Source organism: Papaver somniferum, chromosome 6 (assembly GCF_003573695.1).
Source record: "Papaver somniferum cultivar HN1 chromosome 6, ASM357369v1, whole genome shotgun sequence".
In the NCBI taxonomy this organism is placed as follows: domain Eukaryota; kingdom Viridiplantae; phylum Streptophyta; class Magnoliopsida; order Ranunculales; family Papaveraceae; genus Papaver; species Papaver somniferum.
In genome coordinates this window covers 11372393-11444481 of record NC_039363.1, presented here as the reverse complement: position 1 = coordinate 11444481, position 72089 = coordinate 11372393, and the positions used below count along the sequence as shown (strand labels likewise).

The 72089-nt window shown below is 37.7% G+C and overlaps 3 protein-coding genes across 5 annotated transcripts; 1 reads left to right on the top strand and 2 right to left on the bottom strand.

Moving 5' to 3' along the window:
- Nucleotides 1-42617: 42617 nt before the first annotated feature.
- Nucleotides 42618-46758, top strand: LOC113286918. Of its 3 annotated transcripts, none has more exons than XM_026535564.1 (8): nucleotides 42618-42777; nucleotides 44698-44885; nucleotides 44972-45347; nucleotides 45419-45544; nucleotides 45693-45827; nucleotides 45919-46119; nucleotides 46210-46337; nucleotides 46419-46758. In XM_026535564.1, the coding sequence occupies exons 2-8, from the start codon at nucleotides 44707-44709 to the stop codon at nucleotides 46741-46743; spliced, it is 1470 nt and encodes a 489-aa protein (XP_026391349.1). In that variant the 5' UTR covers nucleotides 42618-42777; nucleotides 44698-44706; the 3' UTR covers nucleotides 46744-46758. The 3 variants fall into 3 exon arrangements, with proteins under 3 accessions (XP_026391349.1, XP_026391347.1, XP_026391346.1); XM_026535562.1 differs by having other exon boundaries at nucleotides 45419-45598; nucleotides 46425-46758; XM_026535561.1 differs by having other exon boundaries at nucleotides 45419-45598.
- A 52-nt stretch (nucleotides 46759-46810) lies between these two features.
- Nucleotides 46811-49229, bottom strand: LOC113286917 (L-ascorbate oxidase-like). Its single transcript, XM_026535560.1, has 5 exons — nucleotides 48859-49229; nucleotides 48542-48634; nucleotides 48249-48461; nucleotides 47978-48160; nucleotides 46811-47883 (listed from the first exon to the last, which is right to left on the bottom strand). The coding sequence occupies exons 1-5, from the start codon at nucleotides 49150-49152 to the stop codon at nucleotides 46924-46926; spliced, it is 1743 nt and encodes a 580-aa protein (XP_026391345.1). The 5' UTR covers nucleotides 49153-49229; the 3' UTR covers nucleotides 46811-46923.
- Nucleotides 49230-67270: 18041 nt separating this feature from the next.
- LOC113285430 (cytochrome P450 71A1-like) lies at nucleotides 67271-69044 on the bottom strand. Its single transcript, XM_026534314.1, has 2 exons — nucleotides 68080-69044; nucleotides 67271-67987 (listed from the first exon to the last, which is right to left on the bottom strand). Exons 1-2 carry the CDS (start codon nucleotides 68272-68274, stop codon nucleotides 67589-67591), a joined length of 594 nt encoding a protein of 197 aa, XP_026390099.1. The 5' UTR covers nucleotides 68275-69044; the 3' UTR covers nucleotides 67271-67588.
- Between the last annotated feature and the right edge of the window lie 3045 nt (nucleotides 69045-72089).

Genomic DNA, 72089 nt, shown 5'->3' with positions numbered 1-72089 from the left:
TGTTTTTCAAGAATAAGACCATTGTATGAACTTTATTAATTTTTCCTTGTATGATAAGGTTTAATTATTTAAAAAAATATTTTCTTACTACCAGAAGGGGTTATAATTGTTAAACTGAAGCAACCAATATAAAAATTATAATTATTTACTAGTAATAACTTATTATTGAGGTGACAACAATGGATTATCCGACCCGCCTAACTCGAAGGTGACATTGGTCAACCGATTACGTTGAATAATATATTAGACTTTCATTCTGATTAGGTGATTATAAGAACCTTTGTTTTCTATTATCATATGACTTAACTATGAGAAAATTATTCTAAAAACACTATAAAATTTAATTGCTTTTTTGTTTGTTGTTTATGATCTTTTCTATTAGGTTTCGCATTAGGTGTTAATTGGGATAACACTGCATTATGAAAGTAAAGTTATCTAAAGTTAGATGATTATCAAATATAATTTATATTTTTTATTCATTAGGTTCTCGAATTTGAAGTTAAATGATGATCAAATTAGCTAAATATCATAATATCTGACAAATTTAAAAAACTTATGATGTTTTAGGGCAAAGAAGATTTGTTAATAAATACAGATGATGATACAAACATATTTAACTTCGACTTTGGATTGCCGGAGTCCGAAAATTACAATTATCCAATGAACATGTGAGTTAAACGTCTTGAGGAAATAGATGGTCGCGAAGTTCAAAATTTACTCAAATTTGTACTAATAGTTTAAATTTTGAACAAATTATCCAGTTTTGAGATCGATGACGCCGACTGTGTAATAAATACTCAAAATTATGAGCATTTGTATTTGGATTCTTTAATGCCGGAACGAAGATCAGTAAACACATCATCACCAACATCACGGCTATCAGATGAGCAGGGACAAATAATTTTGCACAGTCCCAATATTAACTTCGATTTTCCTGAAATTTCTATGGTACGTGCATACAAAAGACTGGAGTTTGTAATATGTAGGTGACATTGATTTTGGAATATTATTATATTTGCAATTTATAGAACCATGACTAACGATGTCAAAATATTTTCGCTTTGAAAATTCCTCAGGTCAACCTTAATGATGGTCAAGAGTTGACTTCCTTTTCTCGCATGGAAAGAGACCAAACAGTTTCCGATCACCATCAGGATCAAGAAGAACAAATTCCTGATTTAGAACCATTGGGTTCACATAGGTAAAATATACCACTGAAAAAGATGAAGATGTTTGTTATTTTAGTTTTAGTCAAAAAGAAATAATGTTTCCATTGTCTTGTAGCATTATACTGTGTAATGACTTAAATAATTATTATTTTTTTCTTTATTTATGAGTATGCGCTAATTAATGATTTTTTTCTCCTTAATAGTGATGAAGAATTTCTTATAAATATGACGGATGAAGAAATTCAAAATATAACATCCGAGTTAGAAGAAATTGAAAGGGCCGTTGGAGTTGATTCAAATTCCTGTGGTTTTTTCTCATCATCACCGTTGTCAGTGTCGCCGATTTTTCAGCATCCGACAAGGAAAACGATGTGCCTCGAAACTCCTTTAATTGTGTGTTCTTTAATCGATATTATATTTATTTTAATTAAATTTTATCTAGCAATTCTAATTCAAATATCTGGTTAATAAATTATAATATGCCACTTGGTTTTGATTGACTACTTTCAGCAGCCAGAAATTATTGAGTTAACGGACGAGTTAGAAGATACTAATCTAACTGCAAATAGAAATAGAGTGCCGACGTCAAATGTAAGTGGTGTAGATGAACATGCCTGTCCATGGGTTGATCCAAGTACCCATGTGGCATTTATTGAGCGAAGTTATCAATCCGATAACTCTGAACAGTCAGTTCGTCCAAATTATAGCCACCACAACCAACACCAACCACAACAACAATTCCCCAAGGGTCCAAGATAAAGGATATTTTTGTGTGATCTAATGTTTGCTTAAATTTTAACTAAATGTTACTCAAATATATTCTTTCGATTTAATTTTTAATATAGGTTTCAACCCTTGATAAAGATAAGTGAAAACAAGAAATATACATTTGTTCCCAAAATAAAAGATCTAAAGGGCTTGCCCGAACACATGAGGTATGTAAATTTAACGGATGAGTACTAAAATCTAAAGTAACTCATACTCATACATATATATATATATATATATATATATATATATATATATATATATATATATATATATATATATATATATATATATATATATATATATGTAGACTCTTTTTTTTTGGAATTGGAGTTAATTTGGAATATTTAAGTGAAGCAACCAAATATAAATTTATGTGCCTATATATGTTGGGCAAAGGAGTATGAATTTTTTTTCCCAATATATGCATGTAGCTCGGAAGTAAATTATTTGTGTTCACAAGATCCATGGTTAAAAAGAGATAAGTACAAACGATCGTATTTTCGACCCGCAAGCATACCATTGGTTGGTCGCCAGTCGACCCAAAAAGTCCAAGACTCGCTTGGCTTTAACCAGGTACGGACCTTAATTCTTTTGAAGCCAATATGAAAAAAAGAAGAGGACTCTTATTGTTACGAAATTTGTTCAAATAGGACGCAAAACATTTTCATTATTCTTAGTCATTTTTTTAATGTTAACTAACTAATTAAGTATATGGAATACAAGAGATATACAAGAGATTTTTAAAAGTAATATATCCGGATATACTAAAATCCCAAAGCCAATTTATCCTGCCAATGCTACTATTTATTTTAAGGTAATTTTTTGTGCCTTAATCCAATTAAGCATTTCATTTCATTTTAAATTTTATAATAAAAGTAAGTTTAATTTCTGTTAAAATATGATCATTATTAAGGGATCGGAAGGCCAGTCGTTAACGAGCAATAGTCATGACATTTCGAATTCGAAAGAAAACACAGTGTACGATCTGATACGATTTTTTTAATTTTAACTTCATTTTAGCGATATACAAATGATTTAATATTTGATTAAATTTTTTTATTTTAATATACAAGAATAACTCTAAAAATATTGGGGTCTAAGACCCTAAATATGAAGGTCTAGGATTATTTATCGACCCATATTTGAGAATGTTAGAATTAAAAATGACTTCAAGTAAGTCCCATTTACTTTTCCAAAAGTTAATTTTAAAATATGGGTTAATTTTCATTACCAAGTATTTGTATGACGGGACCAACAAATTATTTTAAAATTGATTTTTTTTTAATTTGCAGAAAAAAAAGGCCGAAGATGACGAGGGAAAAAATCATGACCACCAATTGAGTTATAAAACTAAAAAACAAATCCGGACGTTTTACAGCCATTAGAATAATATCTGAATCAGAAAATATCTCTTTAGGCAAAGCCAAGTAGAAAATGGTTTCCAAAAACTATATTACATTTTTAGATCGGCATATGTCGCGGCTTCTCAATAGTAGTTTTGTAAGCCATTTCGAAAGACTTAAACATTTCAAACAAGCTGGAATCCATGTCTCCATTATTATTCATTATCGACGACATTCTATTAAGAAAAAAAAGTCAGAATAGATGAAGTCCAAATTGGTATACAAAGTTATCCTGTATTAATATGATTGAGTGCAATAAAAATACAAATACAAATTAAAGACAAAGATCGAATGCCGATCAAGGCAGTTGTTCAAAAAAAGAAAGAAAATGTACACAGAGCGCGGAAAAAACGTACTTAGGAAATGGTAATCTAGGTGATGATAAGGGAGTGTCCTTTTTTTAGATAAAGCGGAACAAACATCGACCAATCGACATAATCATAATGTGGCATTAGGAGCAACTTTTCTTTCCATGTTGTTGCTTCATTTATCTTTGTCCACAAAGTTTTTTCACCATTCGGCAAAACCTTTCTTAACTTTCTTCTGTTAAAAGAATATTACAATAACAAAATATAGCGCCCAATATTTTGGGCTATTGAGTTTTTTTTATCTGAGGCCATAAGTATTTATGTTAAAAACCTAGTTCTATATCTATCACATAAATACTATTTTGGTAAAGAAATAACAACAAGAATAAAAATACTTTTGTTACAGGGCCTACGGCTCATGGATGTGCGGTCCATCTAGTTACCTAGAGTTTACCTTGACATGTATATAAAGGAAATTGTATTCATGTAACCTTATTATCCTGATCAATAGAAAATTTTCTCTGCCTCTTCCTTTCCCCCCATTATTCTACTGAAACACGTTATCATGCACGAAGCAACCACATAGCTAGATTGAATCAGTCGATTTTTTTTTCTACATGGATGATTTTGATCAACGCAGTTATGCAATTCTCGTCAAGATAATGTTACAATTACTAGAATCAAATCAGCAAAGTTGGAACTACTTTTTTTCTTATATATTTTTTTTTCTTTTCGCTGTTTTTGATTTTGGCATATACATTGGGTATATGAAATATGCAGCGAAAATTGATTTAACCAGAAATTAGGGATTATTTTGATTTATTGTTTGCAATATGGAATTGTTTTGATTATTATTTTTATTTTCGTAGGTAGGTACTAATCAAAATAATTAGAATTACTTTGATTATTTTAGTACTGCATACGTAGGTACTAATCAGGAGTTGCTTTAATTTTTTTTTTCAATAGGAAAGAAGTTACAATACATTAAGAACTTAAACTAAATTTTACATAACGGGAGTATTTCATGAGATTTCCAAACTCGTGAGCGGAGACTCGATCCGCTGACCTCCTACTTGAGAGTCAGGCTCCTGGCCAACTGGGCTAACCCCTGATGGTTAATTTACATAACGGACTTTGATTAATTTAATCGTTTGTATTTTGGTAATTTGCTTGCGGATCTAGAGAATCTATGAAAAATAAAAATTTGTTCGTCTTCCAGAGATGTTTGTTCGCCTGGAGAGAAGCCGTTCCAAACCGGTCCCGTTCCATCCATTCCGAACCGGTTCATCCCAATCCGTTCTGGTTCATACCAATCCAGTCTGGTTCATCACAATCCGGTCCGGTTCATCACAATCCGGTACGATCTGTCCTGTTCTTACCTGTTCCAGCTGTGTTTCTGTTCATCCCAATCCAGTCCGGTTCATCCGAATTTGGTCCGGTTTGTCCTGTTCTTACCAGTTCCATCTTTTTTTCTGTTCTGGTATTGGGGCGTGCGCAACTAAGATTGTTACGGTTTCTTGTATATGCAGCGGAACCAAAGGTATGTTGCTTTGAATATTTGTTGGAATTATGTATTTGTTTTTAGAACATGGTTAGTTCTGTTTTTTTTGTCGTAGAATAAGTCCATATCATATAACGATCAACTTAAATTATAAATGTTGATCTCGTTCATTAAGAATTTTGGTTAATGTTATTTTGTTCTCTTGAATATGGTATTGGATATAGTTTAATGATGTGTTTTGTTTAATTGGTTGTACCAACTCGATTCCAACATTTGAAGTTTAGAAGGACTTGAGCACCATTATTGTGTACATGATATTTTATCCCCAAATTTGAATGTTCTGTAGGATGTAATCCACTTGCTCGACTATTAAAGAGTCGGTAGTTTCAAAAGATATATTATAAATAAAATCACATGTATTCCAATTTTTGTGGAAGAACTCACAAAAGGTGATATGAGTCAGAAATTTTCCATTTCTATACTTCATCCATGATACTAACGAACCATTATATGTTGACGTATGACAACAAGAGAACTATCTTTGGGCATAACAGGCTTGGTATGTGCGCTGGAATCGATCAAATTGGGCTGGATAATCCAGAAAAAGGAAATAGAGTTTGAGTTTTGCACGGAAACTTTGTGGAATTATTTTAGGAATTCCAGGGAGACTAAAGGCGTGATATTGTTTCCTAAGGTGATATTCTATCTTAGGAAGAGTTTCGGATGATTTGGAAGTCTTAGAAACGCTTAAGGAAATCGGCAGAGAAGATTATTGTCGTGGCTTGCACGAAAAGAAAAAGAGAGAATTAATCGCTATTTTTAGGTTTCTGAGCAGTATAAAAGGTGTGTTCGAGTCCCAGGGAAGAGGACGAAGTGATTGGAACAGTCTGCAGAGGAGTTTGTAACACCACAGAGCTGAAGAGATCGAGTTGCAGGAAAACCCGCGTTTCTGCTGCTGCTGCTGAAGAACAAAGGTTGCAAATAAGAACATCGTCTCAAATTTGTAATGCTGCTACAATGACTTCTTTGTAACAGTCGTCCATCATTTTGCAACGCCATTACACCGTTGCAAACAATCAGTTTTATAATTTTTCATTCTTTTAATCAACTTTTGGGCTATGAACAAATATTTTGAGCAAGTGATCAATATGAGGAGCTATACCCCATTGCTGAGGCGAAGGAGGAAGCCATTTTTCCAATTATTATGTGGTAAATTCTATTTAATTTAATTTTTGTAATTCTTTTATGATTATTTGCACTGAACTGAAATCGAATATATGATTCTGATTAAGTGGTTGTGTTCTCAATTGATGGGTCATGCTTAGGTTAAGTCTTTTGATGGTCCATGCTTTCGATTTACAACTATGGTTTTGAGAATATACTTGTCTAGGCAAAAATATTAGAATCACTTTAAACGTAAAGAGTTGCATAAATATTTACTAGATTAAATCACATAAAAATTGGAGATTGGTGGAATCCTGAGTCTCAGTGCTTTTTATAATCTTGAATACGATTTCTTTTTAAGTTTTCTATTTTAATTTGAGTCTAAAATCGAGTCTACACAATCCGAGTTGAACGAACTTTACTACCACTTAAAAACTACATCACCATCCCAAGAGCGTAATGGAGTTTTGGTAAATTTTGAAATTCACTGGAGAGGTTAGATACTCGTTCTTTTGGAGTCAGAACCTTATTACACATTTGATAGACACATTTTTGTGTCTGAATTGTCCTCAGTGTCTCTATTGCTAGTGATTGTTTTTGTACTTATTATGGTGTTTTTATGTTTGTGTAGGTGTTTTTGGAGAAATACACTTGTGTGGAAAAAGTTGCTCAAAAAGTGCTATTTGGACCCCTGGATGACAATTGCTATACGGACCCCCATTTTTGCTAAGTGTCAACCACGGCTATATGTAGCCCATTTTTGTCCACATCACCCATTTTTGTCCACAACACCCATCTTTCTCAAATTCAAATTTTCAAAATTGGCGGGAAAATAATGTTTATAACTGTCAATTTCAATCAAGAATTCGGAGGTGTTATAGGGAGACTAAATGGCTGAAAATTTATGGAATTGTTCCTGGGACATATACAAAGCTATTACAAGTGTTTTGGTCGATCAAATTTGGTTGAAAAATCCGTGAGAAGAAAAAAGGGCAGCACGTGCATGAGAGGAACATTTCACGGGATTGCATGCGTTTTGGAGAATTTAAACGTGTTCTGCTCATGTTTGATGACTCGAGCAACACTTTGGACCTTGACAAAGATAAAAAGGAGATTTTGCAGATGTAGAAACGCGAGAAGCTAAATAAGGGAAGAAAATATTCCAAGAATATTTTCTTTACTGCTCGAGTTCAATGAAGAATATTGAGAATTATGGCGTGATTAAATGAGGCTGAGGAGTATAAATAGATTGCCGGGACGGAGAATTTGGAGGTCGGGAGAGTTTGGGAGAGTTTAGGTAACAACAGAGGAGATTGATCGTGTTGCTGAGAAAACTTTTCTGCTGCTGCTAGGAAGAACACGAAGAACAAAAGACCACCAGAGGCAGTCGTTTATCAACAGTGACAACGACAGCCACACGAGGGTCGCAGAGATACAACAACAACAGTTCTTTTTTATCCTTCTTTGTAACAGTGTTTTGCAACAATTATAAACGTTGCAAACACCCGATTTTCATTATTTTCTCTCCATTTCATCTTTGTAAACAAATTTTGAGCATGAATCAATACTTTGAGCAAGTTTATACAATGATGAGCTAAACCCATCCTATGGGGCGACGGAGGAAGCTATTTCTCCAATAAAATGTGGTAATCTCTATTTTATTTAATTTATGCAATTATTATATGATTATTTGCCTTGATAAATAAATAGAAAAAAATGGTTTTTGTTAAACAATTGTTATTTCAATTGATGGAGCATGCTAGCCTAGGGTTTTATGTCCCATACTTTCGATTTACAATTGCTATTTCTAAAAAAAAATCAACTTTTGCAATATTTAGAATCAATTTGAATGAAGGATTTGCATAATTATAATTAGAGAATATAAATCACTTTGATATTGGTAATTAGTGGAATCCATAGCCCCTGTCTTCTCCATATTTTTCATATCACTTTTATTTAAGTTTGTTATATTTTTATTTAAAATTAAGTCTAAAATCTGCTTTCAAAAGTCTTGAACGAATCTTATTACTACAACAACTTTGAAAACACATCAACATTCTGGAGAAGATCGATGGTACTGTTGGGTGGATACATGCGGGAGCACCTACGTTGAGTTCTCCTGGCTTGCCTTTCTGTTGATTATAACTATTGGAGATTGATTTGTTGTCATTAATGCTCGCTCTACCACCGCTAACAGATGACGAAGGGGAGTCAGATGCTGCAGATGAAAGCATGGAGCCAGATGAACAACAAAAAACAGAAGAGAGTCGATACCCCTTTTCATACGAACGCAATTTCTAGAGTTTGAGAAGAATAAGGATTCCTCATTGCTCCATGAACGGGAATAGATGACTAGACGCACCACACTCATGCTCCATATCCGAACAAGTAGTGTGACAATATCTCCGCTCCATGACCGAACCAACAGCGCGCCAGCATGAGGAACACCAGTCACTCAACCTACAACGCTCCATGGCTCCAGCACTCTATGGTTAAGTTAGCGCCAACGCTCCAGCATTCCGTGATCCATCCATCAATCCTTCTAAGTGTCATTTCCACCGCCGTTCCACGAACTGAAGCCATCAGTGCCACCATCACCATTTGGTAGCCGAAGTTCCAGCGCCATCTTCTCCGCTCCTACCCAGCGCCAACATTCCGCGTCCTAGCCAGCAGCGCCATGGGCCGTTCCTTAGCCATCCAAAGCAGCACCCTCCACCTCTCCGTAGACAACAACGCCATTGACTGTTCCCTGGCTAGCCAAAACAGCGCCATAGCCGCTTGCTCCTGGCCAGCCAAAACATCACCATGTCCGCTTGCTCATATCTAGCCCAAAGCAGCGCCGTATTCTCCTCTACATAGCCAGCCAAAGCAGCTCTATCCACCCTTCCAGCGCCACTGACCTAGCCAGCCAAAGCGGTACCATCTTAGCTGTTCAAAGCAGCACCATCTTCACCAGTCAAAGCGGTACCATCTTAGCCGTTCAAAGCAGCACCATCTTCACCAGCCAAGTTGCAGTGCCATCTCTGCCGATCAGTATCCAAAGTTGCAGCGTTGATGCCAACACCCCATGGCCAAGCAGAATTTATACAAAGTCGCCAATGCAAGGATCACGGATTCTTCATGCCTCATGACAAAGGTTAGCCAAATCTTCCTGACAATCTCTTCATGACTTGTCGTTTCGATTTTATCCTTGTCTGTCACCATCTCATGCTTACCCCGCAACAATGCAACTGTTCTGAGCTAAGCATGGGACTTAATGTTGATGGTGGTTTTTAGCTTAGGGTTAAAATTGTAAAACCTTTCATCTGATGTGACGTCACTCTGTAAGGAAACAGAGCCACGAGTGCCAACCTATCCACTGGCATATTTATTGAGACATTCAATATATTTACATGAAATTTATCCATACTGGCGGATGTAGCAACGATCCCAGACGCTCTTTAAATTTCGGCGCCTTGCCCATATTACTTATTAATATAAGATTCACTGAGTACTTTTCCTGTACTATGTTCCCTGACAGAACCCTTAATATCGGTATGGCATGACGGATTTGTATTCACTCGCAGCATAGTATCACCGATCTCCAAGTACCAAAGTTAAGGCCATTGCACGAAATACTCAGTCAGAAAGCAAACCAAGCCGCGGAGTAGGAGCAATAACGAGAGAAGCATGCGCCACTTGGCCACCCCTCATGCTACCCAACAGACCCTTATTCCTCGTCGACCAATCAGGTCGCTTTAAACCTGCCACACTCGCAATGAGGTGTGGATGTGCCCATGCCTAACCGGCCCTATTCCCTCGACCAATCAGATCGCCTTAAACCCGTCATGGTGCACTGGAAGTGTGGCCACGCCCTTGCTTTCCGGACCCCTTTCCATCGACCAATCAGGTCACTCTAAATGCGCCACATGCATTTAGAATGAGGCTGGTCCCATGATGCTTTCCGCCCCCCTTTCCATCGACCAATCAGGTTTCTCTAAATTCGCCACACTCACCCTAAAAGTGCAGCCACGCCCATGCTTGGTTGGCCCTTTATTTTTCGACCAATCAGGTCGCTCTAAACTTGCCACACTCAAATCAGAAGTGTGGCCACTCGTGTTTGGCATGCCCCATTTCTTGACCAATCAAGTCGCTCTAAACTCGCCACCATACGTTAAAGGCCAAACGTGCCCTGCCGCGCCACCATACTAACTGGCAATCCTAACGCGCCTTGCCATAACAACATATTAATCGGCATGCCAACATGCCACTTTGCCGCAGTAACATGCCACGAGACACTTTAGCCTTGGCCATGCCACCAAGCCATAACTTTGGCCACGCCGCGAATCCCTAACTTTGGCCACGACGCCAAATCCTAGCCTTGGACAAACCGCCAATACCTATTTTTGGCCACGACGCCAAATCCTATCCTTGGCCACGCTGCCAAGCCCTAATTTTGGCCACGCCGCCAAGCCCTAGCCTTGGCCACGCCGCCAATCCCTAACTTTGGCCACGACGCCAAATCCTAGTCTTGTCCGCGCCGCGAAGCCCATTATTTTGGCCACGGAGCCAAATCCTAGCTTTGGCCATGCCACAACGCCATAGGCGTGGTCACGCCACAACGTCACAGGAGCGGCTATGCCATTATGCCATTAACGGGTGCCAACAGAATGTGGCCATAATCAACGGCCACCCTCTCTCCTGAATTACAATCTCAGCCATCCAAGTTCTCCACCGAACTGACAGACTTGTGGCAATTTTCAGGCAACCAGTTTCCTAAATCTAGTGGCCATGGCTACGCCAGGCGCCACTTGCACCACCATGCCACTGGCATGCACGAGCCACGCCAGCCATGCCACATTCCACTGGTATACACCAAAACGCCACTGCGCCATTATCAGGCGCCAACACAAGGTAGCCATAATCAACCGATACCCTCCTTCATGAGATGTTATCTCAGCCATCGAAGTTCGCCACCGAACTGACAAACCTGTGGCAGGTTTTAGGCGACTAGCCAAAACGAGCCTAATAGCATTACATGCTATTTTCCTGCGGTAAGTCCTTTAACTTTGACTTGCCACACGTAGCAAAGTGCTACATTTTTTCCACGAAAAAACTCGAGACATCAAACATGTCACAAACTGGGGATACTCATCAGGGTATTGGTCTGGTAGTTTACAGCGTGCGGCGTGCAACACGCCCGTTACAAGAAAGTGTCATGAAGCGGGACAATTAGTGGTGGTGAAAAGTAACGCTGTAAACGAATTCACTTCCTTCATCATGGAAACATAATGTCTGAAGGTCACACAAATTCACTTCCTTCATCATGGAAGCATAATGTCTGACGGTTACACGTTACTCTATTTTTCCACCACTCAATCGTTTCCACTTCCTACGAGACCAGGGTACGTTTCAATATGACTTGTATAAATATGCTTCACGTATTTTCACCAAAGAACAAGTTTTGGTCGGAAACACAACACAGTATCCAGAAATCACCTGGTAGATTTCCATTCTGCTAGCCAGTTCTATTTTCTGATACAAGCCATAAACAACCACACCTTCAGAATCAACTATTCTGGTCTCAACACTCTCTTCACTTCCCTCCCTAAAGACAACCCTTCTCCTTCACTTTGTGACCGAAGCAAGCCTGGAACGGCCATTTCTTGGTTTAGGCTAGGATTGTACAGATTGATTTATCGAATCAAAAGTACTCCTGTGCAGTGCATTGTTTAGGGTTTAGATTTTTTTCTCACCCACACACCCAAAATTACCAAAACCAGCAGAAACTGTTTTCACCCTCAAAAAATTGGCGACCACAGTGGGAGATTAATCTCTCGGTTACAAAATCAATTTCCAATTCCGTTCTTCAACCCGATCTCAAGATGGTAGAACTCTGGTACGGATCAGTAAAAAACCCTGAGAACACTAGCGTTGAAACCAATCATGGTACTAATGTTCCTTTTAGTGGCATTAATATGCCACCTGCCAACACCAGCAGCGCGGAAAACGTTTCTTCAAGTGTGACAGCTCCAACCGTCACCAGAGTCGCTGCTACTCCATCATCAGGACGAGAGACTTGAGGATCCAGAAGAAGCCGATCTCCTCTTACCACTGTTGATTTGATGGAAATACAAAAGGTTCTCGTAAGGCTCAGACAGACATGGCTATAACTCAGAAAGAGATACCTATTTTCCTCAAGACACTAACGGAGCGGCTACCACAAGAGTCACGTCAACCCCAGATGCAGTTGACAAGGAATACTTTTAACATCCAACGCAAGCACTTCAGCAGGACGTGCGTTTATTGATGAAGAGGCCCGCGTTACTCTTGAACGCCCAATAGAAGGGAATCAGCAATCCAATTTCATCACACGTGAAGATCAGGAACGCCTTCTCCAAAATCGAGGCAAAGAAAATAAGCAACCCTCATGAGTTCACAGGGACACCTAGGGGTTTAAAAGCTTATTGCATACGCTAAATGCAATCGACGATGCCTGCGACAGTGAGTTAGGATTTTTTTTTTTGCTCGAGGACTAGCAAATAATAGGTTTGGGGGTATTTGATAGACACATTTTTGAGTCCGATTTGTCTCGATTTTATATATTGTTAGGGCTCATTTTTGTACTTATTATGGTGTTTTATTTATTTGTAGGTATTTTCGGCTAATAAACGTTTTTGGAAAAAATTGGCTCGAAAATTTGTCGGAAAGCACCCGGAGGACATTTGCTATTCGGACTTTCACTTTGGAAAAGGGGTAACATAATTACTAAGGGGCATCCCATTTCCAGGCAGTTGCTAATCGCACCCCTACTCTGGATAAGGGGCAACCATCTTCAACATTCAAAAAAAAGGATTTTGGCGGGAAAAAAAATGCAGTTAAAGAGCAGTTTTGGCAATCGTGATTTGAAGGAGTTTGAGGTCGATTAAACCTCTAATTTTCATAGGATAGACTCCTTATGGGTCTAGGAATATAATATGGGTGTTTAAATCGATTAGAATGGGCTCAAACGACGGATTTTTCTCACAACAAGAAAATATGGAAAGTCACGTGTGTGACCTGTTTTATGGAATTTTAGAGTGATTAAAATGCTGTAAACCTTCCCAAAGATTTTTATCTATTTAAGGAAGAGTTTAGAATAAAAAGGAAAGCTCAGAAACGTGTAGAAATCGTAAAACAAGAAATTGTCGCAACTTGGCCGTGAAGAGAAGGAAAGAGATTTTGGAAGATTTGGGAGAGATTTAATCGGTATTTTTGATATAAATAGATGTCTTGGGTCATATAGAAGAGGTGTCGAGAGTTTGGGAACCTAAGGAGAGCCAGAGAAGAAGAAATCAGAGCTTTACCAAACTTTGTTTCTGCTGCTGCTGCTGCTGTTGAAGAAGAAGAACGCGAAGAACATTGACCCTCGGTAGACAGTCGCAGAAAAGTGTCACTGTTTAACAGCTGAAGAACATTAAGCTGTTCATGGCAGTCTTATTCTAGGGTCTTAAAATCAGCGACAAAGCAACAGTTTTCTGTAACAGTTCCATTGTAACAATTGTTTTTCAATACCAATACACTGTTGCAAACAGTCTGTGTTATTACTTTTCACTCTTTTAATCATCTTTTGAGCAACAAACACATATTTTGAGTTCATGATTAATATGAGGAGCTAAACCCCATTGCTGAGGCGATAGAGGAAGCTATTTTTCTAAGAAAAAGTGGTATATTCTATTTTATCTTTTTGTTTGCAATAATTATATGATTATTTGCCTTGAAATATTATTGCATATGATTTTTATTTGAGTGATTGTGATCTATTTTGATGGAGTATGCTTAGTTTTAAGACTTTTGATGCTTCATACTTGGTATTTCCAATTATTACTTTTGAAAATCTACTTGTTGCAATATTTTAGAATCAAATTAAACAAGAAAATTGCATAAATATAAGTATTGGTTTAATCACTTTGAATTTGGAAAATAGTGGAATCTTAGCCTCAGTGTTTCTTTCGTATTGATATCATCTTTGATTGAGTTTGCTATAATTTTTAGTGAGTTTTCTATTTTAATATTAGGATTTAAGTCTAATTGATATCCTTCACAAGTCTGAGAATCGAACCACTTTTACCACTATCTACAAATCACATCAATTTTTGGCGCCGCCGACGCGGACTTGTTTTTAGGGTTTTAGATTTATTTTTTTTATTTATTTTTTTTGTTTATATTTTTTTTGTCTTTTTTTATGTTTTTGGGTATTTATCTTGTGTCTACAGGTTCTGGATCATAAAGAAAATTGAGCCAAGGAGTTTGGTGATTTCATAAATACTTGGAGCTAAAGATTAAAGCAAAAAGAACAGAAAAGAAGACAATTTTTTTTAGACAATTTTAGTTTAGGGTTTGTTTATTTTATTTAAAAAAAAAACTGTATTAGGATTTATTATTTTTGTAATTTTTCTTTATTTTTTTGGACTTTTGTACTTTTGGACTTTGGGACATTATTTTTTTATTACCCTACGGAAGGGTACTTTAAATATAAATTGTTTGCAGAGAAGGAGGACAATTACGATATTGTCTCTGCACCTTGGGTTCGTACACTAGACATCGGAGTCAGTGGCCCGAGTCGACTACAACCGATTCATCCCCCGTCTGGAACGGGAGGTAAGATTCTAAACACTCGCGAATCCCCTGTCAGCGAGTTACTGGACTCCTTCGTATGCATATATGTTGAGGACTAAATACGGACATTTATTTTTCTAGTAAAGGGCAAGGCCTGGCCATACAAGATAAGGGTTCGGATTTCATCACCGTTCTCTTCTTGCCCGCTTTAGGAACACGTAACCTACGCGAACTTAAGCCTAAAATTTTGACTAGAACGAGATCGATAGGGTAACGAGCTTAACAGGAAAGTCATTCGAAAAATATTGGTTACTCTTTTAAGCATACTTCGAAGTTCTTGACGGTTTCTGTAAGTTGAATGCGTAACTGCGCCGCCTTGTAATACCGGTGAGGCCTTGGGTATCAAAGCTCCACCGAGCTTCCCTCGCCTCTATTCAACTTACGTTAAATCGGATTTATTCCAGAGGGGTTTGCTTAAATTGTAACGAATTCCCGTTCGAAGGATTAAAAGCTGGTCTAGAAACAATCTAAGTGGAGCCATCATGCTTTTTGTTTGCTAGAAATCAATAGGTTTGATTTGGTTGAGTCGGCCTTGATCTGTGTTTGCTTACCCTTCCAATTTAGAAAATTCTATTGTATGCCTGAACGTAAAAGAGACGCACTAGGTAGATTTGTTAAAGAGAAACCTAGTAGTTCGAAGCGTCTCTATTACCTTAATCTAGAAAGTCCGGCTTTTGAAGAGTCTATTTTTGAACGTTCTTTGACTGAGGAGAGAATCCATGTTGCTCTGATAGCGCCAGAAATGGCAACTTTGAAAGCTTTGTTGAATCCAACTAGGACTACCCGTCCTTCGTGTATTAAGCTGAAACGGAGGCACCCTATGACTTGAAACCTGGGACCTTACGGATGCTCCCAATCTTTTAGGAAAAGAAAATGAAAACCCTTATTACCATGTTAGGGATTTTGAGGAAATTTGTAGTACTCTAAGAATTAGAGGCTTAGATGATGATGCTTTGGAACTTAGGTTATTCCCATTTTCCATGAAAGATAAGGCCAAGTCGTGGCTGTATAGTTTGGACTCCGAGTCAATTGAGACATATGAACAACTTACATATGCCTTTTTCAATAAGTTTTTCCCTAGGCACAAAACATCGTCTATTAGGACGCAAATATGCACACTTTCACAACAAGAGGGAGAATCTTTATATAGGTATTTGGAAAGGTTCAATGATTTATTATCCCAGTGTCCTAATCATGGTTTAGAAAAGGTTAGGCTAGTTCAGATCCTTTATGAGGGTTTAGATTATTCCACAACGACCATGGTTGAGTCTTTATGCACTGGTGGATTTGAAAACCAAACTGTTGATGCGGCGATGGAATTTTTTAATGAAATCGCCGAAAAAACCCAGCAATGGGAAAATAGTAGGGCACCCCAGAAAAAAATTCGTTTAAGTAGAGGAAACGTTAATAGGGTATAAGGAGGCTATGAATCAGATGCCAAAATTGCTGCTATAGCAAAAAGGTTAGAAGCCTTAGAAGTGGGCCAGGCTAGTGGTAGAGTGGAGCCTTTTTGGGAAGGCCAGAATATTGAAGAGCAGGCCAATGCTCTTTATAATAACACTAGATTTGATAACCGTCAAAAGATTGACCCATATTCAGAAACCTATAATCCTGGTTGGAGAAACCATCCGAACCTTTTGTGGTCTAAGGGACAAAGTCAAGGTCAGTTTAGTAATTCTAATGCTCCCCTAGGTTTTGGCTATACTAAGAATCCTTCAGGACTAGCTCAGTTTCAGAATCAGTCAGATAAGAAAATCCTAAGTTTAGAGGAATCTCTCGCCTTGTTAACTCAGCAAACTGCAAAATTCCAGTTATCCATAGAACAAAGTCTACAAGCTAGTAACAGGATAGGACAAGAAAATAGTCAGGCTATTTCCGAGTTAAAAACCCAGGTTGGTCTGATAAGTGATTCTTTGAGAGAAAAAGGTAAGTTTCCTAGTCAAACACAACCCAACCCTAGAGGAGTTCATGAATTAGGTGCAAAACCATCGAATCAATTGAATGCTGTTAGAACCCTTAGAAGTGGTAGAGTTGTAGACAATAAGGTAACCATGCCCGATAGTGAACATACTGTAGTTCACCCCTCAGGATCTCACCTCTCAGGACCAGTAGCTGAAGAGACTGATAAAGTTTCTGATGATGTGAATTCGGTTCCTGAAAGGTCTGATTTTAGGCCTAGAGCCCCATTTCCTCAGCTATTAGTACCAACAAAGAAGGAATCGAACTTTAATGACATAGTGGAGGTTTTTAAGCAAGTTACCATAAACCTTCCCTTATTAGATGCAATTAGGCAAATTCCTGCTTATGCCAAGTTCCTTAAGGATATGTGTACGCGAAAGCGAAAACTTAGCGTCCATAAGAAAGCCTTTTTAGCTAGTCACGTAAGTTCAATCATTCAGAACACCACAACTCCAAAGTACAAAGACCCAGGTTCTCCTACCATTGCTTGCACAATAGGTAACTTCCGGGTAGAAAAATTTACTTGACTTAGGAGCCAGTGTGAACTTACTGCCATTCCATGTATACTTACAGCTAGGACTTGGTGAAATGAAACCTACTCAGATGACACTGCAGTTAGCTGATAGGTCTGTTAAAATCCCTCGAGGTGTTATCGAGGATGTTCTTATTGAGGTCGACAAGTTTATTTATCCAGTGGATTTCGTGGTCCTAGATACCCAACCTGTCCCTGACCCAGAGAACCAGATACCTGTGATTTTAGGTCGCCCATTTTTAGCTACGTCTAATGCGATCATTAACTGTCGAAATGGTGTGATGAGTTTATCTTTTGGTAATATGACTATGGAGATGAACATTTTTAATGTCAGTAAGCAACCTCATGAGCTAGATGACACATGTGTTGAGGAGGTGAACATGATAGAAGCCTTAGTTCAGGAGTCATTACCAAACATCTTGTCTGAAGACCCATTAGAAAGTTGTCTATCCCATTTTGGTTTAGATTTTGACGACGATAGCACTATTGAACAGGTGAATGCTCTATTAGATTCTACCCCTGTGTTAGACACTGATAGATGGAAAGCTAGGTTCGAACCGTTACCAGTTTCTGAGACTACCCTAATTCCTTCTTTAGAAGAGCCCCCAAAGTTGGACCTTAAACCACTACCCGATACTCTAAAGTATGTGTTTTTAGGCCCATCTGAGACTTTACCTGTGATTGTAGCTTCCAATTTGGATAGTGATCAGGAAAGTAGGCTAGTAAATGTACTTCAAGACAATAAGGAAGCTTTAGGGTGGACTATACAGACATTAAGGGTATAAGTCCTACTGTGTGTATGCATCAGATTCATTTAGAGGAAGACTCCAAACCTTCTAGGGAGATGCAACGTCGACTGAACCCTAACATGAAAGAGGTAGTTCGAAAAGAGGTGCTTAAGTTGTTAGATGCGGGTATTATTTACCCAATTTCAGACAGTAAGTGGGTCAGCCCTGTTCAGGTTGTCCCCAAGAAATCAGGTATCACTGTAGTCCAGAATGATAATAATGAATTAATCCCAACCCGAGTGACCACGGGATGGCGTGTGTGTATTGACTATAGGAAATTGAACAAGGTCACAAGGAAGGATCACTTTCCCCTTCCTTTTATCGACCAAATGCTAGAGCGATTAGCTGGACATAGTCACTATTGCTTCTTAGATGGCTACTCCGGTTATAATCAGATCGTTATTGCCCCAGAAGACCAAGAGAAAACCACTTTTACCTGTCCCTTTGGTACCTTTGCGTATAGACGCATGCCTTTCGGGCTATGTAATGCCCCTGCAACTTTTCAGCGTTGTATGATGAGCATATTTTCTGATATGGTAGAACGGTTCTTAGAGGTCTTTATGGATGATTTTTCAGTGTTTGGTTCATCTTTCGATGAGTGCTTGCATCATTTGACATTAGTGTTGACTAGGTGTAAGGAAAAAAATTTAGTGCTTAATTGGGAAAAATGCCATTTCATGGTTAAATCAGGAATTGTATTAGGGCACATCGTCTCTTCAAAGGGTATAGAGGTAGACAAAGCCAAAGTTGACCTTATTAAGACTTTACAGGTCCGAAAAACCGTAAAAGATATTAGGTCATTCCTAGGGCATGCTTTTTACCGTCGATTCATTAAGGATTTTAGCTTGATTTCTAGACCTCTTTGCAATTTGCTTGCAAAAGATGTTAAGTTTGTCTTTGATGATGCTTGTTTAGAGGCTTTTGAGAAGCTTAAAACTTTACTCACTACTGCCCCGATAGTCCAGGCACCTAACTGGAACCTACCCTTTGAGATTATGTGTGATTCTTCAGATTATGCTATAGGCGTCGTTTTAGGACAACGAGAAAACAAATGACTTCATGTGATTTATTATGCTAGCAAAACTCTGAATGATGCCCAAATGAACTACACAACTACCGAGAAGGAACTTTTAGCCATCGTGTTTGCCTTGGATAAGTTTAGGTCCTACCTATTAGGTTCTAAGATCATAATCTATACAGATCATGCTGCTTTGAAATACCTTTTATCTAAGAAGGATACCAAACCTAGATTGATTAGATGGATCCTATTGTTACAGGAATTTTCCCCAGACATTAGAGACAAAAAGGGTGCAGAAAATGTAGTAGCAGATCACTTGTCTAGGCTAGTTGTTAGTTCCCCTAGTGATTCCCTTCCTATAAGGGATAGCTTTCCTGATGAACAATTGTTCTCTGTTTCCCAATCACCTTGGTATGCAAATATAGTGAATTATCTTGTTACTGGTCGAACCCCTCAACATTGGGGTAAGCAAGATCGTTCTAGGTTTTTAGCCGAGGTTAAGCATTTCTTTTGGGACGATCCTTATCTGTTTAAGTATTGTCCGGACCAGATTATTAGGAGATGTATCTGAGAGTGACCAGTCTAGTATTATCTCCTTTTGTCATGAACATGCATGTGGGGGTCATTTTAGTGCTAAGAAGACTGCTGCTAAGATTTTGCAGTGTGGATTTTACTGGCCTTCGTTGTTTAAAGATTCCCATAGTCATTGTGTTTCTTGTGAGCGTTGCCAGAAGTTAGGAACCATTTCCCGTAGAAATATGATGCCTTTGAACCCTATTTTAGTGATTGAGGTCTTTGATGTGTGGGGCATTGATTTTATGGGTCCATTTCCTATTTCGTTTGGTTATCTTTACATACTTGTCGTTGTAGACTATGTGTCTAAGTGGGTTGAGGCGGTTCCGTGTAGAACGAATGACCACAGGGTCGTAGTCCAGTTTTTGAAAGAGAATATACTTACACGTTTTGGTACGCCGCGAGCTATAATTAGTGATGGAGGTTCACACTTTTGTAATAGACCGTTTTCTCTTTTAATGAAACAATACGGTATTACCCATAAAGTAGCAACCCCATATCACCCTCAGACTAGTGGTCAGGTAGAGGTTTCCAATAGGGAAATTAAACGTATTCTAGAGAAAACAGTTAATCCAAATAGGAAAGACTGGTCGTCGAGGCTTACTGATGCCTTATGGGCTTACCGTACTGCGTTTAAGACACCCATTGGAATGTCACCTTATCGTTTAGTGTTTGGCAAGGCATGTCACCTGCCTGTTGAGTTAGAGCATCGAGCCTATTGGGCTATTAAGAACTTAAACTTTTCACTTGACAAGGCAGGAGCTCAAAGAAAGCTCCAGCTCAATGAGTTGGACGAGATTCGTAGAGATGCATACGATAGTGCTAAGGAGTATAAGAACAAAATGAAACTTGTGCATGATAGGAATATTTTACGAAAGTCATTTTCTCCAGGTCAAAAAGTTCTTTGTATGACACTCGTTTGCATCTATTCCCCGGGAAGTTGCGCTCTCGGTGGACCGGTCCTTTTGTGGTCCGTACTGTTTTTCCTCATGGCGCTGTTGAGATTGAGACACCAGATGGTAGTAGTTCTTCGAAGGTTAACGGTCAGCGATTGAAGCCCTTTTTAGAGCCTTTTCCTACAGGTGATGTTGAGGAGGTCCCTCTGGAGGACCCTGTTTACCTTGATTGACCATCGAGGCGATTTTGTATGTTGTATAATATTTTTGTAGGTTTTTGGTTACACTTCACCCAGGTACTATCTTTCCGACTTCTCTCTTTACTATTTCCTCATGTTACTTATATTTTTGGTACTGTTCTTTGATTAGAAACATTGAGGACAATGTTAGATTTAAGTTTGGGGGTGGGGTAGAACTTTTTGTTACCTTTTCGTTGCAATAAATAAACTCCAGAGCCTAGAAATTTATCCCTATTAAGGATGGCACTAACCAATCTAAGTGGATGGAAGCATTTTGGTTGTAGGAGTTGAGGAACCAATCTGACTAGATGGCAACATCTAAAGAGTCTATTCATAAAAGCACAGAGCTCAGGTGTTAGAAATAACATGATAGTTTCACCATATCTCGTTGAGTCCTTTTCACTTCTGTTTTTATTTTGTTTTGTTTTTAAACTATGTTTCTCTAAGTGATTAGGTGGGGCTCACGATTCAAGTTGTTACCAATGCTAGGGTGAATTAGAGTGATTGAGATACAAAAAAAAAAAAGACCAGACCATGACCAACTGGAATAAATTCAATAAAGTCGACCACTGGAACCCTTGTATATGCCAGTTGTGTTGACCTAGAGTTAGGATTATCAATCACTGGTTCCCTTGTATATGCCAGTGTGTTGATATTAGTCAGACTAGTATCTCAGTCCATTAGGATAGGTTCATTTTGGCGGAGGCCTTCAGACAGATATGAGAAACACCGTTCACCTAGTAAACATCAAAACCATCTATGTTTTATATCCATCTTCTTGATCTATCCATGTGATTAGTTTTGACTCCGGATATTGATGTCCATAGTGCGACTATCTGAGTAGAGCTCTGTCACTTCATATGAATTTTAGTATGCTTGAGTGCAAACTCGTGTACAACAATTGGAATTTCGCATCAGGGTACTTCCTCCTGTAGTCAATAAGTATGCCAACCAAGGAGATTCTTTAGTGCCTTCCAAGGTTCTGTGTAGATAGCTAGGGTCTGGAGTAAAAGGTTTTGTGGGTATACCTCTGGTAAGCCCTCCGGAGACAACACTCCGCCACTAGGGACACCTAGGGGTTTAAAGGCTTATTGCATACGCTAAATGCAATCGACGATGCCTGCGACAGTGAGTTAGGATTTTATTTCTATTTTATTTTTGCTCGAGGACTAGCAAATAATAGGTTTGGGGGTATTTGATAGACACATTTTTGTGTCCGATTTGTCTCGATTCTATATATTGTTAGGGCTCATTTTTGTACTTATTATGGTGTTTTATTTATGTAGGTATTTTTGGCTAATAAACATTTTTGGAAAAAATTGGCTCGAAAAGTTGTCGGAAAGCACCCGGAGGACATTTGCTATTCGGACTCTCACTTTGGATAAGGGGTAACCTAATTACTAAGGGGCATCCCATTTCCAGGCAGTTGCTAATCGCACCCCTACTCTGGATAAGGGGCAACCATCTTCAACATTCAAAAAAGGTTTTGGCGGGAAAAAGTGCAGTTAAAGAACAGTTTTGGCAATCGTGATTTGGAGGAGTTTGAGGTCGATTAAACCTCTGATTTTCATAGGATAGACTCCTTATGGGTCTAGGAATCTGATATGGGTGTTTAAATCGATTAGACTGGGCTCAATCGACGGATTTTTCTCACAACAGAAAATATGGAAAGTCACGTGTGTGACCTGTTTTAGGGAATTTTAGAGAGATTAAAGCTGTAAACCTTCCCAAAGATTTGTATCTATCTAAGGAAGAGTTTAGAATAAAAAGGAAAGCTCAGAAACGCGTAGAAATCCTAAAACAAGAAATTGCGCAACTTGGCCGTGAAGAGAAGGAAAGAGATTTTGGAAGATTTGGGAGAGATTTAATCGGTATTTTTGATATAAATAGATGTCTTGGGTCATATAGAAGAGGTGTCGAGAGTTTGGGAACCTAAGGAGAGCCAGAGAACAAGAAATCAGAGCTTTACCAAACTCTGTTTTTGCTGCTGCTATTGTTGAAGAAGAAGAACGCGAAGAACATTGACCCTCGGTAGACAGTCGCAGAAAAGTGTCAATGTTTAACAGCTGAAGAACATTAAGCTGTTCAGGACAGTCTTATTCTAGGGTCTTAAAATCAGCGACAAAGCAAAAGTTTTTCTGTAACAGTTCCATTGTAACAGCTGTTTTACAACACCAATACACTGTTGCAAACAGTCTGTGTTATTACTTTTCAATCTTTTAATCATCTTTTGAGCAACAAACACATATTTTGAGATCATGATTAATATGAGGAGCTAAACCCCATTGCTGAGGCGATAGAGGAAGCTATTTTTCCAACAAAAAGTGGTATATTCTATTTTATCTTTTTATTTGCAATAATTATATGATTATTTGCCTTGAAATATTATTGAATATGATTTTTATTTGAGTGATTGTGATCTATTTTGATGGAGTATGCTTAGTTTTAAGACTTTTGATGCTTCATACTTGGTATTTCCAATTATTACTTTTGAAAATCTACTTGTTGCAATATTTTAGAATCAAATTAAACAAGAAAATTGCATAAATATAAGTATTGGTTTAATCACTTTGAATTTGGAAAATAGTGGAATCTTAGCCTCAATGTTTCTTTTAGTATTGACATCTTTGATTGAGTTTGCTATAATTTTTAGTGAGTTTTCTACTTTAATATTAGGACTTAAGTCTAATTAATATCCTTCACAAGTCTGAGAATCGAACCACTTTTACCACTATTTACAAATCACATCACAAGTCAAAGTCAAGGAACTTACCGCAGGAAAATAGCATGTAATGCTATTAGGCTCGTTTTGGCTAGTCGCCTAAAACTTTCAACAGGTTTGTCAGTTCGGTGGCGAACTTCGATGGTTGGGATCGCATGTCATGAAGGAGGGTAGCCATTGATTATGGCTACCTTGTGTTGGCGCCTGATAAGGGCGCGGTGGCGTTTTGGTGTACGCCAGTTGCAATGTGGCATGGCTGGCATGGCTCGGGCGCGGTGGTGCAAGTGGCGCCTGGCGTATCCATGGCCACTAGATTTAGGAAGCTGGTCGCCTGAAACTTTCCACAAGTCTGTCAGTTCGGTGGCAAACTTGGATGGCTGAGATTGTAATTCAGGAAAGAGGGTGGCCATTGATTATGGACACATTCTGTTGGCACCTGTTAATGGCATAATGGCATAGCCGCGCCTGTGACGTTGTGGCGTGGCCACGCCTGTGACATTGTGGCATAGCCAAATCTAGTATTTGGCACCGTGGCCAAAATTAGGGCTTGGAGGCGTGGCCAAGTCTAGGATTTTGTGGCGTGGCCAAGGCTAGGCTTGGCGGCATGACCAAGGCTAAAGTGTCTCATGGCATGTTATTGCGACAGAGTGGCATGTTGGCATGCCGATTAATATGTTGTTGTGGCAGGGCGCGTTTGGATTTCCAGTTAGTATGGTGGCGCGGCAGGGCGCGTTTGACCTTTAATATATGGTGGCGAGTTTAGAGTGACTTGATTGGTCAAGAAAGGGTCCGACTAAACATAAGGCGCGGCCACATCTCTAGTGCTTGTGGCGCATTTTAAAGTGACCTGATTGGTCGGTAGGAAGGAGAGGGAATGGCCAAGCATGGGCATGGCTACACTTCTGGTGTGAGTGTGGCGGCTTTAGAGCGACCTGATTGGTCGATGGGAAATGGGGCCGACAAGTATGGGCACATCCACAACTTATGTGCGTGTGGCGAGTTTAAAGCGACCTGATTGGTCGAGGGAAATAAGGCAGGTTTAGGATGGGGCGTGGCCAATGGCAAGTGGCGTCAGCTGGTTTAAGGCATGGCCACGCCTCCCTTTGCTGCTGCGGCTCCCTGTTTTCTGATTCTGGGCAAGGTTTTGCACCTACTAATCCATGGAGGATTAATTCCCTAGTTCTCCTAGGCTTACTTTCGACAAGAAAGGTCTGGTATATTGCGCAAGGCACAAAAGTAATTGATTAAATTCTATGTGTTGACACAGAGTTCTTTAAGTTCATTGCCAGAGAGCAGCATGCTTTCTGATTGAATACCTTATGCAAAGACCTTATCCTTGATATTTGGAAATTCGTGCTACTTTGCTGTGAGTGAACACAAATTGTCATACCATATAAACATTAAGGGTTCAGCCGGGGAACATAGCATAGAAATCATTCAAATAAACTTATATTAAGCGAATATAGGCAAGGCGCCGAAATTTACAGAACATCTGGGATGGTTGCTACATGAGCCAGTCTGGATAAATTTCATGTAAATATATTGAATGGCTCAATGAATGTGCCAGTGGAGAGGTTAACACTCATGGATCCGTTTCCTTACAGAGTGACGTCACATCAGATGCAAGGTTTTATAATTTTAACCCTAAGCTAAAAACCACCATCAACATTAAGTCCCCTTCTTAGCACGTAACCATGGCGTTGTTGCGAGGTAAGAATGAGATGGTGACAGACAAAAGTAAAATAGAAAGGGCAATACGTGAAGAGATCGTCAGGGAAATTCGACTAACCTTCGGCGGAAGGCATGAGGAATCCGTGATCCTTGTATTAGCGGTTTTTTCATAAATTCGGCTTGGCCATGGGTATTGGCATCAGCGCTGCATCTTTGACTATTGATCGGCAGAGGTGCCATTGCAACTTGGTCCGCGGAACGGGCGATGGTTGGCTAGGAAAGGTAGATGGCGTTGTTGGCTTTGAATGATGGATGAATGATGGAGGACACTGCTTTCTTGGCTACATCCATGGAATGGTGCTGCTGGCTAGATCCACGGAGCAGCACTGTTGGCTAGGTCCGTAGAGCGGTGCTGTTGGCTAGGTCCGTAAAGCGGTGGATGGCGCTGCTTTGAACGGCCAAGATGGCGCTAGCTAGGTCACGGAGAAACAGAGATGGCACGTCTGGCTCCTGATTCGTGAAACTGTGGATGGCGCTGCTTTGAACAGCCAAGATGGCGCTTCCTTCGCTGGTGGAGATGGCTCTGCTTTGAACGGCTAAGATGGCGCTAGCTAGGTCATAGAATGGTGGAAACTTGCTTCAGTCCATGGAATGGTGGAAACTGGCTTCAGTCCATGGAATGGTGGAAACTGGCTTCAGTCCATGAAATAGTGGAAACTGGCTTCAGTCCATGGAATGGTGGAAAATGGCTTCAGTCCGTGGAATGGTGAAACTGGCTTCAGTCCGCGAAATGGTGAAACTGGCTTCAGTCCGTGGAATGGTGAAAATATGGCACCGAAACTTTGGCTACCAAACGGTAATGATGGCACTGGAACTTTTTCTACCAAGCCGTGATGATAGCGCTCGAACTTTGGCTACCAAGCGGTGATGATGGCACTGGAACTTTGGCTACCAAGCGGTGATGGTAGCGCTGGAACTTTGGCTTCAAATAATGATGGTGGCGCTGGAACTTTGGCTACCAAGCGGTGATGATGGAACTGGAACTTTGGTTACCAAGCGGTGATTTTGGATACCAAGCGGTGATGATAGCGCTGGAACTTTGGCTTCAAATGGTTATGGTGCCGCTGATGGCTTCAGTTCGTGGAACGGTGGAAATTGCACTCAGAAGGCTTGCTGGCTGGATCACGGAATGCCGGAGCGTTGGCGCTAACTTAACCATAGAGTGCTGGAGTCAAGGAGAGTTGGCTTGACCACCGAGTGCTGGAGCCATGGAGAGTTGGCTTGACCATGGAGTGCTGGAGACATGGAACGTTTGTAGGTTGAGCGACTGGTGTTCCTCGTGTTGGCGCGCTGCTGGTTCGGTCATGGAGCGGAGACATTGGCACACTACTTGTTCGGCTATGGAGCATGAGTGTGGTGCGCCTAGTCATCTATTCCCATTCATGGAGCAATAAGGAATCCTTATTCTGTTCAAACTCTAGAAACTACGTTCGTATGAAAAGGGGTATCGACCCTCTTCTGTTTTTGTTGTTCGTCCGACTCCGTGCTTTCATCTGCAGCATCTGGATCCTCTTCGTCATTTTTTAGCGGTGGTAGAGCGATCATTAATGGTAACAAAGAAATCTCCAATAGTGATAATCAAAATAAAGGCAATCCAGGAGAACTCAAGGTAGGTGCTCTCGCATGTATCCACCCAACAGTACCATCGATATTCTCCAGAATGTGTAATAAGGCTATGACTCCAGAAGAATGAGTATCTAACCTCTCCAGTGGATTTAAAAATTTACCAAACTCCATTGCGATCTTGGGATATATGGATGAAATATATGCTCGGAAATGATCATGTCAGGGCTAATATTGGAGATTGTGGTTGCGTTGTTGGTCCATCCTTGATTTTAGGTTATTTGGTGCTTGGACTTTCTGATTGCGATGATGATATGTTGTGGATGCTTGCATGGTCGAAATCTTCTGAAGCCATTGGGTTAAGTAGACCAGCTGAGAGCGCTCCGTTGCCGATGTGATGCTATCAAGTCTTTAAGGACTTCGTTCAAAGCGACATACTTTGAACCATCTTCTGAATCTTGGACTATTGCATGAAACGGGATGCGGTGATTAGTTCCCAGTTATACTTCTGTTAGATCCGATGGCATGGTCGGATATGTGAATTTATCTCTGTGGCGTACTTTTGATGTATTTGATGCGCGTGTACGGATTCATGTTGAGAAATTCTTGCGGCTCGTAAAAATTCGACAGTGATGATGTTGAAATAGGAAATGTTAGAGCATTTCTCGGTCGAACTCGCATGCGTTGCTATCTCAAGCATGTTTGTCAATGCTAGTGATCAAAACTTTAAGTCTTGATTTCTAGTCTACTATAGCTAAGTCTCGGACTAGGATAGAAAGTGTGGTTGAGCTCAAGGAATTCATGGCGATTCATCATACAAGAAGAAGAACTACTCAAGGAACCGGTGGAACTTCTCCACAAAAAGGTATGTGAAGACTTGAACTTATATGCACTCAAAAGTCTATCTACTCTATCTCCTACTTCTTGAGATAAAAAGTAGTATGCTATATATAGACTTAGATTATACACACTTGGTATTTCGAGCTGAGTATACCTCGCCTATCTATATCTCGAAATATGTGTTGGTAAGCGTTTCGCTTCGATCATCTTTATCTTTACCTAGTGACGAAAGTCATGATATGTTTCAATCACTTTGAAAATTGCTTTGACGATAAATGGTGTAATAATTGTATAACATCCTCTAAGAATGTTTCAATGGTTGGAATGAGAGTTTAGATTACATAACCAATAATGGAGATAAGTATTGTTGTGGAAACACATATGTGCATAAGTCCTATCCCATGAACCAAAGTTTGCGAACTTTGTTGATCAAGAGAAACCGGAAGAATGACTTGTTTCCAAGTCCGCGAACTGTCGAACTTCTCATCCCGAGAAATTTTGCTGGAGTTGACAAACTTGTTACGTGAATGCCTGTCCTCGAACCCAGTCCGCGAACTGGCGGAAAGTCTTTGCCGAGATTTTCTGCTGGAGTTTGTAAACTCTGCCTGGTTACTTAAGTCCGCGAACCTAGTGTGCGAACTTAAGAAGGTTATATATCTGAAGATGATTTCTGAATTTAAACTTATAAAGACTAAGGAATGGAATTTGCAAACCGTGGATATAAAGTTCATAAACCGATTCGAGTGAATCAAATCATCTTTGCTTCAATTGTGTCTTGTGTAGTACATAAGACTTCCTTGCAATTGAACAACTCTCTAACTAGTTCATTTGACTCATTTGAACTAGTTATGGTGAAGAAGAATATGGTTGGTATGAAATGCTCATATGGCTAACCTTTTGGTTAACTATTGTTGAACCAACAATGTACAAGTTTGGGTACGGTTAACAAACCTATAAGCGTGCATTTCATTTGTGTATAACAAGCTAAGTTTTCGATCTAACGGTTGATAAATATTAGCTTGAATCTAAATCAGGTTTTCATCTAACGGTGGATATTGTTTGCTTTGTGACCAAGGCGAAACCCTGATATGAAAGACTATATAAGGGGACATCTAGCAACTCTGCAAAACTACTCCCTACACTTCACGTGTGATACTAGTTTGCGTGCTAGAGTCGTTTCTCCTTTAACCTTTGGTTTTCTTCTTCTAAAAACCAGGTTAACGACTTAAAGAATTCATTGGAATTGCGAAGCCAGACCGATACTACTTTTATCGTAGTTGTGTGATCTGATCTTGCATATTCTATCCTACGAGTACAATCAGATTGATTGGCTTGAGATTAATATCTCCGATAGGCAAGATATAAAAACTAGTCACAAACATCTTCGTCTCATTGTATGTGATTCCGCAACATCTTGTTTCGCTACCATACGATTAAGATTGTTGTGAGGTGATTGATTTATCTAGGCTGTTCTTCGGGAATATAAGACCGCATTATCAATTGGTTCCTGTTCACCTAGATTATTATCAAAAGACGGAACAAAAACTTTAGGGTTTTTATGTGGGAGACAGATTGATCCTTTTATAGACTTGTCTGTGGGAGACAAATTTGTTTATTGTCAAAGCCTGCGATTTTTGGTCGTAGAAACTCTTAGTTGTGGGTGAGATCAGCTAAGGGAATCAAGTGCGCAGTATCCTGCTGGGATCAAAGGCGTAGGGAGTACAACTATATCGTGGATCAGTGGAAGACTGATCGAGATTCAACTACAGTCCAGTCCGAAGTTAGATTGGAGTAGGATAGTGTCTATAGCGGCTTAATATAGTGTGTGTTCAATCTGGACTAGGTCCCAGGGTTTTTTTGCATTTGCGGTTTCCTCGTTAACAAAATTTCTGGTGTCTATGTTATTTCAGTTTCTGCATTATATTGTTTTATCTTTATAATTGAAATAATACAGGTTGTGCGTTAGATCATCAATTAGAGTAATCCAACCTTTGGTTGTTGATTATCATTGATTGATCCTTGGATATTGGTCTTTGGTACCATCCAAGTTATTCCTTGTATTTGACTAGTACTCGCAGTTTCTGTTTGAGAAAATCAAATCAATAGAGAGAGATACAAACTCGTTGATGTACTTTTAATTGATTGAGTCTTGTTGATTCTCTTAAAAGTACATTCGAGTTTGTCCATACAGATTACTAAGCGAAATATTGGGTGGTGTTGTTAGACCCCTGCTTTTCCAATTGGTATCGGAGCAGGCAAACACGTTCAAGCCCTTATAAGTATGTTGTTGTAGTAATCTGACTATATGGACCACAAAGTCTCAATTGACGCCTCACCAGGTTTAAATACCAATCATAGGAAAAAGTCTGATAAGCTGGTTACTCTTCAAAAAGGGTTGGATGAACAAATCCGGATCAACTCTGGTCTTGTTGCAGAAATTGCACTTCTTAAAGATTTGATTCCTGGTAATAGTCCCTTTATGGATCTGAGTAACTCCAGTTTTTTCTCTCGTGATGGTAAACAACGATCAAATTTTGTGAAAACTTATATGACTAGGAACCACTCAGACAAACTTCAAAGTATTGGCCCGTGTTGATATTGTGATTCCTTTGATCACATTCAACAAGTTTGTACGTCTTTTGAAAAGAGTCTGAATGTTGCAAGTGATCCTTGTAAGAAAATTAAACAACTCCATGTTACTCTAAAAAGACATACAAAACTATCAGGAAATTCTAAAAAGAAAAGTACTGATAGTATGGGTACCTCTGGTTTAAGTCCTACATCTCCCTTTCAATGGTTCCTTGACAGTAGATGTAGTTATTTATTATATACGATAGGCCATTCTCTATGGGTTGTGTCATCTATCGACTGTGAAGGTGGAAGAGAGTCTAAGGACAATACAAAAGGACAACTTCAAAAATATGTGCAAGTTTGGTTGTCATCTTTCACAAGTAGAACCAGGAAATTCTGATGAAACTATGAACGATCCCCTTTGGGTGAATGCAATGCATGAAGAGTTAAATCAATTTCAAAGACAATACGTGTGAGATCTTGTACCATGTATTTTCAATATCAATATTATTGGTTCCAAATGGGTATTCAAGAATAAGTCTGATAAATTAGGGACAACTTTCAAAAACAAAGACTTGTCACTCAAGGATATTCACAGATTAAAGAATTTGAGTTTGACGAAACACCTGTTCCTGTGGGATGCCATGAGTCCACTTTACTTTTGTTAGCTCATACTTGTTTTCCTAAGGACAAGTTGTTTCGAATGGATAATCTTCATAGGTCCTATGAGACTAGTATTTCCAGAATCAAAAGGAGGAGGATTTCTGCTCACACAACAAACCTTGAAATTTCACGGTGTGATAAACAAGGGGAGATTTTGGCTCACAACGTCTCTACCTAACTTCATAGACGTTCGCATCCTCATCTTTAACTTGAGAAAATGGGGTTTTGCGTCTTTTTGGCTCAAGTAGTATTTTCTTGGTTAAAAAGGTTTATTTAAAACTATATAAATTATGAACTACAAAAGTCTTGTTGTCTAGGGTTTTAGTCGTTTGTAAACGTTGTGTTATTTCCCAACGGATTACTGTTTCATGGCTCCTGTAACTAGAGGCATCACAAGCAAGGATGCAGTTGAAGCAACTAACGTACGCCGGTGTACATGAATTTCTTCCACAAGGGTGAAGAAAGTGAAGGCTGCAATTAATGGTAAAGGTCCTTCCTCAAACTGGTTTTTTTCTTCTTATCAAAGTGATGATAACTTCAGGAACCTGGTAAAAGAATTCATCAGCAAAAGAAACGGTTTAAAATCCCAAATCGCTTCCTCTTTGGAAGAGCTAATTCACTATGAACGGATGTTGTCTCTAACAACGAACACCGTGCGTAAACTGAAAAGAGAACGTAGTAAGTTGACAGTTATTTCCAAAGAGTTGGAGGAATTGGATGATCCCATTATCAATGGTTTTTTCCACAACGAGAAGGAATTCTCCGAAGAGGCCTTGGGAAAACTTCATGTTTCCTAGTATGTCTTCTTTTTGGTTTAGTTGGAAGAATAAATAGTGCTTGAATAGCAATGATTGTGACACAGAGCTATTATTTTTCATCTTCTTGTTCTTCTTACGTTTATTTGGTTTAAATTCTAAAAATATTTGGAGGATGATGGTTTGCAGTATTTAATTCTTATGATTTGTTATATTGCAATTTGTTATGGGATATTGGTGTTTATGTCCATGAACTATGTTGTCCCATATTTTGTCAAAAGTAAAGTCGTTCATGATCGGTATTCATGTATTGATTTAAGGATGAGTAGACTTTTGGCATATACGAAAGTTAAGCCTATATTGTCAATTCTTTGATGGAAGATAGGTTAAAATCTTTTGTGTTCAAGGATTATGTCTATTAAATATCGATATGCAAATAGTGATGGAAGATAGAATGAATCCTTGTTTATTCCACAGTATTGATCTTCACTGCCATATTTTATGTAATACTGTGAGGCTCCGTAATGTGTCTTATGTTGAGCACGATACAACCAAGTTGATTAATTTTTGATTAGATTTGTTGGTTGTTCCGTAAGGTACTTTATGTTGAGCATTCTTGAACTAAATTAATCATCTTGTTTGGTTATTTAGTTATTTCTCCATAAGTCTTTTTACGTCGAACAAAACAAATGACAATTAAATTGATTACTTTTGTAATTAGTTTGATTGTGTTTTCCAATTAGATTAATTATGGGTTCTCTTGTAATTAATCTAGTTGGGTATTTTCATACTCCGTAAGATTCCTCTTATGTTGGGTATATGAACGACTATCCTATTCATTTTCTAATAGTTATGTTATTCGTATGCTTCGTAAGTTCTCTTATGTCGAGCATAATCAATTAAGTTGATCACTTTTGTGTTTAATTTGATTGTGTATTCCTATTAAATTAGTCATGGGTTTACTTGTGATTAATTTGATTGAGTTTTTGGATATAAAAAATCATTCTCATGGTTTTTTGGTGTCCAGTAAAAATCCTTCTTTTCTTTTGAAATTAAGGTCGCTCTTGTTGTTCCATTGGGAATGAAATCAAATGGGGGAGAGTTCTTTTGAACTTGTACTTAATGGTCATATCTTGAGGGGTGTGCGGCGGTGGAATTTTAAAAGGGTTATCTTGTATCTTTAAACTCCTTGATGAATGCTATTAGCTTAGGTTATATGATTGCATCTAAATTATATGGTATGTCTTTTTTCTTTTAGTCATGAAATGTCTCTTACGAAAATTTCATTATGATCCTGTTTTTGTACCTTTGCCAATTTTATTGACAAAAACGGGGAGAATTAATATGTAGTTCACACTACAAATACATATGGTTTTTGGATCATTGTGTAAGGGGGAGTGGTTTCCATGTGAGATGGAGTATTGACTAAAGGGGAGTGATACATATCACCATAGTATTATTGTTGAAGTTGTGATACAATTGGACTTTGACACTGTGTAATAATACTATGACACTGTATAACAATGATTGAGACCGATGCTTTCTCATTGTTATAGCTACGGATCGTCAACAACGGCGATGCCAAACTTACAACCTTTAGGATCATTGGAGTACTTGGAAGTGAAGAAGATTTCGAGGAATGTTGAAGATTAGACATGTGGAATAGGAGCTACTAAAGTTTCTTTATCTTTTTTGTATTCCATATGTATTGATAGTTTTGTCACTAAAATTGACAAAGGGGGAGATTGTTAGAGCATTGCTCGGTCGAACTCACATGCGTTAGTATCTCAAGCATGTTTGCCAATGTTAGTAATCAAAACTATAAGTCTTGATTTCTAGTCTACTATAGCTAAGTCTCGGACTAGTATAGAAAGTGTAGTTGAGATCAAGGAGTTCATAGAGATTCATCATACAAGAAGAAGAACTACTCAAGGAACCGGTAGAAATTCTCGACAAAAAGGTATGTGAAGACTTGAACTTATCTGTCACTCAAAAATCTATCTACTCTATCTCCTACTTCATGAGATAAAAAGTCGTATGCTATATATATATACTTGGATTATACACATTTGGTATTTAGAGCCGACTATACCTCGCCTATCTATATCTTGAAATATGTGTTGGTAAGCGTTTCGCTTCGATCATGTTTATCTTTACCTAGTGACGAAAGTCATGATATGTTTCAATCACTTTGAAAATTGCTTTGACGAGAAATGGTGTAACAACTATATAATGTCCTCTAAGAATGTTTCAATGGTTGGAATGAGAGTTTAGATTACATAACCAATGATGGACATAAGTATTATTGTGGAAACACATATGTGCATAAGTCCTATCCCTTGAACCAAAGTTTGCGAACTTTGTTGATCAATAGAAACCAGAAGTATGGGTTGTTTCCAAGTCGAACTCAGTCCGCGAACTGCGGAACTTATCATCCCGAGAAATTATGATGGAGTTGACAAACTTGTTACGTGAGTACCAGTCTGCGAACCCAGTCCGAGAACCGGCGGAAAGTCTTTGCCGAGATTTTCTGCTGGAGTTTGTAAACTCTGCCCTGTTGCTTAAGTCCTCGAACCTAGTGTGCAAACTTAATAAGGTTATATATCTGAAGATGATTTCTGAACTTAAGCTTATAAAGACTAAGAAATGCAATTTTCAAATTGTGGATACAAAGTTCATGAACCGATTTGAGTGAATCAAATCATCTTTGCTTCAATTGTGTCTTGTGTAGTACATAAGATTTCCTTGCAATTGAACAACTCTATAACTAGTTCATTTGAGTCATTTGAACTAGTTATGGTGAAGAATATGGTTGGTATGAAATTCTCGTATGGCTAACCTTTTGGTTAACTATGTTTGAACCAAGTACATGTTTGGGTACGATTAACAAACCTATAAGCGTGCATTTCATTTGTGTATAACAAGATAATTTTTCGATATAACGGTTGAGAAATATTAGCTTGAATCTAAATAAGGTTTTCATCTAACGGTGGATATTGTTTGCTTTTTGACCAAGGCGAAACCCTGATTTGAAAGACTATATAAGGGGACATCTAGCAACTCTGCAAAACTAATCCCCACACTTCACGTGTGATACTAGTTTGCGTGCTAGAGTCGTTTCTCCTTTAACCTTTGGTTTTCTTCTTTTAAAAACCAGGTTAATGACTTAAAGACTTCATTGGTATTGTGAAGCCAGACCGATACTACTTTTATCGTAGTTGTGTGATCTGTTCTTGCATCTTCTATCGTACAAGTACAATCAGATTGATTGGCTTGAGATTAATATCTCCGATAGGCAAGATATAAAAATTAGTCACAAACATCTTCGTCTCGTTGTTTGTGATTCCGCAACATATTTTTTTGCTACCATACGATTAAGATTGCTGTGAGGTGATTGATTTATCTAGGCTGTTCTTCGTGAATATAAGACCGGATTATCAATTGGTTCCTGTTTACCTTGATTATTATCAAAATACGGAACAAAAACTTTAGCGTTTTTCTTTGGGAAACAAATTGATCCTTTGATAGACTTGTCTGTGTGAGACATATTTGTTTATTTGTCAAAGCCTGCGATTTTGGGTCGTAGCAACTCTTAGTTGTGGGTGAAATCAACTAAGGGAATTAAGTGCGCAGTATCATGCTGGGATCAGAGGCGTAGGGAGTACAACTATACCTTGGATCAGTGGAAGACTGATTGGGGTTCAACTAAAGTCTAGTCCAAAGTTAGCTTGGAGGAGGCTAGTGTCTGTAGAGGCTTAATACAGTGTGTGTTCAATATGGACTAGGTCCCGGGTTATTTCTGCATTTGCGGTTTCCTCGTTAACAAAATTTCTGGTGTCTGTGTTATTTCAGTTTCCGCATTATATTGTTTTATATTTATAATTGAAATAATACAGGTTGTGCGTTAGATCATCAATTAGAGTAAACTAACCTTTGGTTGTTGATTGATCCTTGGATATTGGTCTTTGGTACCATCCAAGTTATTCCTTGTATTTGATTAGTACTCGCAGTTTCTGTTTGAGGAAATCAAATCAAGAGAGAGAGATATAAACTCGTTGATGTACTTTTAATTGATTGAGTCTTGTTGATTCTCTTAAAAGTAAATTCGAGTTTGTCCATACAGATTACTAAGTGAAATATTGGGTGGTGTTGTTAGACCCCCGCTTTTTCAGGAAATAACCTGGTTTAGGGCAGTGAAGGCATCCCATTATGGTAGTCCCCATTTGTAATTATCATGAACCTATTTTCTCGTGGAAGATGTGCTTCTGCTGCATTCACTGGTAAGGTGGTGACGCCAGGAGAATTAAAAGTGCTCCTCATTGGCTCTGGTTGGCGTGGTTCCTGCGGTAGCCGCTCCGTTAGCGTCTTGAGGGAAGTGAGTACCTTCTTCTGAAGCTATGTATGTCTGAGCCTTAACAAGAACTTCATGTCTTTCCATCAAATCAGTAATGGTAATAGGGGGTTGGCTTCCTCTGGTTCCTCCAGTTTCTCGTCCCGATGGTGGAGTGGTGGCAGCTCTGGATCTGGTGATCAGAGGTGTAACGCCTGAGGGAACGTTTCCTGCGTTGCTGGTGGTGTTGGTCATGCTGAGAGGTGGTAAATTGATGCCACTGGAAGGGACGTTGATACCAAGGACGTTCTCAGCACTGGTGACATCAGGGCTTGTTGCTGATCCGTATCTAAGCTCTACCATCTTGAAATTGGAATTGAAAAAATGAAATTGAAAGTTGAAAATTGATATTGCAACCGATAGATTAGTCTCCCACTGTGGTCGCCAATTGTTTGAGGGTGAAAACTGCTTCTGCCGGTTTTGTTAATTTTGTGTGTGCGCGGATGAGAAACGAATCTAAACGCTGAACAATGCACTACACGGGAGTACTTTTGATTCAAGAGATCAATCTGTACAATCCTGGCCTAAACCAAGAAATGGTCATTCCAGGCTTGCTTCGGTCACAAAGCGAAGGAAAAGGGTTGATCTTAGGGAGGGAAGCGAAGAGAGTGTTGAGACCAGAATAGTTGATTCTGAAGGTGTGGTTGTTTATTACTTGTATCAGAAAATAGAACTTGATAGCAAAATGGAAAGCTACCAGGTGATTTTTGGATAATGTGTTGTGTTGCCGACCAAAACTTGTTCTTTGGTGGAAATAGGCGAAGCCTATTTATACAAGTCATATTGAAACGTACCCTGGTCTCGTAGGAAGTGGAAACGATTGAGTGGTGGAAAAATAGAGTAACGTGTAACCGTCAGACATTATGCTTCCATGATGAAGGAAGTGAATTTGTGTGACCTTCAGACATTATGTTTCCATGATGAAGGAAGTGAATTCGTTTACAGCGTTACTTTTCACCACCACTAATTGTCCCGCTTCATGACACTTTCTTGTAACGGGCGTGTTGCACGCCGCACGCTGTAAACTACCAGACCAATACCCTGATGAGTATCCCCAGTTTGTGACATGTTTGATGTCTCGAGTTTTTTCGTGGAAAAAATGTAGCACTTTGCTACGTGTGGAAAGTTAAAATCAAGAGCCTTGTTGTAGGAAATAACATGTGATGCTATTACGCTTGCCTTGGTTGGTCGCCCGAAAATTGCCACAAGCCTGCCGGCTCGGCAACGAACTTTGATGGCTGAGATTGCATCTCATGATAAAGGGTAGCCGTCGATTATGGAGACCTTATGTTGGCACCTAGTAATGGAGCAATGGAACCTTTGGTGCATGCCGACAGCATTGCAGAATGGCTTGGCATGACTCGTGCATGCCAGTGGCACGGTGGTGCAAGTGGCGCCTGATGTAGCCATAGCCACTAGATTTAGCCGGCTGGTCATCTAAAACCTTCCACAAGACTTCCAGCTCGGTGGCGAACTTGGATGGATGAGATTGCATCTCATGATGAAGGGTGGCCGTCAATTATGGATACCTTCCTATGGCGCCTGGTAATGGCGCAATGGCACCTTTGGTGCATGCCAGCAGTATTGCAGCATGGCTTGGCATGGCTCGTGCATGACAGTGGCACGATGGTGTAAGTGGCGCCTGGCGTAGCCATGTATACTAGATTTAGGAGGCTGGTCGCCTGAAACTTGCCACAAGTCCGTCAGTTCGTTGGCGAACTTGGATGGCTGAGATTTGTAATTCAGGAGAGAGGGTGGTCGTTTGATTATGTCCATATCTCGTCGTATAGAAAAGTGGCGCCATTGGCATAGTGGCGCCTGACGTAGCTATGACATATCGACATGCTAGTGGCGTAGCCGTAGCGTTGTGGTGTGGCCACGCCTGTTGCGTTGTAGCATGGAAAAAACTAGGATTTGTCCCCGTGGACAAAGTTAGGTCTTGACGGCATGCCCAAGGCTAAATTTTGGCGCCGTGGCCAAAGTTAGGGCTTGGCGGCATGGCCAAGTCTAAATTGGCTCGGGCCATGTTGTGGACCATGACCAAAAATTAGGGCTTCGGATAATGTTACCGAAGTAAAAGTCTTGTTTCGATCATGAAATCCTAATTGGAGTCCGTTATGGGATTGGCCACATACAGAAAGTGGATTAGCACGTAGTTGCGTCATTTGTGGGACATTGGCATGTTACTGCGGCAGAGTGGCATGTTGGCATGCCGATAATATATTGTTGTGGCAGGGCGCGTTTGGCTTGCCAGTTAGTATGGTGGTGCAGCAGGGTGCGTTTGGATTTTCATGTATGGTAGCGAGTTTAGAGCGACTTGATTGGTCAAGAAAAGGGGCCGGCCAAACACGAGTGGCCACACTTCTGATGTGAGTGTGGCAATTTTAGAGCAACCTGATTGGTCGAAAAAGATAGGCCATCCAAGCATGGTCGTGGCTACACTTCTAGTGTGAGTATGGAGGCTTTAGAGCAACCTGATTGGTCGATGGAAAGGGACCGACAAAAATCATGGGGACGACCTCATTCTAAATGCATATGGTGCATCTAGAGCAACCTGGTTGGTCGATCGAAAGGGGGCCGGCAAGCAAGGGCGTGGTCACACTTCCAGTGCGTCATGACAGGTTTAATGCGACTTGATTGGTCGATGGAAATAGGGCTGGTTAGGCATGGGCCCAGCCACAACTCATTGGGAGTGTGGAAGGTTTTAAGCGACCTGATTGGTCGACGAGGAATAAGGGCCGGTTGGGTAGCATGGGGGGTGGCCAAGTGGCGCATGCTTCCCTCGTTGTTGCTCCTACTCCGCGGCTCTGTTTGCTTTCTAACTGAGTATTCCGTACAATGGACTTAACTTTGATACTTGGAGATCCGTGTTACTCTGCTGCGAGGGAACACAAATCCGTCATGCAATGCCGATATTAAGGGTTCTGCCGGGGAACATAACACAAGAAAAGTACTCAGGGAATCTTTTATTAATAAGTAATATGGGCAAGGCACCGAAATTTACAAAGCGTCTGGGATTGTTTCTACATACGCCAGTTTGGATAAATTTAATGTAAATATATTGAACGACTCAATAAATATGCTAGTGAAGATGTTGGCACTCGTGGATCCGTTTCCTTGCAGAGTGACGTCACATCAGATGCAAGGTTTTACAATTTTAAGCCTAAGCTAAAAACCACCATCAACACCCAAAGGGTTTTGTCACTCGACAAGGTTTTTAGCGAGACAACACTAAAAACATCAAGTATGTTGAACATTGCAGACATAAAGATCGCGTTGATATTACTGAAAATATCTGAATCAAAGAAATGAAAAGCGATAGTCTGTTAAGCAACGTAACTTCCAGAATCAAAAACAAGGTTTTATAAACATTCAAGTCACCTAAGTAATGTGTGATAAACTCCTTTTGACTGCATTAGACTAATGAAAATTATCTTACATCAGGGGGAGCATCTAATGGTGTGTTGAACTCTTTTCCTTCACCGAGGTTACTTTTGCCCACATGGTTTTTTTTCTCAGAAAGGTGTTTAATGAGACAACAACAAACACCAGGAATTATTTCCCAACTAAGTCTATTGTCTTTCCCATGAGGATTTTCTTCCTTAGGAATTGTGAAGCAATTAATGAACTTCAACGAAGCAAAGTGATTATCTGCAAGGATCACCTTTACTTGCATCTGTCACGTTTTACTCTTTCCCCTTCGTCAAGGTTTTTTCCCACTTGGTTTTCCTTGTCAAGCTTTTAATGAGGAAACATATTCGAGTCTAACTATGTTCTAAGTTTGCTTAATATTGTACTATTTTTCTTTAGTTCAGGTTTTGTCCCTCTGGGTTTTCCTGACGAAGTTTTAACGAGACAATTAACTTAAACTCATCGATCTTTGAAGATCGTATTGCATGTGATGAACTGCATGTAAAGTACGAGACAACATGTGAATAGTTGTACAAGGTTTTATCCCACTGGATTTTTCCTTGTCAAATTTTTAGAAAGGCAATTGATTTCGGCACAATTCATCAAGGAGAGAACGGCATTTGAAGAACTACATTCAAAGCATTATAAGTGAAGAACTATGTATAAAGTTTTGTTATTGAACCGCACAAAGAGGGGGGTGTTACAGGGCCTACGGCCCATGGATGTGCGGTCCATATAGTTACCTAGAGTTCACCTTTACATGTATATAAAGGAAATTGTATTCATGTAACCTTATTCTCCTGACCAATAGAAACATTTCTCTGCCTCTTCCTTTTCCCCCATTTATTCTACTGTTTAACATTTTAGTTTATAATATATTTTGTCACTAGAAAACTTATTTTTGTTTGTGAAAACTAAAGATGGAAAAAATGAAGAAAAATAACATACCAGAATTATCTTTTCGTTTCTTTCTCGACTGTTACTGCATAAGCGACTTTCAACTGCCGGGATTATTGGATAACTGGACTTTGACCCTTTGGAAGACAATCGATTCTTTGTTGCCGTATAACCAAACATTACTTCTATAGGATGACAACGTACACAACTATAGTACAATTTCTTCATGTGGTGGTTTTTTTTCTTTTGATTTTCCACGGTTCATAAAAGGAAAAACATCACAGGCCATTTAATGATAAAACTAACTAGATCTTATCGAAACTTTTGAAACCAACACAATAGAAATAACATGCATGACGCGCTCGAATATTCAATTATCATGTAACTTAATTTACCCTGTATATAAAATATTAAAAGTCCAATATAAACCGGTGATAAAAATATACTAATTCGAGATATATGCAGACGGGATTAGCTAATTCCACTCACATAAGCGATTTATAGAATTATATTTATGTTTGAACAATCTTTTTCGCAGAGCAGCTAGTTTAGAAAATGTGCAAGAAAAGTAAAAGTGGAAAACGCGTCATGTTTCTAGTAAGGGAGTGGTGTGTGTTTTAGCATATTTTCCGTTTATTTTCTTGTATATATCATCCCCTAAAACCCTCTGGTCAATTCGAATTGAATAATTAATTACTTTCCTAAAATAGAGAAAATAAGAAAAAGAAAAATATAATGACTATTAAATTCGTAAGAATCTAGGAAATAAACCTTTCAAAAAGAAAAGGTGAGAATTCTTGGGCGGATTTTTCAATGGAGAAGAACAAAATAATTACAAATATTCAATGCCTCATTCATTATAATTCTTGGGCGGATTTTTCAGTAGAGAAGAATAAAATGAATACAAATATTCAATACCTCATTCATTGTAATTTACTAATTTTAGAAGGTAATTTATTACTAGGAACGAAAGAACGGATGTCAGTAAACAAAACAATATTTTCTCTTGGAACTGATGAGTTATAGTTATTATCGAAATAAAAAAAAATCTGAAAATACAGCTTGGGTGTTCAGAGAAAATAGTTCAGTTATTACTTTTTGGGTATGTGTCTGTGAGTCACGCACTTTCCTTAAACATACTGACTAAACGCAATCTTCTCTGAAAAATACTTAAGATATTTTATTTATTACACTATGTTTTAATTAGTAATTAAACATGTGAATTTAAAGTACTCTTTTAATTAGTAATTAAACCCGTGAATTTAAAATATTCATCTTCATTTTGAAGGGTTTATTAGTAAATTAGATTTCTGGATTTAAAAATATTTTGTTTTCATTTTGGTGTTAATAAAGAGTGATAATTAATATTTGGAAGAAAAAAAAAGCAGGAAAATTGAACTGCTCAAATACAAGAGTCTGTTTCCTGACCAACTCAGATAGATTGTTTCATATAATTGATTTTTTTACGAATGCCATTACCTAATAATTTAGTAACAAAGACATTTCTTTCTAATTGTACAATAAAATATAACAATATCGATAATAACCAACATGACTACTCGACAAAAATTTAACGGCTCTTGCCGATGAATGACTCAGTAAACTAGTGTATATTAATCTAAATTTAAAAAGTCATATAATCGTACAAAAATATTTTTCAACATATTTGTGAGTGTTCCACCATTTGAAGAAAATTTAAAGGACATATTTATTGACGATTTAGGGTTCTTATGGAAGATACTGATGAGCTTAAACACTTATTACACAGTGATTCTGCTCTGGCAGAAATGCACGCACAATTTAGCTCTGAAAGTACATGCTGGAAAACTGTCACCAAATTAATAAATGAACTCTCGAACTAAATAGTTGGTGTGGTTCATGGATACATTGGTGCCGCTTCTTCGTCTTAAACCTTCACCATCACTGGAAAAACTCTCACATTTTTAGCCTAATTAAAGCTACATTTTTTAGGCAATGCCCTTCTTTATTTAGTTTGATAGTAATCTACAAAGGACCTAATTAGGTAACACTATTTATTTCATATGTTTGTTTCTATAAATACCCATCTCAAGTATTCATTTTTTTTCATACCTCAAATCTCTTAGCTCATCTTCTTGGTTCATCTATATTTCCATTTTTTACATCCTTATTAGTGATGCACTAAGTAAGAAAAGGAATTTACATAAAGCTTCCATGGCCTACAACTCTTCTAGAGAAATTGGGGATGCCATTAAACCCAATCAATTGCTCATTTGGTATAGTTTTGATTCTTGAAAGTAAGGATTTTGTTAAAATAGTTGGTAGAATCCATTATTTATATTATCATTGTTTTCATAAATAAAATCTTGATTTGCTTAGATCCTACTTCTTGGGTGTAGGATTGAGCACATAAAAAAAGTTCAGGTTTTCTGCCCTGTTTGGAAGCGGACTGAGTAAAAGTAATCTCTTTCTTATTTTCTTTGGTAATCTCTTTGTAATTTAAGGTATTTTTACTTTCATTTTGAAAAAAACATGTTATACATGTACTCTCTTCATCCCACAAAAAATGGAGTTTTCACTTTCTTGTTTATCTAAAATAGGCAAAAATGAAAAACCAAAAGATTCATTTTCTGTGGGAGCAAGATAGTTAAAAAAATAAATATGTAAACACAACATCAAATTTGAAATCAATATTATATATGCATAACACTTGCACAACCTAAATCACAGTTTCAAAACTACTAATTAGGATAACTAAAGTATGTATGTATTTTTTTAAATCTGAGAAGAATAAGTAAAATTTTCTTCTCAAATGAGAATCAGTTGATTTCGAGTCTAGATCTTCATGAGAGGGTTAACCTGGGTTAACCCACATCGTATTTGTTGTATCCTCGCCAATTACTTTTGGCCCTATGTGTAAACTAGATCGAGAAGAATTATTACTTGTGTGTTTTATTAAAGTAATCCACCTTTGAACATATTATGTGAAGATCTTGCTTATACTCTAGTTTTTGAAGGTTTACTCAGATGGCAAGGTCACAACATTATTGTTCAAGAAACCTTGTACAATTTTGTTAGTATTTAATTTTAGAGTTTACATTTGAATATCATTCAAAGGATCCCAAAATTCAAAGAAATATTAATTTTCCTTTTGTTTTTTTTTCATGTCAACAGATCTAGTTTTGGTTAAGATATTTTTTAATTTAATAAACTACATTGAAGTAGCAGGCAAGCGAGCAACAAGCTGCGCCGCTAACCCTTTTTAAATTGCAAATCCTATCTTTTTAAAAACAAATTCTCTCGAACTGGGAGCCATACCTGTTGAGTTTCTTATTTTATAAAAAATTTGGATAAAAATATCTTATACTCTACTGAACTTTTTCAAAAACCTTTTTCTTGTCCAAATTATCACTGCAAGTTTGTGAAATCTAATCAGTGGGATGAGGTTTTTCTAAATAAGGATCTAAAATCTAACAGGACACTAGAGCAATAAAAACTTCTAAAACCATTGGAAATAACCAAATATGTACAGCCTAATATTTTATTATTTAGTGGCTTTACCAACTTGTACAATTTGCAAAGGTAGGTGTATCCCCTTCCGTCTCTACAGTTTTAATCATAAAGGTTCATTACTTACTGCACCGGTCAATTTATCCCCTTTTGCCATATTCTAGCTGGGCCTGGGCCTGGCTAAGTCTATATTCAAGAAAGTAAGTCCAGCTGTTTCCTCCGTCCCGTATATATAGGCGGAGTTGTAAAAAATTGTAAGATGGGTTTTTTCGTATATTATCCTTATTTATTATAGGTAGTTACAATTATAATTAAGTTTTGTTTCTAATGTTGGAAATTGTACAAAAGGATAAAACAGGAAAGATGCTAGAAATGTAGGAAATCAATAAAATTTCTTATTCTAAAAGAAATTCACTTTTCCGCTTATATATTGGGGACGGAGGGAGTATATCGGAAAAAAAAAACATTAGATTTTTTTTGGTATATAATTAAAGCCCTAAATAAAAGTGTGAAATCTTGTGACAGTTTGAATTTGTATAGCCAAGATTAATGGCTCCAAATCATGTTTAGATAATTTTCCATATACGTAACAGTATTAATTAGATTAATCGTATCAGCTTCATTTCTATACAATTTTTACCAATTACTGAAAAGGACAAAGCACTCATAAATTCCATATTTAATGTCTTAAATTACTTTAATTGCAGACTTGCAAAATGACTCAGTACAATGGACACCAAACTTCTGAGGGCTATGCGCATAAGGAGTCAAATCCACATTCTCATCCTGCAAATGGAGTTCCTTCGATGCCATCACAGCAATCTCAGCGTCGCGACGATCGACGCTCTTCTTCTAAACCACAAACCAGTCAAAGGATCAATCAACCTTTGGAAAGGTTGGATCTAGCTTTTCATTATCTACTCATAAAATGCAGTGTTACAATCATGTTCTCAAAGTTTTTTTTTTTTTTTTGATCATTAGCAATCAAATAGCGGCGGGTTATACTCGCAATCCTGAAATGGGCATCCATGATAACCATATGCAACAGAGGCATAGGGTTGGTTCAAGCAGGAGCAACAGAGATCAAAATCCCAACGGATCAAATTCTCAAACATGGAGGCCTGTGACCAACTCGAATCAAGTTCCCGCACCACCAATGGCATACCGGCAGAATCAAGTTCAGCCGACAACGGCTGCGTACAGACCTAGTCAAGCTCAGGCACCAGCGGTGGCGTTCAGAACGAGTCAAGTCCAGGCACCAACAATGTCATGCAGACCGAATCATGTTCAGGCACCAACAATGGCGAACAGAACGATTCAGGTTCAGGCACCAACAATGCCACAAAGAACTCATCAGGTGCGGCAATCGAATTAACAATATTAATATTCCTCAATATGGACCCTTACATAATTTTTTTGGTACTATAGGAAATGTCAACTCGTAGCCATGAGGTAGCAACAGTAGAAGTTGGAGTAATGCCCTTGGAGGCATACGGAGGCCGCATATGGTCATATGAAGAACTCAGAGCAGCATATGGTGCAAACCCGGCTCAGGTATATGCCACTCGACAAGCTAAAGGATCATTAGCGGCATCAAGCTCAAGCCTCGTTAGTACTTGTGATCTTAATTCGCAAAGTTATTCTTTTCTTGTACCTATAATATGGGTAATTTCTCAAATTTGACTCTATTTTCTCGTGGCAGGGAGAGAATCCCCGATACAGGATAGCAGGGCAATTCGCCGCTCAACAGGTTGCAAGTCCGCCGGTAGCTTCACAATATGCAACTACATTGACGGTTCAACAAGGCCCGCAACCATACAACTTTTCTGCTCTGCAGGTATATATCTAGTGTCTGCTAGCATACGAAAATTCACTCTCATTTCTGTCTCTCAAATTTTGTCTATCTGCATTGTGTTACCCAACAACAGGACCCAATATCATCTGATGACCTGTCTCTGTGGATTCAACAACGAGAACGAATACACTTTGGTAATTTATCTACAATGATGCAACACCAGAATCCAACACCATATATCAGTTCATCTAGAATGGTCGAACCACAAAATCTATCAACTTGTCCTCAAGATCAGCCTGGAGAAGAAGAACTATATCCACCTAATATAACTCAGGTGATGCTACATGTGATACATTTTGAAAAATATAGCATACATGAGGATTTTCTCTTTTGCTGAAATACAAAATAACAATTTTGCGAACAGGATGATCTCCCAGACAGGGTAGACAATGAACTTGACAGGGTATTCAAACACGATAAGGTGAATTGGTCAGTGCATGCTCAATTACTTCCCAACAAGCCGAACGCCTTAGGACCAATGGTACATAGCAGGTATAGCATTAGCATATATAACTGAAACTCTTTCTTTAATACTAACCACCTTGGCTTTGTATTGATTGTATACTTGAATAGTTTCAGGCATGTAGGATCAACAGAGTTAACGAAACTCCAAGAGCTAATCGAAAGGGAAGGTACCATCCGGTTACTCTGCAGTTACTTCAAAAAAATCTATCCACCCTCCACTCCCACCAACACCAGCAGTAACAACACCTCCAACGGTTTCAACTACACGGGGAATAACAATTGTATGTCAGTTCCACCACGGACTCATGTTCATGGCAGGAACAGTAATGACGAGCGGAGAGCTGTACCAAATAACAGTAGTTGGCCAACTCCACTAGTGAGTGATCAAGTTCACGGCAACATAGATGATGGCACGTCTGATGATCTGGGCTAATATTTCGTTGGAAATTAAAATTCTTGTCAGAACTGGTTTTTGTGTAGCTTCTTGTTCATAAAAGATATTGTCAAGAATGATTCTATTGAAATAAAAAATACACAAGAATTTCTATTTGTTCTTTTTTTTGTGCTTAACCTAACAATCTTACAGACACTAGCCGATTCTATACAAAGAAAATCAAGGCCTAATCAAACTTTTGGTTTCGCCGCAACCCATAATAGAAGTAGGCAATTTTCCGACTCTTTCCACACCTTCTTCAAGAACAATTCCCATACCCATATAGAAATGAGCTTCAATATGGCAATGAAATGCCCATACACCAGGATTGTCAGCAACGAATCTCAATGCAGTCCATCCCATTGAATGTACAGGCACTGTGTTCTTCATTATCGGATTCACCAAATTATACTTCTTCGGGTCTTCTATCGGATCGTACTTCCCTTTTCCGTATCCTAAAACCCAAAAATCGTGTCCGTGCAAATGCCATGGATGCGTCTCGCTGTTGTTCGGATTCATCGTGTTCGCATTCTGCAGCACAATGTCAACCGTGGAATTGAAGTTTAGTCTGTAAATCCCGTTACTGACAGTTGCGTTTGGATTCGGCTGCACAATGTTGATATCGTAGTTCTTGTAGTCATAGGTGTCTGGTGGTGGCATTTGGTCGAAAACTGTGTGCTTGAATCTTTTCTTAAGTGCGATAAGATACGGGGTGTGAGGTAAGTTGAATGACACATTGTTAACTGACCAACGCCGGAAACCATCAACTTCATTCTGTGTGTTCAGGAGAATAATCACTCTATCGGATTCAACCGGTGGCGCAACGACGTGACTCGGATGAGCTTTAATCTTCAGAGACTGAGCTAAGCGATAGTCAGAGTCATTCCACAAGGGACCTGTAGGTGGAGCGGAAGGCGGAGTTTTACTAGGATGGTTGGGATAATAATTCAAGACGGCTAAACCGGTTGGCGTTGTCGGTCTTCGACTGATAACATTAGAAGCAGCCCAATAATTTCTTGAAGGATCTTGATCAGCTGTCACTAAAACTGAATAAGTTTCTCCGGAGTAAACGTTTATGTTCTTAACGACGAACGGCTCGACGAAATGCCCGTCAGCTTCTACTACTGTCAGGTTATGCCCCTGCATTCATGTTAAGCAAATTCTATTGTCAGAAAAAATACAACACAAACATATTAGAGTTGCTAAGAGGTGATATTTGAACAATCAAAATTACCTCGATTTCGAAATTCAGTGCGGATAAAGACGATAAGCTTGAAAGTCTAATTCGAACAGTTTTCCCTGGCACAACTGTTAGCACATATGGATCGCAGTCGGGGCTCGTCGTGTTACACGTATCGGAAGTTCCGATTGTTGGAGAAGAACAGTTGAATCTTCCTCTTCCATGAATCAAAAGTGACTGCAAAATTTGAAAACAAAATCATAAGCCAACAATTAATGGATTAGTTAAAAAGTTAATTTATTTTAGGATTAAGACTTGTAATTACCTGAGGTTCTCCAACCCAAACAAAAGGTTTAGAAGATAAACCGGTAGCTTGTTCATAAGTACTCTTATGGTACCAATCATTAAGGATGATAGTTCTATCGTAATCGTACGTGAACGGTTCTACGACAGCGTCAGGTACTGCGACACGAATCGATCCGTATAATCCTGCTTCTCTTTGCATTCCATAATGTGCATGGTATAAGTATGATCCAGGCTGCAAAATTCAGTGAATATCCATATCAATTACAAGTTCATAACCAAGGTGGACGACGTTCCGAATTGTAAAAAACTTACTCTATCAACGACAAACTTGTAGATGAAAGTTTCTCCTGGTGTAATTGGACATTGAGTAACTCCTTCTGTTCCATCACTCCATGGAGTACCAATCTGTTTATTACAAGAAAATGATAATCAGACACCTAAATTGACTTCAGTCAAACACCATTGACTAGAAAATTATTTAAAGTTCATTCGGAAAATTCAAATTAATCATTGAGAAAATTGTGGGTTTTCCTCGAAATCGAAGAATTAGTTTCTCAAGAGCAGATTTATATGCTATCCTCTCTTTTTATACTCTGTTTTTATTGCTCTGTTTTTGGAAATGAATTTACCTGACGGATTCCATGCCAATGAATAGCAACATTCTCAGTCAACAAACTGTTTTTAAGTTCGACAATGATTGTATCTCCTTGCTGTGCAATGATAGTTGGACCAGGAGTTTTACCATTGATGGCAATTACTAATTTCCTAAAACAATCAGGTGATTGAAATTGATACTTCACTTCCCATTTGTAGTGACGAACTCTAGCTTCAACTGCTGATGTGGTTAGTAATATCATCATAACAAACAAACCAAATGATATAATTCTTGAACAAGGATTTCTCCATTCCAAAAACAAACCCATATTGTTGAGACAAACTGAGACTGAGATGAGTTGTTGAAGAAGAACAGTGGTCAAGAGACACTGGTTTGAATCCAGAGATTGTGTATTGTTATTACCAATTAGGCAATTACATTGTGTATATATATACATATAGAAAAAGAGATCATATCGTAACGAGAAGACGAAGTCTACGTTCTTGAATGTCAGTCAAATAACGCGGGTTTCTAAGAAATCAACTTGGAATAGAGAAAAGTCAAGTGTATTGTATTTTGATCATGTGATGACAGATTTTTGGACATGCTTTTGCTTTCCTTTTCAGTACAGTGAGTCAGTGACAGGGAAATACGCTTTTTTAATTCACAAATTTGGTTAAAAAGACCAAAATTAACAATTTCTGCGTGAAATGGACAGTTAGATTTTGATACTGTTTAAATGGCCAAAAATGTAAAAAATAGGCAGGAGATAACCAATTTCATTGTGCCTATTTTCAAATATTTTTTCTTATTTTTAATTTACGCAAGATGTATCCAGTTTCATCCTTGCTATTTTTTAAATTTAAGTTTACTATTTTTTTTTGGCCATTTCACCCAAACTATTTTTTACTCGTCCATTTGAACCGTGATTTAAAAATATATGGACAAATGACCCATTTTCTGTTTTTAATTTGATTTGAAAATGGTGAGGATTGGCCGTAGGGCCTCGAACTAGTAACTTAAAATGTGGAATCCGAATTTGTGCACCCCAGAAATCCAGAGTGCGCATTCCGGCTGCTGCTACTGGTCCAAACTATTTAAATTTTTTCCTCCAAAAATCACTTTTTTTCTGATTTCCTTTTTTGTCCTTTTTTTCTTCTCAACAATTCTAGGTCACCGAAACCGCACTCGCGCAGATAGAACATTGGGCACACACCTGCCCTTACTAATCCCGATGATAAGCACCCATATTTCTCTCTCTTTTTCCTTCGCCTCTTCCCACTGCTGCTGCATCATCAATCAGAAAAGAAAAAAAAAGTTTTAATGATGGATCAACAAAACATAAGATTTGGAGTTTTAATCTTAACTGAACAAACAAGAATGGGTGTAGTATAATCTATACAATAAATTAAGAAATCATCGTGAAGAACACTTACAAAGATTTTATTAAGTTTAGAAATCAATACAAAGAAGTAAAGTAAAATCCTTAACTTGGGGAGCAAACAATTTTCTCTCTCATAAAGTTTTATCTCTACTCTGAAAAAGATCTCTTCCCAAACACAGGGGTGATTAGTCCTATATGTAGGAGTTTTACATAGTGGAGGACAGCTAATAAAGCCCCTATTTTCGGGATTGGTGTGCATCGTTCTCACATAAGGGTGTAAATTTTTGCCCGGCTGCCCGAGGCCCAGTACCGTCCGCCATGTCCCATGACAGCCCATGGGTGACCGTGGCCCTTTACGGGCTGGCCCGACCTAGCCCATTTAAATAAGAGGGCGGGCACAGGCCACAATTCGAATTTTCTTGCCCGACCCAATACCCTCCCTATTATCCCGTCAATGCTATCCGCCAGTGTTATCCATTTACCTAGCCTAAGTGATTGTTCCAATTTTGTTTTATCCTAGAATATACTTGATACAGTCAACCTTCATAGTTTTCATATGTATTTCTTAACTTTTATTCCATAGGAGTCTAATTTTGTTAACCATATAGAGAAAATATTGAGCAAAATCTAAGCCACTTTCCTTTTCTGATGATTCAATTCAGGAAAAATTATAGGAAGTTTGGTTTATCTTATTCACATCTCAATCCTCGTATTTGATTATTAATTTTAAGTAAAATTTGTGTATTATTACTACTTTCTTTTTATTTTTAACAATATATATGTATAATATATATTTGTTTGTAATATTCAAGGCCCTCTCGGCCTTACCCGCCCGAGCCCAAATTACAAAACAGGCTTGGGTAGGTCATGGGTACTTACTGTAGATAAATAATCCTGCCCACCCGGCCCTTTTAATTTCATGGATAAGAGATGTTCCGGCCGGTCCTATACCGTCCCATTTAATAAATAGGCCGGGCTGCCCGGCCCGGCCCAATTTACACCCGTATTCTCACACGTTTATATTTGGATCTTCTCGCACATGCTCTTGGAACTTCGCACTGATTTCACACTTTACTTGTGACCTTATGACATCATCAGTTTCATCATCTGTAATATACTACGTGCGAGTACGTTCGCCCCCTTTAAATAGTATCGTTCGCATGATACCTATAGTTGCAATATTTAACCCCTGCAATGGGCATTCAATTTTGAAAACCAAAATCATCACAGAATCATTAATATCGTGTATCTATATGCATCTTCTAAGCTTTTCCCACAATGTTGTTTTCCAGCAATCCAGAACTTTACTTGTGTTGCATCCATTGAATTGAATCAGTTTTATCATGTGGATTTGCACAAGAGAAAAAAAGAAAATAAAAATGAATTGATCATTAAGATTTGAATTTGCACCCGGTGTTAATATTTCACCTTTGCATCGTATTCCCATGGTGTCAACATTGAGCGATTAATGTTTCCTTAACATATTCCCATCATTGATTGAATGAAAACATTTCCCAATTCCAAATAAGTAGCATCTTTACATTCTATTGCCATTCTAGTAAAAGATTTGCCAACATACAGGTTGTTCTTTATTTTAGGGTTGAAACTTTAAAGGGTTCTTTTCTCAAACCTTACTGATGGGAATTTTATAGAAAAAATAATCGTGGAACCAAATCCTAACTATCATAAAAAGAAAAAACTGATGAATCAATGGCAATCCAAGCACATGCAGAGAACAAGAAAAGAAATAGTTTATGTTGATGGAGGGGAGAGATAATAGGAAAATTAACAGTCAAAACAAAAGGAAATAGAAAAACAAAGTAAAAAGAGACGGGAGGTCATGAGAAATTCTATTGACCAATTAAAGGAACCCGAATGTGTACCCCGGTTTGATGGGATGCACAAATTTGGACTCTAGAATATGGGAGTAAAGACTCAAAAATAACGATTCTACATTGACGCTTAAAAGAAACCGGGCAAATTTCCCATAAGAAGATCTTGTGGTGATTAGTGTAGATATTCCAGCATTGGGATTACTAATTGGTAAGTCAGATGTCACCTCTTCTTCACACAGTAAAAATCATTGGAGTTGCATTAAAATACTATTTTTCATTACGAAATCAAAACTAGTCATAAAAATCTAAGGTGATCAAACTTGTGGTACAAAAACCCCACTCAAATATTGGGATTCATTAAAAATCCATCTTAAACTAAATTGATACAAAAACTCCAAATTTTAAAAAACTTGATACAAAAACCCTAAATTTCAAAATTGGTTTCATCAAATTTTATGATGAAACGTCAATTTTTTTGATGAAACCAAATTTTGATTTCATCATAATTTTGTTTTTTGGGGTTTTTGTGTTACTTTTGTTTTGGCGGGTTTTTTGTGGATGGATAATGATACCTTTGGTGTTATAACTCGCGGATCGTACCATCTTGGTTGAGTCTGACCTGGAATCTGAATCTAATTTGTAATCAAATTATTTGTTTTTTATTGGGTCGTGGGGTCTTGAACTAGTTACTCAATGTGGGAGTGAGACATTAATTTTGAACCATTTTTTGGGGGCCATGGTTTTTTTTGGGACCATGATTTTATTTTGGATAAAGACATTAAAAGTAAATTTAGGTCACCCCTTATCTAGATATTTATATTAATACCTAAATTACCCTCCAGATTAATTTTGGATAATGATTAGTAGTATTAATAATAGTTAGTGTAATGATTAGTGAGATGATTAAGTTAAAGATAATTAGTGAGATTAAAAAATCAGATGGTTTTTTTTTAAAAGAAGTGGAATTATTGAGAGAGTAAAGTTAGAGAAGATGAAGAAGGAAAACATGAAAAACGATGGATTTTACCAACCACAACCGGAGGAAGGGTATTTGGGTACCCAGGTATGCTTCAAACTTAGATAATGTTGGTTGAATTGCTCCAAATTTTCAAAAAACTGTACATTTTTAGAGTAGATTTGGGCTTTTTCGGTTATCTTATGTGAAGAACAGGTTACCGAACTCATCTGAAAGTGTAGTTCGGTTACTTCTTCCAAACACGCAGGTTATCGAACTTGCTCTTTAGTGGAGGTTTTATTCGTTCCGTAAACAGACATGTTACCGAACTTTGTTTATAGGATTTACAGAGTAATGTTCGGTTGGTTCGCAAATTTTAACTCAACAGCATATCTAACCAAACTCCACATGTATGGAATTAGTGAAGAGTTCGGCTTGTCAAGATTTTTTGCGAACAAACCGAACAGAGTAGGCAAAGTTCGGTTAAATCATAACTCAACATGGTGGGAAAAATAACACAGTTCGGTTACATTGTTTTTTTAGTTTTAGAATTTTTTGCCAACCAACCGAACATAATATATTCGTTTTAAATGAGGAGTTAGGTTAAAACTATTTCTTGCGAACCAACCGAACACAATATATTGGTTTTCAATGAGGAGTTCGGTTAAAACTATTTTTTGCGAACCAACCGAACTCGGAGTTCGGTTACGAAAAAATAAATTCGTGATAACCGAAGTGTTCTTCGTGTTCTTGGTTTCAGAATGTTCGGTTACAAAACTAGTTTTTTTTTAAACTATTCCTAACCGAACATGCCACTTTAACTTCCATTTAAACCATATTTTAATGATATCTACTCAATTTACCCAATCATTTGATGATTTCTACTCAATTTACCCTATCAAAAAATGAATTAAAAACGATTGATAGGTTTTTCAATCGAACGAGGATCGCCAAGGAAAGAGAGAAGAAGAAGAGAATATTTTTTTTTTCAAAACTAAAAAATTTCGATTCCCCTCCAAATTTTTTTTTCATTTTGATTTTGGTTAATAGATTCATTTAGATTAGATGTATATGATTAGATTTATATAATTATTAGGTTAGTTTTAATTTAAATTAAAGTAAAGGATAAATGTGTATTTACCTAAATTTAGGACATCCCTTATAAATATAGGGAGGTTGGCCTAATAAGACCATGGTCCCCAGAAAAAACCATGGTCCCTAAAATATCGTTCTTAATTTTATGGTCTGAATTTAACTCGGGTTTTCATTTTTTTAGTGTGTGACTCGGTTCATTTATTTGATACAAAGTTATTTGAGTCGGGTATAGATTACACTAGTTTTCGGGCATATTTATATGGCAAGATTCAAAATTCTACAATTTAATAAATTTTAAATCAGATTGGAATGAGTCAGATTAGTGGAGGCGATTGAGTTAGAAAGCAAATAGACAAAATGTAAGATTGTTTCGTACTTAGTCTCAAGTCATGGATCATGTAATTCTACGATCTACATCCTCAAATTAATGGGACGATTTCTTCGGTGTATTCCTCGTGACTGGTTGCAAAATTGTTGTTAAACGATTTCCATGACATGAAAACGTAGTCCATCGCTTCAACATTAACACCTGATTAATATGCACAACTTTATAATTTGCAATTTATACGGCGGTAAAAAAAAACCGGGATGTCATCCGTATTTCTAGTGTGCTATAATGAATTGGTAACAAATACAATATCTTTGAAATGCTATAATCTGGAATTAAATCTCTTTATTAATTGGGATACCAGTAGTCTACTAGTCAGTATACCAAAATCCATATCGGTAGTTTTGTCGCTGATACTCGATCATTTTATTAGATCAAAAGTAAAACAACGTCTAAAGGGATACTGGTGGCCCAATTCTTGCATTTTAAAAGTATTGGAAAGGTAACTAAATACTATCCCTTTTTTTTTCTCTTTAGGAACTTGGAAAAGTATTGACCGGCAGAAGGTATTCACACTCACTCAAACTTTCGGTTGTACGACAAAGGAATTATGATGCCGCACATGGGGATGGTTTATGCGACGACGAAGCCCGAGTTGTTAGTTACAGACCTATTCAATGTTCATGCAGACTAAAGAGGGCAGACTATTAATTAAGTCTGACCTCATTCACATGCACAGTGGTCAGGAGGTATTGCACCCACTAACTAGTTTCGGATTTTCTGTACTTGTAAAAGCAAAAGAACAGCCGAGGGAAGTGGACGACGTATTTGATTATTTGAAAGGTAAATTCTGTTAGAGAAAATGAGTTTATAAAATAGTTTGGTTTTTGGTCTTGGTGGGATTGGAACTTAGGATCTATTGGTCATTAAGGACACTAGCTCATTTTCACTATTTGTGAATGAACCTTTAGTCCCACATAGGGAAAACTAAAGATGATACCTCTCTATAAGTATTGAAAATTTTGATATTAGAGTGGCCCTTGGGTCATTAGCATTTTTGTGCGAGGGAGAGGACTTAGGCAATGGGCTAGTTGGTGTAATCACACATTTTCACACACGCGCGGTGCTTCACGCCGCCGTCCGGGCGGGCCGGGTGTGGGTGTGGGTCAAGACTTATCTTTTTTGGCAAAACTCCTTTTGAATTTTTGAATTAATACTTAAAAGATTTCAAACAAAATAAATCTTTGGGCGACTTTATGTCTATGCATGAACGTTATATCAACATTAATTTGCATGAACGTTTTATATCAAACATAATGACGCATGAACGTTTCAAACCGTTGGAAAGAATCTGAATTAATTGAAAATGTTTTAATGCGCGTTTATGAGACCTCTCTCTATTCTCCCCTATATAAAGCGATCACTTTCTCTCATTTCTTTTTGTGTCCAGAAGAGCTAATATCCTCTTCTTTTCGTCTTCTCCTCCTGTGTGGTCCTTTATTTTTCACTCCGTGTGCAATTGTTGTTGAGGTCGTAAGAGTGGGCAAGTACTATAGTGCTAACAGTGCTTGCAACGGGCAGTTTTATCCTGGATACGAACTTGACCACAGGGTATAGGCATCACTCATTCTTGAGGCGTACCGGTCAAATATCGTGTTAAGGACAGCGTGTTGAACACGTGACTCTGTCCTCTGTTTGCAGTCCAATTGAGTGTCTATTTACTTTCCAGAAATTAATCCTTTTATTCTTACATCTTTCTAACATCTTTCTTGAGTGTTTTATTATTTCAGACGCAACAATCTTAACACGATATTTCTGTTTTCTGTCTGTAACAATGGGTAAGAACGATGTTGAAAGGCCTGCAAAGTTTTCTGGAAAAGACTTTAAGAGGTGGCAGTCAAAAATGTATTCTTTCTAAGTTACCATGAGTTGGATTCATATGTTCTGAAACCTTTTGATGAATTACTGAATGATGCTGGTCATGAGTCTTTTTTAGAAGAATGGAAGAGGAACAATTACATGTCTAAAAATCATATTCTGAATTGCTTGGAGGATGCTTTGTATGATTTTTACAATGCTAAAGAAAACTTCTCTGCTTTTGATTTATGGGATGCTTTGGAGGCGAAATACCAAGCTGAAACTGCCGGAAGTAAGAAATTCTTAGTAGCTAGGCTTTATGAGTATAAAATGGTGAATGACAAATCTGTGGTTGATCAATTCCTTGAACTCCAGCAAATTATGAATGAAATTCTTGCCGAAGGTATGGTGATTGATGAAACTTTTCAAGTGTCTACTGCTATCGAGAAATTGCCTACTTCCTGGTCCGAGTACAAGAAGAAACTGAGACATGAAACTGCTGAAGTTACTATGGTTGAACTGGGTAAGAAAATTCAAGTTGAAGAATTGTTGTGCTCCAAGGAAAAAAATGTATCTTCTTCAAGGGACATTTCTTACAAAGCTCATGTGAACACAAAGGTTCCAATGCTGATAAGAACCAAAACAACTCCAAGAAACCTCCAGGCAAGAAAGGTATGTTTCAGAAACCTAAATCTAGCATTAACAAAATTAAGGGTGATTGCTATGCTTGCGGAAATCCTGGCCATATGGCGGTTCACTGTAGAAACCGTAAGGACCTTAAAAAGAAAAATAATGCTAATTTGGTTGAAAACAACAAAGATGAATTTTCTGGCACGGTGTCTGAAGTAAATTTGGTAACAAATGTGAGAGACTGGTGGGTAGACTCTGGGGCTACCAAACATGTCTGTGGGAACAAAGAAATGTTCACCTCCTACAGTAAGGTAGGGAAGGAGAGAAACTCTATATGGGTAACTCATCTGCAGCTGCGGTTGTAGGAAAAGGCAAAGTTGGGCTCAAGCTCACTTCTGGAAGACTCTCACTTTGAATGAAGTTCTTCATGTTCCGGACATCTGCAAAAATCTTGTTTCTTGTGTGTTTTAGATGATAAGGGTTTTAAAATTGTAATAGAATCTGGGAAATGTGTTGTAACTAAGGGTAAGGATTATGTGGGGCAGGGTTATAAGACTGAGGGTCTGTATAAGCTTAATGTAAACTCTGCTGTAATGAATAATAATGATTCTTCTGCTTATGTTTGTGAGTCTTTGAACGTTTGGCATGGTAGACTTGGACATGTAAATTATAAAGCAATGCTTAAACTAGCCAATGTGGGCTGCATACCCAAATTTAGTTTGGAAAAGGAACACAAATGTGAAATATGCGTAGAATCAAAGTATGCTAGAAAACCTTTTAGCAAAAATGTTCATAGAAATTCTAAACCCTTAGAATTAATTCACTCAGACCTAGTTGACATGAAATCAGTTCAAACTAGAGGCGGTAAGAAATGGTTTGTTACTTTTATAGACGACTGTACTAGGTACTGTCATATTTATTTTCTTAGAGGTAAGGATGATGCCTTAGAAGCATTTAAGAGGTATAAACTAGAAGTTGAAAACCAATTGAATACTACCATTAAAACCATTAGGTCTGACCGTGGTGGTGAGTACATAACTCCTATAGGAGATTTCTGTGTAGAACATGGCATAATACACGAGGTTACCCCTCCTTATTCACCTCAGTCGAATGGAGTAGCTGAACGTAAGAACCGCACCCTTAAGGAGATGATGAATGCCATGTTAATTAGTTCAGGATTACCTTCGAACTTGTGGGGGGAAGCTGTCCTCTCAGCCTGCTATATCCTGAACAGAGTACCTTTTAAAGGATCAGATAAAACTCCATATGAATTGTGGAAAGGTAGACAACCTTCTTTAGCATACTTTAAAGTGTGGGGTGTTTGGCTAAGGTTCAGATCCCTAAACCTAAAGCAACCAAGATAGGATCCAAAACTGTTGACTGTGTCTTCATAGGGTATCCTGAGCATACACCTGCATATAGATTTATGGTTGTGAATTCTGATGTTTCTGAAATTGGTGTAAATACTATTATGGAGTCTAGGGATGCTGTGTTTTTTGAAAATGTTTTTCCTTTAAAATCTGACTCTCGTAAGAGAGGTGTTGATCCCTAGATGTTCCTTCAACCAGTCAGACTTTACCTTTAGAGGAAGATGAAGTAGAATTTGATCTTAGGAGGAGTAAAAGGGCTAGAACCAAAACCTCTTTTGGACCTGACTTCATAACACTAGCAGAGTCTGATCCTCAGACTTATAGAGAAGCCATGACTTCTTCTGAAGCTCCGTGGTGGAAAGAGTCTTCTATTAGTGAAATGGAATCCATCAAAGAAAATGATACATGGGAGATAGTAGATTTACCTCCAGGGTGTAAGGCCATAGGATGTAAATGGATCTTCAGGAGGAAACGTAACATAGATGGAACTATTCAAAAATAAGGCTAGGTTAGTAGTCAAAGGCTACAAACAAAAGGAAGGTGTAGATTTCTTTGATACTTACTCACCCGTTACGAGAATTACTTCCATTAGGATGTTAATTGCTATAGCCGCGGTTCATAACCTAGAAATACATCAAATGGATGTAAAGACAACTTTTCTACATGGTGAATTAGATGAAGAAATTTACATGGAACAACCTGAGGGCTTTGTAGTGAAAGGTTGTGAAAACAAAGTTTGTAAACTGAAAATTTGTATGGATTGAAACAAGCACCTAAACAATGGCATGAAAAATTTGATCATGTAATGTTTTCTAGTGGTTTTAGAATCAATGAATCTGACAAGTGTGTATATACTAAGCTTGTAAATGATGCCTGTGTGATGTGTATGCTTGTATGTTGATGATATGCTTATACTTGGTACAAACATGGATGTAATTAATTCCACTAAGAACATGCTGAATGAGAACTTTGACATGAAAGACTTAGGCCCTGCAGATGTAATCTTAGGGATGAAAATTAGGAGAAATTCTAACGGTTATAGTCTTAGTCAATCTCATTATGTTGAATCTTGCTTAGAAAATTCAATCATTTTGATTGTAAACCTGCTTATACTCCGTATGATCCTTGTTGTAAACTCAAAAAGAAAGAGGTAATGGAGTATCACAACTTGAATACTCACGAGTTATAGGAAGTCTGATGTATTTGATGAACTGTACTAGGCCAGACATTGCTTATGCTGTGAGTAGGTTAAGTAGGTATACTTGTAATCCAGGGAGGAACACTGGGATGCACTTTTTAGAGTGTTGAGGTATTTGAAATACACGTTGACCTTTTGTTTGAATTATGAAAGGTATCCTGCCGTCCTTGAGGGATTTTGTGATGCAAACTGGATATCAGACTCAGAGGAGTCTAAGTCTACGAGTGGATATGTTTTCACTCTAGCATGTGGGGTGTTTCTTGGAAGAGTTCCAAACAGACCTGCATAGCTCGATCCACTATGGAATCTGAGTTTATTGCGCTAGATAAAGCAGGAGAGGAAGCCGCTTGGCTAAGATGCTTTTTAGAAGACATTCCTCTCTGGCATAGGCCTGTGCCGGCTATATCTATACATTGTGATAATCAAGCTGCCATAGCTAAAGCTAAAAACAGCTACTATAATGGGAAGTCTATACATATAAAAAGAAGACACGATACCCTAAAAAACTAATCTCAAAAGGCGTTATTTCCATTGATTGGGTTAAGTCCAAGGAGAATATCGCGGACCCTTTGACGAAAGGTTTGTCCAAGGAGATAGTTAGTAATGCATCTAAGGGGATGGGGCTTAGGCTCATTAAATAAACTTGCCATGAAGGATACTCAACCTTGCTGACTGGAGATCCCAAGATCAAGGTTTCGAATGAGAAACTAATTTGTGGCGGGTCAAGGTAAACACTATCAGAGAATTCATTCTCTGCCCCTTCCCTATGGTGTAGACGTGATAGTGTGACTGCATGTGAGGATGACTTTCTATTAAGTCTCAATGAGTTCTATAGTTTCAATTTTAGATTGAAGTGGGGTGTAGCAGTAAACACTCTTGATAGAACTCACCTATCTGAATGTGGAAGTGGGTCGCTTCCTATGAGAAGAGCTGATTCTCTAGAGCATTCGGAGAAACGGGATTTTCCAGGGCCAAAAAGGACACAACGGCACGAACTCGACAGCACCTAGAGAGATATCACGCGTGGTTATTATCGCGGATTACACCAAACGATGGTAGTTCAAGACATCGCGTTCACTTTCCATCAAGTAGTTCCGGCAATTTCTCACTAAGCAAAGGTTCAAGACCTCATGGACACCTCTTGCCTAAGTGGTATTTCTCGCTTTCCGTTTTCAGATTTTTTTTTATCGGTATTTCATTCATGTGGGGGATTGTTATAGAAAATGAGTTTATAAAATAGTTTGGTTTTTGGTCTTGGTGGGATTGGAACTTAGGATCTATTAGTCACTAAGGACACTAGCTCATTTTCACTATCTGTGAATGAACCTTTAGTCCCACATAGGGAAAACTAAAGATGATACCTATCCATATGTATTGAAAATTTTGATATTAGAGTGGCCCTTGGGTCATTAGCACTTTTGTGCGAGGGAGAGGACTTAGGAAATGGGCTAGTTGGTGTAATCACACATTTTCACACACGCGCGGTGCTTCGCACCGAAGCACGCACGCCGCCGCCGTCCGTCCGGGCGGTTGGGTCGGGTTCGGGTTCGGGTGTGGGTGTGGGTCAAGACTTATCTTTTTTGGCAAAACTCCTTTTGAATTTTTGAATTAATACTTAAAAGATTTCAAACAAAATAAATCTTTGGGCGGCTTTATGTCTATGCATGGACGTTATATCAACATTAATTTGCATGAATTTTTTATATCAAACTTAAATTTGCATGAACGTTTTTATTTAAAATTTAAATTTGCATGAACGTTTTATATCAAACATAATGACGCATGAACGTTTCAAACCGTTGGAAAGAATCTGAATTAATTGAAATTGTTTTAATGCGCGTTTATGAGACCTCTCTCTATTCTCCCCTATATAAAGCGATCACTTTCTCTCATTTCGTTTTGTGTCCAGAAGAGCTACTATCCTCTTCTTTTCGTCTTCTCCTCCTGTGTGGTCCTTTATCTTTCACTCCGTGTGCAATTGTTGTTGAGGTCGTAAGAGTGGGCAAGTACTATAGTGCTAACAGTGCTTGCAACGGGCAGTTTTATCCTGGATACGAACTTGAACACAGGGTATAGGCATCACTCATTCTTGAGGCGTACCGGTCAAATATCGTGTTAAGGACAGCGTGTTGAACACGTGACTCTGTCCTCTGTTTGCAGTCCAATTGAGTGTCTATTTACTTTCCAGAAATTAATCCTTTTATTCTTACATATTTCTAACATCTTTCTTGAGTGTTTTATTGTTTCAGACGCAACAAATTCTGATATCAGATTTTTCTCATAACTAACCTTCTGTGTTCTATTTTCTTTTTTTCCTTTTTTGATGAGAAAATATATGCGTCAATCGGAGACAGGAGTTGCAATACTGTAGACAAATTCCTGGACGACTCCATTGAAAAAATGAACTTCTTGAGGTTTTATCTGCTTGGCTTTGAAATGTTCACAGGTTTGCATATAAATCTTTCGAAGTGCAGCATTTTTGGTGTGGCGGGCACAGTGAATTTGGCTCCAATGGCGAGGATGTTAGGGTGCAATCCAGAGGTGTTTCCTTCTTCGTACCTTGGTCTCCCACTGGGAGACTCCTTACTCGACGCTCAGAAGTGGGAAAGTATCATTGACAGAATCAAGAATAGACTACCCTCTTGGAAACGTTCAAGCCTCTCTAAGGCGGGTAAATTAACGTTAATCAAAAGTGTTTTTTAAGTATCCCCATACACATGCTTTCTCTCTTTATAGCTCCTCCAAAAGTTTTTAAGGCAATTGAAAAGGTCATAAGGGTTTTTTTTATGGGATGCCTCATACACCAAGAAAGGTTATCATTATGTCAAATGGAAGACATGTTGCTTACCGCTTAAAGCATGGGGGCTAGGCATCAAATTAAATTTGTAAGGAGTATGAATAAAGCTCTTCTCTCAAAATGGTGGTGGCGGTTTAATCATGAAAAGACAGCGTTGTGGAGGAATGGTATTGTATCCAAATATGAATCAACCCAGTAGGACAAGGAAACTAAAAAACCGAAGCAACGAAATAACTGTGGTGTTTGGAAAGGAATCTACTCTCTTCTTAACACCTTCAAGCAGTGCACCATTCTAAAAGTTGGGGATGGAAACTCAATCAGATTCTGGAAAGACCATTGGGTGGGGGATCATCCTCTTAATGTCACCTTTCCAAACATTTACCGTATATCTTCAGCTAACAATTGGACAATCCGTAAATACGCTGAAACACTGGTTAATGGTGGTTCATGGAACCTCGGCTTGGACAGAAGGCTCAATCAATCTCAGATAGATGAAACCATAGCCCTCTCAGTGATCATAGAGGAAATGTAGAATGGATGGCAATCATGATGTTGTCTCTTGGGCAATCGAAAAAAATGGGACTTTCTCGGTTAAATCGGCTTATTCTTGGGTGGAAAAGGAGCATCAACTTGAAGCTAAAAACCTTAGTGTGTGGTCAAGATTATGGCCTCACAAGATTGGTTTTTTCCTATGGCAGGCTTTTCATAAGAAACTACCCACAATGGATATCTTATATAAAAAAGGAAAACTTCTAGTGAATGGTTGTTTGTTTTGTCGTAAACATGGAGAGTCGACTTCACATCTCCTCTTCCACTGCCTTTTTGCTTCGAGAATACGGAAGTACTTCTTTTCTTTCAAAAAAGAGATTGGGTTATGCTGAATTGTATCGACTTAATCATCAAAGGATGGCGTATGAAGAACTTCTCTTCAACTGGTCAAGCTTTATGGAATCTTTTGCCGGCAGCAATATGTTGGGAAATTTGGAATTGTAGAAACGACATAATATTTAATGATGGAAGGGAAGATTTTTAGCACATAATTTTTAACAAAGATCCTTTGCGACAGTTGCATTTAGATCAAATTAAAGCAAACTGCGACTCTTTCTTTTCTGTTTAATTTTTTTTGTTCTTTCATTTTTTGTTTTTTTAGGTGAATCCTTGGTGCGCCTTAAGGATATCGTGGATTCTTAGGGGCGTGCCTTTTAAAGTTTGTCTTGGAAGAGTTTTGGCTCCGGTAGTGCTTGGCTTGTTGTAAGCACTTGGTTTTTTTTCTTGTTCTTTTTTGGCTTGCTTAAAGTAAGCCCTTTTAATGATAATTTTTTACCTTTGCCGATTAAAAAAGAAATACTGTATGCCATTGAACATTCAAAATATCCACACTGGAAAATTTCATCATCATAAATACGCAAAAATTTAAAATGATCAATTTGTCCACCATAAATTTGATCGATTAATCCTGTCACCTTCTATCACATCACATGGGTTACCTTACATTTATGTTTATGGTTCTTTGGTAAACCACTTGCTTCCAAAAATTCATTCATTGTATGTTATGGCTCTTTTCTTCACCATAATTCCCAGATGTGATGTCATTAATTGGAACACTACACTCTACATGGTAAGTTAATTAGTCCATGGTGCACTTTCATTCAAAAAGCGGAAGAGCAGGTGAACTCTTGTTGCATCATGAATCATTGTAAAATCATCTTCGAAACAAAAAAAAAAAATCAAATCCTGTGTAATTTTTTGGAAAGTCGTAGGGTTACTTTTGTTTCGAGAAAGAGATGAAGAATCGTGGAAATTTCATCCCAAATCTATCTCATAACAGGAAAGTCAGATCAATTCATCTACACTCATATATAGTTGGGTCAATTCAAACTTAAAATTTCCCACCCTAAAGCATGACGGGGATGGAAGCAATGGACCATCATGGTCAAAGAGGGGAATTGTGTCAGCCTCATCAACTGTTTGGATATTGATACTAATACAAGGAGAAGACCCGGTCTCATATTCAAAGTATGAATTCTGCCATGCTTGAGAAACTTCCTCTAGCAATAAGTTAGGCGATTTTTCATGCTGTCGTAAGAAGTCACCAAATTTTACTGAGAGTTATCGGTTGTTTTAGCTTGCACTGATAACGCTGATAAGTTAGGCGATTTTTCATGCTGTCGTAAGAAGTTACCAAATTTTTCATTTTCAGTTCGCTCAAACCTAAAGGCTACAGGGATATATGGAATTACACTTTTACAGTTAGAACATGTAAACTCTTTGCATGACAATAATCGTACGATAATATCAAATCAAACTTTTTATGATTCTCCACTAAATTCATCTTTTCTTTTTCTTTTTCTCCTTTACAAAATAAAAGGATAAAGAATATAGAAATCATTATACGCGTCATTAGCTTTCCACATGCTTACATAAGAATTTGCAAGACCAGTTCATACTTCAATTCATATATACTTGTCTATTGATGTTTGTTTTCTTCCCATTGCTTTTTATTCAATCAAACCTTCCTAATTGCTCCATAATTTAAACTACTTCTTGGAAACTTCCAATGCATTTAATTTTAAAAAATATATATCGTTGTTATGATTTGTAAGCAAGCATTGGTTTCTTCTTCATTTATTTTTGCAGCTTGTTGTTTGTTTCCAAGCCCCATATGACCTTATATTGTTGTTGTTTTTAGTAGACAAGTCAAGGCCACTCTATAATTGCAAATGGAGACTGCAACTTGCATGGAGTGCAATAATATGCTGCATGATAAATTTTCAGAGTAATGCTAAAACTACTAAATGCTTAGAAAATTCATGTGAAACTTCATCATATGCTAGCCGACATTTTGAGATGAAAGTTATGTTCTGTTTTTAAATCTAACTCAACCACACTAATCCGAATAAGATCATAATCAAAATTAAGAAGAAGGACAGAGAGACATGGAAACAGAGACACCGAGCCCAACATAGAACAAATTATAGGCCCACTCCTCACTCAGGATGCTCGTTTGACACTTGTCTTTTGTCATTCATTCTCGTTAGCTTTTTTAGATCGCTGATAAAAGTGAAGTAAACATAGTATGGCTATGGAAGAAAATTTACCGTCTTGTGATGCTGATGTAATTGCAAAGAGGAGCAAGCGTTTGGTCGGCCCTGTGTTGATAGGAAAACGGATAGCTAGGTAGTAGCTCGTGTAACAATGAAGGCCGGCCGGGATGATGGAAATTCTGGTTGTATAGCAATGGAAACCAAAGAATTTTGAAAATTTGCTAGTTGTAACCGGAGAGGAGGAAATGAAACAGTGGAATAATTGATGCATGAGTGATGAGTCAAATATAAGAAACAAGACGAAGAAGTATCAACGCAGTACAAATATATGCATTAGTACACAAAGTACAACTTGTACTTGAAAGCCTTAGGGCCTGTTTGGTACAGTTTTGAAAAACAATTTTCAAAAATAGTTTTCCACTGTTTTAAAAACATACCCTTTTTTCCTTGTTTTCATTTTCTAAAAATTATTTGGTAAACTGTTTTTGAAAACAAGGAAAACCAACTAAATCGGATCAAATGTAAAGATTCGTCTAAGAGATAGTGATATTAGCCATGACTCACTTGCAGTCATTCCCCATCTCTTACTTTGTTCTGAAAAGAAGAAAAGAATAAAGAAAAGAAAAAAAGAGAAAACACAGAAAACAATAATTTGTTGTTTTCATTTTTTTGTTTTTAAAAACAGAAAACAGATAGAAAACATTTTCTGAAAATGTCCTTACCAAACGCGTTTTCTCCTGTTTTCTGTTTTCTCTGTTTTTAAAAACAGAAAACTGTTTTTGAAAACTATACCAAACAGGACCTTAATTTTCTCATATCCTTGTCACAAAGGCTTACATAGCATAGAATATCACGTAAGGATGCTGTGTTCATGGAGATCACACCGCCAGACAACTATGATATGAAGATGAATTCCTGGAGGCCTAGTTTTGTAATGCGAAAAAAAAGTGTCCTAGAATTGTAACCCAGGGTAAAAACTAGGCCTATATGTGTATATACTTAACGAACCATACACGGTTATTAAACCCGAATAACATCATAAATGAATGTAGCAAGATGTTGCACATCGAATCAGAGAGAAACAAACAAACAACACCTGAGTGATATTCACGAGCCTAACATACATAGAGCAAATGATAAGTTTATTTTGGAACAGAGATATTCGCATCATAATACATTCCTATTCACGAAACTTTCACCAGGTAAATTGATAGTCAAACCTCTGGCGAAGGTTACCAAAAAACTTCAATGCCATATGAACAAATTCTTCACCAATCTTCTGGCGCGTACTTTTAGTAACCAGGAATACATTGCATGCATGCATGGAGATTTTCGGGTTTGATTAGGGTAGTCTCCACTCTCCAAAGTCTATTTGTTGCACCACCGGCATTCCTCACTGCATGTCACTCTGCAACTAATCACTGTTCTCAAATGACAATTTTGTGGTAGATGCTCTACGAGTATTTTTGACAAATTTCATTTAATTCTCTGTACGCGAAATTTTGTATTTCACTAACTGATTTTGATTCTTTTTTTCTTCTTCTTTTTTCTGTCTTTTACTTTGTGAACCACATGCACGCACTTGCAGTACCTTGGATGGTGGTGTAAGTGAAACATCGAAACCAAGGCACACAGAAATCTTTTACGGTTTTACCTAAAATGAAAAGGATTTCGAAAAAAATCGGTGGTTACTTTCAGGTTGCTAACCAAGTGCCGGTCTAAAACTCTATCGTTTTTTTACGAATGTTGTTTTTACGTCATTTTCAATGCTTAGTCTCGCTCACTCCCTCTTTTACCAATTCTACCCTTGTAGGATATCTAAATCATGTTTCCAATAGTCCAACATCTACATGAATTCCAATTTTCCAAAATGTAATGTCTTGACCAGAGTTAATTCATTTCTACGGTAAAAGTTTAAAAAAGATCAACAAACTTAGATGATATTACACAGAATTTGCGTTGAAAGAGAAAGTTTCTTTTCAAGGGATTATTTAGTACTAAAACTTGTTTGTCATGTTGCTTCTACAATTAAAACATATCTGATTCATGTTAAGAAAAAGTTGCACAGAACGGTATTGGAACAACATGTAGAGGTGTCCTCCTCGTAGTAGTGATACCATATGTTTCAGCCATATCTAGTTCCTCACTGCTAGCACCACCAGACAATTCCCAGTCGAACGCGTACAAGAGATTAGCAAGAACAAGTTCCACCACTGCAGCGCCAAATGATATGCCAGGACACCCTCTTCTTCCAGACCCAAATGGGATAAGTTAATATTGACCTTTAAAGTCGATGGGGTTGTCTATGAATCTCTCTGGACGGAAATCTTCTGGTTTATCCCATAATTTGGGGTCTCTTTGAACTGTCCACACATTGAGGAAAATATCTGTATTTGGTGGGAGATCATAACCACCAAGTTTTGCATCAGCCGAGGGTTTCCTTGACAAAGTCGGTACCGGTGGATGCATTCTTAGTGTCTCTTTAATGATGCATTTCAAGTAGTCCATTTTATTAATGTCCTGCTCTTCCACCTTGTTAGTTTTGTTGCCAGCAGCCACTCTTCTTACCTCTTCCTGTGCTTTCTTCATCAGCTTTGGATTCTTTATCAGCTCTGCCATAGCCCAATCCAAGACAGTAGCAGATGTATCAACTCCACCAACAAACATGTCCTGTTCATTCACCATACTTGAAATTAAATTATGCAGTTCAAGAGAAACTAATGATATTTAAGAGACATATATACAGATAATTGATCACATACCATAATTATTCCTTTCATGCAGTCTCTAGTGAAACTGAGGTTATTCTTTCCGGCATGAAGCAGTATATCTATGAAGTTTCTCTTTTCATCTTTGCCATGGTGATCAGTTTTATCTACTTGAGAATTTATACGGATACGATCATCGATAATTTGATTGAAAAAAATATCTATATCTTGAGCGGTTTTTCTCAGCATATCCAACCATTTAAGCCATGGAAATAAATCTCCGAAACTGAATAACTCAATTAATGAATTCGCTTTCTACATCAACCCCAGAAATCTGTCGGTATATTCTTTGCTAAAATTATCCCCTAGTGAACACCTAAATATAATGGCATCCAACATAGTTAACAATGTCTCTGTTAGATTAACCATGCCCCGCTCTCTTGACGACCGAGTTATATTTTCAATCATTCTATCAACTTCCTCTTCTCCTATATACTTGAAAGATTGGACTCTCTTTGGACTCAACAGTTCAAGAACACAAAACTTTCTTAGTTGTTTCCACTGCTCATTATATGGAGACATAATTATGTCATTTCCATCGCAAAAGAGAATTTTAAAAGCTTTCACCGGGATCCTATTTGCAAACATACCGTCATGGGTCTTTAGAATTTCAGCCACCGTCTCTAAAGATGAAACCGCAAGTGTAGGCTTGTTGCCAAATTTGAAGAACACAATTGGACCGTACTTCAAAGACATTTGATGGAAAAATTGGTGAACTAATGGAGTTATTTGATGAAAATTCCCAAAGATTGGAATCTTCGGCGGCGAAGGTGGTAGATTGAGCTTTGTGTTTGATCCAGGTTTCCTAAGGATACAAAAAATGACATAGGAAAAGAGAAGAGTTGAGAACGAAAGCATGATAGGATGAAACAACATGACTGTATATTTTCTTCTAAACATGGGTTTTCTCGATCTATATATGAATATAAAAAAAATATTATACTATGGATTAATTTGGGCTGCGTTATTTTCCTACCAAGAATTCAAATGTATTATTATCAAAATATTTGTTTCCAAATTTTTATTTGTTATCCCTAGTGTAAGTGGATGTCGCAAGGCAAATGGTTGAACGTTATCATCTACCGCTTTATCTTAAGTGAGTAGTATTGATTTGCCCATGAAAGTCTATCCATTAAAATTTTGGATGATGGTCAAGATATCAACCTTGTAATATATTCATACGTTGGTTTTGAATCATTGGTCTAGAAAAGTCATTGGTTGGCAGTGTGGGGTTTTGAATCAAATGTTTGTGAACAAAATGGGAGTGCATGCGTGATTATTGATAACCACTGTTTTGATACAGATTTTGATGCTAAGCGAGTTAAAATGAGGGTTAAGAAATCATCATTAGATGATGATGATGCTAATGTCGCATGATTAGATTTTGGATTATGCTACGAATTATGGATCAACTCAAAATTTTCATCATACCATAGTAGATGAAAACATTGCATGCATGGAGATTTGAGAAGGTTTACATGGAGATTTTGTTGGATTAACTTCAACATAGAAGTCACTAACAAGTTGGTTAGGACAAGATTAGGAAATTGATGTAATCCTAAGAGAATTAGAAGTCATCTAGTTCTAAGAAAAGGAAAGACATGTAATGAGGTAATAGGATTAGGAAAAGGAATTCATAGTTCTATATATATGATCACCAAAGTTGTGGTTGATCATATGAGCAAGATTAGAGCTTGTGTTTAGTCTTGAGAGATTTTCTAAACATCAATAAAGAGAGTAGTCTTTATATAAGCTAAGTTTCATCTTTAAGTTGCCATTAGATTTCGGGTCTGATTAGGATATTCTCCAAAATCTTTTTGCTCTCACGAGTCACGACTATTTTGTTTTCGCATCTATGTGCACCACCGGCATTCCTCACTGCATGCCATTCTGCAAATAATCACTGTCCTCAAATGACAATTGTGTGGTAGATGCTCTACGATTATTTTTGGCAAACTACAATTAATTCTCTGCATGCCAAATTTTGTATTTTACTAACTGATTTTGATTCTTTTTTCTTTTTCCCACTGTCTTTTACTTTGTGAAATCAGAACCATCCATTCCTCCAAAGTTGTTAAGGAGGAAGGAACCGTACATGCAGTACATCGCAACCTTCGAATGGTGGCGGAAATGAAACATCGAAACCTCGGCCCATTGAAATCTTTCACCTAACATGAGAAGATTTTCAAAGAAATCGGTGGTTTGACCTACAGATATCGTTACTGTTAGGTTGTTAACCAAGTGTCGGTTTAAAACGAGACCTTTATCGTTTCGGAAAATGGGTCATTTGTCCAAATATTTTTAAAATATGGTTCTGATGGACGAGTAAAAATTAGTATGAGTGAAATGGACACAAAAAAAATAGCAAGGATGAAACTGGATTCATTATAGCTTAAACTTAAAAAATAGCAAAGATGAAACTGGATGCATCCTGATGTAATTTAGAAATAAGAAAAAGTTTTGAAAATGGGTAGGATGAAACTGTTTACATCCTGCCTATTTTTACATTTTTGTCCATTTAAACAGTATCAAAATTTAGATATCTTTTTCACCCAGAAATTGTTGATTTTGGTCTTTTTAACCAATTTTGTGTTATCGTTTTTTTACAAATGTTGTTTTTCCGTCATTTTCAATGTTTAAGTCTCACTCACTCACTCTTTTACCAATTTTACCCTAGTAGGAATCTAATACGAATATCCATCATAAATGTATTTATTTTACCCTAGTTGGAATCTAATAGGAATATCCATTATAAATTATTTTCTGTAAATCATTTTTCCATTAGTGCCCTCATAATATCTAGAAGTTGTATTTTTATTTTTATGATAAAAATTTATAAGAAATTAACAAACTTCACACGCAATATGAAATTTGGGTGAGAAAAGCTATTTTTTATTTTATTCTAAATCTTTTGTACTAGTAATTGTTTATCATGTTGTATTCTACTGTTGGGCATGTACCTGGTTAATGTCACGATGTCGATGAATTACTAAGTGAATTCAAATGATCGTATAGGATCAAAAATTAACACATTGTACTTCATGACATATTTAGTAGGCCTTTAGTACTTATGAATATGCCGAGGAAATTGTTGTCTACCTGTTATTTTCCAAGAATATTATCATGCACATTATTATCGAGTAATTATAAAGTGGCGAATCTAATGAAAATCATTAATTTTTATTTAATTTGTGTCAGGAAGTCGGTAAATTATTCAGTAAACGCAAATTGTCGTTTATTGGTTTCTGCTCTTTCCAGATGTAACACATTGTACTTCATTATTGAGTAGTTACAAAAATGCTGACTCGATAAAAAAATTGTCGTCTACCAGTTATTTTGCTAGTGAAAAATTATGCACTTTTTTATCGGATAATTATAAAATTGCAGGTCCGTTAATAAAGATTGATGTTTATTGACTTATTTGTGCCAAGACGGTGAATTAGAAAGTAAATAAAAATTTTCGTGTATTCATTGTTGTTCTTCCAAAACCTAATACATTTTACGTCATTATTGAGTAGTTGTGGTTGGGTAAAATTTGTTATTTACCTACCTGTTGTTTTTCCAGAGTATAATTGTGTACTTTATTCTTAAATAATTACAAAACTGCAGATTTGCTAATGAAAATCGATGATTCATACCTGATTTGTGACAGGAAATCATTGAATTATTAAGTCAATGCAAATTGTCGTTTATTGGTCGTTTTTTTCTCAAATTTGACACGCTATGCTTGATTATTGACTAGGTTTAAAAATGCAGATTCCATAAAGAAATTGTCGTTTACCTATTGATTTCCCAGAGAATAATTACGCACTTTATTATATATTATAAATAAATACAAAACTGCGAATTCGCTAATTAAAATCAGTGAGTTTTACCTGATTTTTTTTGTTAGGAAGTCGGTAAATTATTCAGTAGACGCAAATTGTTGTGTAATGATCTTTGCTCTTTCCAGATGTAACACATTGTACTTCATGATTGAGTAGTTATAAAAATGCAGATTCGAT

What these genes read in the sequence shown, in the direction of transcription:
- LOC113286918 (XM_026535561.1), top strand. Translation starts at nt 44,707, where the DNA reads ATGACTCAGTACAATGGACACCAAACTTCTGAGGGCTATGCGCATAAG. An exon ending in TGCCACAAAGAACTCATCAG is followed by an intron (nt 45,348 to 45,418) that starts GTGCGGCAATCG and finishes TTGGTACTATAG; the next exon opens with GAAATGTCAACTCGTAGCCA. An exon ending in ATCCACCTAATATAACTCAG is followed by an intron (nt 46,120 to 46,209) that starts GTGATGCTACAT and finishes TTTTGCGAACAG; the next exon opens with GATGATCTCCCAGACAGGGT.
- LOC113286917 (XM_026535560.1), bottom strand. Translation starts at nt 49,152, where the DNA reads ATGGGTTTGTTTTTGGAATGGAGAAATCCTTGTTCAAGAATTATATCA. An exon ending in ATTGGCATGGAATCCGTCAG is followed by an intron (nt 48,635 to 48,858) that starts GTAAATTCATTT and finishes TGTAATAAACAG; the next exon opens with ATTGGTACTCCATGGAGTGA. An exon ending in ACAAGTTTGTCGTTGATAGA is followed by an intron (nt 48,462 to 48,541) that starts GTAAGTTTTTTA and finishes TGAATTTTGCAG; the next exon opens with CCTGGATCATACTTATACCA.
- LOC113285430 (XM_026534314.1), bottom strand. Translation starts at nt 68,274, where the DNA reads ATGCTGAGAAAAACCGCTCAAGATATAGATATTTTTTTCAATCAAATT. An exon ending in GCATGAAAGGAATAATTATG is followed by an intron (nt 67,988 to 68,079) that starts GTATGTGATCAA and finishes GTGAATGAACAG; the next exon opens with GACATGTTTGTTGGTGGAGT.